Consider the following 72,089-nt stretch of genomic DNA (forward strand, 5'->3'; position numbering starts at 1 on the left):
GTAATTTTGTTGTCTATTGTAATTATTGTAATTTCTCGGCCTATATTCGTTTGTTGATCTGGGATGTCGGTTTCTCTGGTCATAATTTGATGAATACCTTCTTTCCGGTCCATTATATTGGTCATGTTGTCTTCTATTTCTCATTTCTTTTCTTTTCGCTTCTTTTAATTGAAGGAATTGGCACAAACTATCAATATCTTGATAGTTTCTCAAAATCACGTGATCTTACAACGTTTCCTCAAAATGTCTGCTGATCATTTCTACCAGCTGTTCGGTAGAATATTTGTATTCTAGATATTTTGAATTGTTATATATCTGCAAAGCATATCTTTCTTCAGATATTCCCATTTTTTCGTGATATTTTCCATTCTGTAGCTCTTGGTTGATTTCTCTCTGTTTATTTTTCCCCCAGGAATAGTTGAGAAATTTATTTTCAAAATCTGTCCAATTTTCAAACTCATCTTCCTTGCTTTCATACCATAACGCTGCTCCTTCTTTCAAATGGTTTCTAATCGTTTCTTTGCAATCGTCAAAATATCTAATATGTTGTAATTTGGTTTTCAAATTTTTAACAAACGGTACTGGGTGTGTTTTCCGAATATCCCCGCCAAATTGTATTTTCGCCTCGCTTGTTCCATGGATGATAACTTCTTTTCTCTCTACCCCTCTTAGTTCAATTTCTGCCATTTGTTTTTCATTTTGCTTTAATCTTCTTTCTACTTCCTTCCTGTCTTCTTGTAGCGCCATTTCAAATTTTTCTTCTAACTGTTCTAATTCCTTTTTCTGGACCGTCTTACTATCTTTCATTACATTTTCAAGTTTGCTTTCTAATTCCTCCAAATTATCTTTAATTCTCATTTCTTGTTCTTTCATATCATTTTTAATTTCATTAATCTCTTCTATTTGTTGTATCAGTTCTTTCTTTATCCCCTCAACACATCCTCTAATTTCCTGTTCATAGTTTTCCAGACGCTGCTCTATATTGCTCATTGTTTGTTTTGTTTTCCGTTGGTTTTCTTCCATTTTTAGTGATGGTTCTTGTTGATTTCTATCCATTTTTAGTGATGTTTCTTGTTGGTTTCTCTCTATTGTTTGTGTCTGTATTTGCATCATTGCTAATAATTTTTCCAGCATCCCTGTTTCTTTTCTTTCCTCCATTATTGTGGCATTTCCTTCATTATCCGATCCTTCATCAATAATTGTTTCCTCTTCTATCTTATCCTCTTTCCTTTCTTGCGTTTTACTTTGACTCCTTGTGGTCGACATGTTGTTTCTTTTCGTTACTGTTTTTGTCCCCGCCAAATGTGAAATTTTACAACACTTTATATGTTTCAGAACACGACAATATTTCTCCCCAAATGTATTAAATTTTTACGACAAATATCAAATATGCAATCAGTAAAATTCAAATAATTCAAAATAAATATCAAATGTACGATTGGTAAAGAAAATAAAATCAAATAATTCAATAGCAGTAAATATCCACTAACTACGATCAAACAATAAATCAAATTTATATTCCCTGGAAAAATTGTCAAAATACTTTCAAATTCAAATTCCCTCAATGTTATATGTTTTTATCTCTGGATCACCTGTACTTATTCCAGATCTCTTTCCCTTCTTTCAAATGTAAAGCTGCGATATTTTCAAGCCCCACGTTTTGGAAGCCAGTTATTGTGATACTTAAAGTCTTGGTGCGCCAAGCAATAATTAGCTAATTACTTTTTTTTGATTAATTAAAATTATTTAAATGATATGATTATGACTCTATCACAATTTTTAATTCTTTTATCTCAGGGTTAAATTCGTGCTTCAATATCTATGCTATTACATGTGAAAGGTAAGGTCCAGAGAATACCGGAATAATAAAAAACACATATGATCTAACACTATATATTGAAATAAAAATAATGAAATAATTCACACTCAAAAGTTTTCAATAAACAAATCTCATATAAGGATTCTCAAAATTTTGTTCTCCGTAAGTGAACAATCAAAATTAATGGTACAAACAATATTCATTGAAAACTCAAAATCCCAAACTATTCTAACTCTCCTAATCAAAATATTTATATCCTTTCTAAATTACGTGTAAAAATTGTGTTATCAATAAAAGAAAAAAACTGCAGAAAACAAAAATATCTCTCTCTGATGATGAGTGGTCCAAATCCTTGTTCCTTGTAGACTGTATTATCTCCTCTCAACCGCTCCCTATGTAATCAGCAATCTTACAACAGATTGTTGCAAGTATATCGTCCTTAATGATCTCATTCAAAAGCAACAATCATTCAAATTATGATAGCCTTTCTCCTCTCGATAAACTGAATCTCTCGTTGGCCCGAGTGAAAAATTGACTCTTGGAATATCTTCTCTTTACGATAAACTGAATCTCTCGTTGGCCTGAACAGTGACTCTTGGAATATAAGACGGAAAATATGACTTACAATATTTGCTGCTTCAGCTTCTGTCAGATACACTAACTCCACGAAAACTCACTAACATTCAACACTACTGCTTGCTACTTCTTGGGAACCACCAGAGAACAATCCCTGTTCGTCTTACAGACTTGGAAAATCAACTGATTCTGCTTTCTCTCTCCTCAATCTCCCTAAACTTTTTCCTACATACTTATCCCACCTTTTTCAATCTCCGCCAATCAAAACTCGTCACAATTCCCCCATTTTTTCATTTCGATAACAAACAAATTTTTACCTATAATTATAAAATTTCCTAAAACTTATTTACAAATAATATTTTCTATAATTCTTAAAAGCTAACAAAAACCTCTTTCTAAAATCTCTTCTATTTGTCTCTAATCACTGCATTAATGTATTTTGGAAAACCCGTTTCAATTGTTTTTGGATTTCACTTAAAATTATGCGGGTCACTCAAGTATAAACAAAGAAATAATTTATGTATAGCTTACATTTTGTTTAGTACAGGTAATCCAAGAATTTAATAACTTTCCTTTTTGGAAATGTTTGTTGGATATTATCCTACTTATCTGAATTATTTTAATGTTTTTGAACTTTGAAATATTTTTAAACAAACCAATATTTTTCTCGATTTTACATATCATAACAATATATATATATATATATATATATATATTTATATATAAATATATATATATATATATATATATATATATATATATATATACATATACCTGTATCTGCTTCATTAATGATAATTATTTTCTTAGAGTCTCCTCCTTATTTCTTAATAATTCGTTCCACATTGATTAGAATATCCAGTAACACCGCCTTCCAATTATATCAACACAATTGGTAAAATCTTTCAAACAACACAAACAGTCTTTCACTTACAAAATTCCACGGGGGTTCTCTTTTGCATATCAAACTCACTAACACCTGGACTACATGCTCCAGCAACTAACAAGGTGGCTGGCACGTCCTTTCTCGTCTTGGAAACGTGCATTGTTTTCCTAATAAAAGCCGACAAAAGTAGAGACAAATTTTCCTCAAACCGTATTACCAGCAGCTTGTTAGCACGAAGAATGTCATGACAGCACGTTGTAGTTTTTTTAACTATCGGTTTCGAGGAATCGATATATAACGAACAAAGACAAAAGAAATGTGTTTAAAACACTATCTTTACAGTGACATTCAAAAAAGACATTATTCTATTTGAGGAATAAATTAAAATAAGAAAAATAGTTTTTACAATATTACACCTACTTCGCATAAATTAAACATATGCAGGCCTAAAATTAGGCAATCGCTTTATGAAAGTTTAAATATATATATATATATATATATATATATATATATATATATATATATATATATATATATATATATATATTGTTTCCTATTTGAAATCAAAAATAAAATAAAAATGGCATCTTCATAGGCCATCTTCATGTGGGAAAAGGATAAAATGTAGGAAATGTGGGAAAAAAAGAACATGAGAAACGGAGAAGTGACGATTCGGATAAAGAATAAACAGTGGAAATGAATTTGGCAACGAAGCAAGGACAAAAAAGAAAAATGAGAAAACGTCAGAAAAAGGTAAAAGGAGTTAAAACCTGGGATTTCTCAAAAGAAGGGATGAGCCTAGAAGAAGAAGAAGAAATAAAGTTAACAAATGAAAACGAGGATAAAGTTAAAACAGTGGTATTTGAAGAAGAAGTTTATAAAAACAAATATGCAGAATGCACAATAAACATGTGTAAAGAATTTAAAGAGAAAGACAGAAAATTGAGATGTGATTAAGGAAAAGAAATATACAGGGAAACTGATTTGCATCGAGAAAATTCATCTGCATATAAATTTTATCGAATGCAAAGGCGGGGATTTTGCTATATTCCTATTTGAAATCAAAAATAAAATAAAAATTGCATCTTTATAGACCACGATCATGTAAATTTCCAATGCCCTGTATACGACAACATTTGTAAAAATAATTTTAGCTAGTTTTAAGAAAGTGTTTTCGCCAAATATGAATGTTTGGTCAGACGTTACAACAATAAGAGATTAATCGGATAGCCATTTATAGGATGAAAAACTCAGTAACCCGTATACAGTGTGTAAAAGCCAAATGGAATAAATTCATTATTTAGGTTATTGTACATATTTATAAAAAATTCTGAAACACGTCAAATTTAAATTAGAACTTGACATTCTTTAACGTGAAAATGCAACCCCTACCTTCAACCCCCTTACAATGACAGGTAAAACCCCCAATTTTTAAAATAGGAAGTATAGGCTTGTGATATATCGTTTGAAAGGTCTTTTCATTCTCCATTCAAAAATGTCGCTTTACAGTTTATTAAGAATAATTAAGATAAAATAAATTAAAATCATGTGGTTACCGAAATTCGCTACAATACAATCAAAAACTAAAATGTAATGCAAAACGTAATAAAATGTAGAACACTAAAAAGAACTATGAATGTTAATGAAGTAGATGTTCAAAATGTTCACCGCGAACGTCTTGGCAACATCCTAATCTCAAATAAAACTGTCTTCTAACATTATTTAACATAACAGGCGTGATCGACCTAATCGCAAGCGTTATTCGTTCTTTTAAGTCATTTAAATCAGAAGGTTTAGTTTTGTACACATGGCTCTTCACATATCCCCATAAAAAGAAATCTAATATTGTAAGATCAGGTGATCCCGCTGGCCATTCAATCGATCCTCGCCTCCCTATCCACCGATTGGGAAATATTGTATCGAGGTACTGCCGGACATTAAGTTGGTAATGTGGTGGTGCTCCATCCTGCTGAAACCATATCGTATTCGCTGGAACTTGAGGGTTTCCTGGATCAGGATATAAATTTGCCAACGTTGGAATGATATCATTTTGAAGTAGTGCCAAATAATTGTTGCCATTCAAGTGGCCCTCAATCAAAAAGGGACCAATGATATTGTTTCCTACAATTCCTGCCCAAACATTAACCTTTTGAGGGTACTGAGTGTGTTCTTCTCTCATCCAATGATGATTTTCCGTGGCCCAGTAGCGGCAATTTTGCCGATTAGCATGACCGTTAAGTACACTCATCAGAAAACATAACGTCTTCTAATTGGATAATGTTGTTATCCAACATGTCCATCATTTGCTCACAAAAAAAGTTCTCCTATCAAAATCGTCTTCCATGAGCTCCTGAATAGGTATCATCTTATAGAGATGCAATTTATTTTCTTTTAATATGTTTACTATCGATGTATGACTAGCATTGACTGTAGTGGATGCCTGTCTACTCGATGTATGTGGATTTTCCTGAAACTCAAGCAACACATCTAATTTGAGTTCATCACTCAGTGCATTGGCAGCTGCTTTTTTTATCTGCCTTACATGACCAAACTCGCGAAACTGCTTCTCTATTTTACTTATTGTTCCTTGGGATATAGGCGGTAAATTAGGAAATTTCTTATGCAATAGGCGAGTTACTTCCTGTTGTGTTCGGGTGTTATCTCCGTAACCAATCATTTGTAAAACTGTTATTTTATGCATTTTCGTTAATCTAACCATTTTTCAGAATTGAATTGAACGAACTTTTTACTTAAATTAAAATACTGACAACTTAAATAAAACAATTTACTAATGCGTGTTAAAATAACGTTGCCACGGAAATTCTTTAAAGTTTTTTAATGCTTACCATCTAAAAACCACATTGCTATGGTTGTTGTTTACTTTCTCATTATCAAGACCTAAACGGGAAATAAGTTTTGAGTATATTTTAGCGAATTTCGGTAACCACATGATTTTAATTTATTTTATCTTAATTAATCTTAATAAACTTGAAAGCGACAACATTTTTGAATGGAGAATGAAAAGACCTTTCAAACGATATATCACAAGCCTATACTTCCTATTTTAAAAATTGGGGGTTGTACCTGTCATTCTAAGGGGGTTAAAGGTAGGGGTTGCAATTTCACGTTAAAGAATGTCAAGTTATAATTTAAATTTGACGTGTTTCGGGATTTTTTATAAATATGTACAGTAACCGAAATAATGAATTTATTTCATTTGGCTTTTATACACTGAGTAAGAGCGATTATTGTATAAAGTAGACAGCTTTTAAAATACTCTTTTGTATTAGTTTCTTAAAAATAGGTAACATAATTTTTGGTAAGTGTAGAATTAAGTTGTGGTTATAAAGGTATAAAGAATTTTATTTATTTTTAAAACTCCAGAAAGAAGAAACAAATATGAAACTTTAAGAATTTCTTTAGAATTACAAGAGAGGTTGAATCTGGTAAATTATATGGTATGGAAATTTTTTTGATTGGATAAAAAATAATGATGGAAGGGGAGAACGAGCAGATGTCTGGAATGAATGAGTAGATTTTGGCGAGTTGTGTTGAAAAAGTGTTATTAGCAGAATAGTGGAATGGGTGATAGACCAAGTAGAGAGGTTCTTTTGAAAACTCCTTGGAGTCTGATGTGTCCAGTTGTGTAAATAACGAGGAAAAGTTTGTTTGAATTTGTGGCACCGAGTCGATGAAAGAGATCCTTGGGTCATAAAAAGTAGAAGTGATTCAAAAAAAGGTGAAAAATTGCATCAGGAGAAGATAGGACCGAGCACTATGGGAAGCAGTAAACAAGAAGGAGAGCAGAATTTGAAAAGTAGCAGAAACACATTGTTGGGGAACTTGGACGAGTTCTGTTGGTTACAACGCAATACAGGAACGAAAAATTTTACATGCAGACATTTTCGATTTATCAGCAAAGGTCAGTCGTTTTCTTTTGTGACATGAATGTATGGGATTTTCGTATTAAATACCATATTGCATATTAAATTTCATTTCAATTTTTCATTTCATTTTAACATTTCATTATTATAAAATTATGCAAATTCAATCAGATTTGTTTGTTATAAATTGTTAAAGTTGGTTTTAGTTACAAAGAAGACTATAAGAAATTAGATTCTCTATTCGTGTTATTATACTAGGATTAAGAAAATTGTAATATTTATAGTATTGAAAATTTCTATTGAATTTATGTGTATTTTTATTTTCCCGTATCTACACCGATAAAGAAACAACTAAGAAATACTAGAAGACAAGAATGAAGGTGATTTATATAAAACTTGAGCCCTGAGATTTGTTTTTTGTTTATGTTTGGATTCGGTTAATTAATTAAATTTCTTTGATTAATTAATTAAAGTAGTTGAGTCCCACCAACAGGTTAAAAGCAAATCAAAACATTTTGATTAACAAACAAGTTGATTACAACTCGCTGTTTCCAATTTGTAGAGCCAAGTCCATCATTTTTTGCCTCGAAACATCTGGAAAGAAAAAAGATAAGCGACAAAATTGGACCCAAATTTTAAATAATTTTACTGGTAGCAAAAATGATTTAACTAAAATGCAAATATATTCTTTATAGAATATTAGCAAACATCTAGGAGCTTGTTCTTATTTTTTTCGAATTTGTTAATTTTTTAATTGTGTTAAACAACCAAAAATATTGCTTGTATTCACTATAGCAAAATGGAGCCTACGCTAATCAAATAAAAATATCTATAAAGGCGTAAGCGACAATCATAATTTAAATACGATTTTACAAGTTTTACTTATTTTAATATAAATAGACTTACTTAATTAACCTTATCAACACAAAACAATACATTTACAATTTAGTTAAGTACCTTTTAATCTAAAAACTAAAATTTTTAACACCAGAGCGTAACGTAAACCTACCAGTATGGAATTCTGGCGGTTACTGATTCTAGTCTAGTCTATAGAAAATGTCACACTGAGAGTGCAGTACGGGTAAGATACGGCAATGCTTTTCTTATGGAGAATAAACGCGCAGGGTTGTCGGTTTTCTCCAGCTGTTGATTGCTCATTGTCTCACAAGACCGGCTTGGATAAAATGCATCTGACGGCAGTACGAGTAAAATATTTTATATCATGTATACGTATACAGTAGAATAAAAAGGCACGGATGAGTTATTGACAACGAAAACTATGAATTTTGCATATAAAACGTCAACATGAGATATACAATTGAATCATATTCTTTAGAGCATAACATTTGACCACCTCTTTACAAGAACAACATACAATAACTATTGTTTTAATGTTTTACATAAAATAGAAAAAACCTACATAATTTCTAGGAAAGAATTTGGAAACTTGGAAATGATATTATTTATAGATAATATATATAATATTCAAATTTCCAATTCTTTCATAGAAATTAGATTTTTTCTATTGTATGTAAAATATTAAAAATACAGTTATGTTGTTTCTATAAATAGGTCTTCATTTCTTTTGTAAAACTTCTGCTACAAATTACCATCATTAACATAATCACCTAAATATGGCAATAAACTTGTTTGTCATAATTAGTATTTGATAAACTCCAAGCTTTCCCTATTTCACCCCCTACCCATCCTAAGGATGGGTAAGGAGTGAAAGTGCTTTTGGAAAACGAAACTTCACTTCAAAATTTAGTCCGAGTTTCAACAGAGAGCATGGAGTCCCATAAGTTTAAATCCGGTGAATTATTTAACGGTTGCGCTAAACTCGTAGTGTTAAATGTGTTATGTTTTTTATAAAATACGGAACAACTTAATGTAAGTGCTGCTGTAAAACGTAATTCGTTAATGACTGGTGTTAGCGAAAGAAGCATTTACAATTTCAAAAAAGAAAAAGAACAGAGTGGAACGTTGAAATAGCCAAAAAAAAAAACGTAAAAAACGAGTGTGTCAATCAAATTCTAGAATATTCACATATGACGAGGGTGTAAGAAGTATTCTACGGAGAATTGTTCATTGTGAATTTTTCATGAAAAATTTGCCGCCATTCTTAAAGCATATACATAACTTTATACAAGGTAATGAAAATATACAGCCGTTGTCTCTTTCTACTTTATACAGACTTCTGAAAGATATTGGATTTGTTTATAAGAAACGTGGCCGAAGAAGCATCATGGTGGAGCGAGAGGATATTATTCATTGGCGCCATAATTATTTGAGAACTATACGACGTTTGCGAAAAGACCATTGCAATATCATATATTTGGACGAATCGTGGGTTAATGTTGGCCAATCTATAAATTACGAATGGTGCGATACTACGATACAAAACAGTCGTGATGCTTTTCTCAAAGGTTTAAGTACTGGCTTAAAAGCACCTACTAAACGAGGTCCACGATATGTTTTATTACATGCAGGTTTTTCAGGAGGTTTCCTTCCTCCACACAGCGTGTTTTTCTGACAAAGAAAAATGATGGCGACTATCACGATGAAATGGATGCCGCATATTTTGAGTCGTGGTTTAAGGAGACATTAATATCAAATTTACCAAATAATGGTCGCAGGAATGTCATTGTAATGGACAATGCATCGTACCACTCCCGTAAAGAGAGATTCCCTAACAATTCCTGGAATAAAGCTGCAATTAAGGAATGGCTAGTGGAAAAAGACATTTTTTTCGAGGAGTGTTATTTGAAATCCGAGCTATTATAAGCAGCGCGTGGTTTTAAAGATCAATACGATAAGTATCATCTTGATGAGTATGCTTCACAACATAATGTTTATATTTTAAGGCTTCCTCCATATCACTGAGAATTGAATCCTATAGAAATGGTGTGGAACCAAGTTAAGCGATATGTAGGTACCCATAATACCACTTTTAAAAACGACGAGGTACGCCAGTTGATCGACGACGGTTTCGCACGAGTCACAGAGCAAATTTGGCGCAATTATGTCACTCATGTTGTTGAGAAAACGGAAACTGAGATGTGGACTGCGGACAACCTGCAAGATGATGTAGACCAATTGATAATACACGTGAACACAGGGGAGAGTACCGAAAGCGAATGCGACATCTCGGATGTAGAGGACGACTTTAGTATAAGTAATTGAATATCTGTGAGTACCTTTGATTATTTTACACTGTATAACCAATAAAATGCATTTACCAGTCCAATCAGAGTATGGGCTTTTCGGATATTGGGCTGGGTGCACGGAAATCGAGTTACCGGAGGTTCTGTTGCGTAACAACAATACTTAATATTTTTAGTCTATTTTTGTATCATATTATTTAGTTTATTTTTGTATCATACTGTATATTAGTTTAGATATATAAAATTTCTTTGTACTAACTAATAATCTGTAAAGCGCCGTTATCTTGCATTTAAATAACTTTCTACATAAGTTTCTAAAACCTTCACAGAATCGTAACAAAGAAAGGATTAGTATTTTCCAAATTACCCTCTGACGCATTCCAAAATTCCGCAAGTTGAGACAAATACGATTTAGTGTTTTAAACCAGTCGGTATATTAATAAGTTCGTGTCAATATTGTATCACCGACAAGTGTGTATCATATGCAAGTTATCGGCGTTTAAAATACATTGTATTTGTTTAAATATATTTGTTCAAACGTTCTTTTCGAATCTTCATTTTTCCCAGTTTTCTGGGTGGTCCTTCAAAGAAATATATATATAAAGTGAACCTATTTCGCTAAGGAAAAACCTTGTTCCCCAAGGGAAAAAACCAGCGACCTATTACTGGTGCGTGAAACAAAGCCATCAGGACAAAGGTGTAAGGACAAACGCCTACATCTTCGCTCATGTTCCTTCGAACCGGACTTCTTCACATTTCAACTTCGAATCAGAGATCTTCGCATGTCTCATCTTCAAGTTAGACATCAACGCAGCATCTGCAGCATCTTCCAGTAGGACGCCTCCAGACTCCTTCATCCTGGTAGCTGATTTAACGCCTAGCATCACACTCAACAAACTGTAAGTTTTTTAATTTTAGTATCATTTGTGAATTGCATACTATAAACTCTTTTTGAACATTTATTGAACATTTTCGTTATTTCGATATTATTTTTATAATTATTATATCCTTTTACTTATATTTTCGATTTTTAGTGTAAATTCTCATATTTTCGCTATATCTCTGTGTTTATTACTATTCTTCTGTTTTTTCAATTTAAAGATCAAATTCTTTCACATATTTCTCGCTTACTAAATCTTAATCTAATTCAATCAGCTAATCATGGATAAAACGGTTGATGATATTGTTAAAGTAAAAGATGATCTTGTTAAGGCAAGAGGTCGAAGTAAAGCTTCGATAACTAGATTGGAGAATTGGTTTAAAGAAAACGAAAAAAGTAATATTTCAAAAAATGAATTAATTTTTAGAAAGGATTATCTATCAAAAGTTTTTGACAAATATCTCGAGGTTCAAAATGAATTAGAGACAATAGATGATGAATTTTCTGTTGACATGGCAGACGTAGAAGACAGATTTTTAACGTTAGGATCAGCTCTAAAGAATAAAATTGATACAATTTCAGTAAATTCTGTTGTGTGCACCTCAGCTCAACAAAATCATTCAAATAACCATCATATCCGCCTACCGGAAATAAAAATTCCACATTTCGATGGAAATATAGCAAATTGGCCTAGTTTTATCGAGATGTTTACCAAACTTATCGTAGATGATTTAAATCTTTCAGATATTGAAAAACTAATTTATTTAAAATCAATTCTCAAGAACGAGCCTCTACAACTAATTGAAAATTTGGAAGTTGTAGGCTCAAAATTTTTCGTTGCGCTCGATACGCTTAAGAATAGATTTGAAAACAAATGTTTAATAATTAACACTTATTTAAAACAACTTTTGAACGTTTCTTCATTAACAAAAAATACTGCTCAAAACTTGCGAGAATTCTTAACTCACATAAAAAAGAATTTAAGTGCGCTAAATAATTTAAATATCTCCGACAATCTTGCAGATTTAATTTTAATTCATATATTCACACAAAAATTAGATTTTAATATGAAACGATCCTTTGAATCCGAAAGAGATTTCAACGAACTTCCTACAATATATGAGTTTTTGAATTTTATTGAAAAGGAATGTAAGATATTGGAAAATTTTTGATCTTTGAAGAGAAAACAGTTTATAAATCAAAACCGTCTCTTCATATTTCTATAAATAATAGAGATACATCTTTTAAATGTTTCGTATGCAATTCTAACTCACATAAAGTATACTCTTGCCAACAATTTTTAAATTTGTCCACTCAAGAGCGCATGCAAAAAGTAAAAAACAAAGGTTTTTGTCTCAATTGCCTTGCTAGTGGTCATATGTCTAATTCTTGTTCCTCATCTTCGAATTGCAAAACCTGCAATAAAAGACATCACTCTTTGCTTCACATTTCGCACCCGTCGGAAAATATTTCACGGCAAAGTTCGTATAGATCGAATTCTGAAAGTCAACCCGCCCAAAATCAATTTGTTCGGAATTCACGTCATCAACGTCCAAATCAGCATTCGTCTCAATTCACTTCGGAGAATATTCATGCAAATTCGCAGAACAACTCTGTTCCAAATGCAATTCCGCAAGGTTTACCAGATACGCAAAATCTTCCAGGGCCGAGCAATATTTCGTCCCACTCTGTATATTCGAACAATCTGCAAATTTTACTCGCAACTGCTTTGGTAACTGTTTACGATGTTGAAAACAATCCCATCTCTGTTCGTTGTTTAACAGACTCCGGTAGCCAAGTTTCCTTCATAACAGACAGGTTAGCCAAAAGAATTTGTTATTCCCCCTATACCAGAAATCTTCAAATATCAGGTATAGCTCAAACTTCTTCTGTTTCAAACAAGATGGTAGACCTTAAAATCTATTCAAACACATATCCTGGTAAAAATTTTAATCTGTCCTGTGCTGTCCTCGAAAGCATTACGTGCCAGCATCCACAAGTCGCGCTGGATTTAAATTTATTAAAAATACCAAAAAATATAAAACTTGCAGACCCACATTTCTGTACCCCGTCGGACGTAGACATGCTTTTAGGAGCTGATATTTATTTTGACCTAGTTACTTACGGCTTAATAAAATTAGGCCCCAACCTTCCTATTCTTCAAAACACTCATTTGGGTTATATTGTAGGTGGAAATATCCCATACTCTCGTTATACAATGTTAGGATCAAATGCGACTCGTTCAAAAAACAATGCTCACTCACATTATTCAAATATTTCGTTACACGTACAAACTGCTGATCTTGATTCTCTTTTAAAGAATTTTTGGGAAATAGAAGAGACTAAACCACTCACTTCTATTCATGCAAAAACAATAACTCCCTCAGAACAGCGAGCTGAGGACATATTCAAATCTTCACTAACAATTCTTCCTAGAGGCAGATTTCAAGTAGACCTACCTCTGAAGACTCCTAATGAATATCAAAAATTAGGTGAATCATTTCATTTGGCAAAAAGACGTTTTTTCAATCTTGAAAAAAGGCTTAACAAATCAGACGAGTTACGGCATCTGCACACAGAATTCATATCAGAATATGTTTCTTTAGGGCATTGTAAATACGTTCCCCTTTCTAAGTTTAATGAATTGTCCGAACATAAGTTTTTTCTCCCACATCATTGTGTTTTCAAGCATGATAGCTTAACTACTCGACTCAGGGTTGTATTTGATGGATCAATGAAATCAACCTCAAATGTGTCTCTCAACGATATTATGCTCAAAGGTTATACTGTACAACCTGATTTGTTTGAAATTCTAATTCGCTTTAGACTTTACAAATATACTCTTATCGCCGACATCGAAAAGATGTTTAGGCAAATAAAAATTAACCCAAAACAGACATTTCTACTAAACATTCTGTGGCGCAATTCCCCGCAAGAAGAATTAAAATGTCTAGAACTTCAGACCGCGACCTACGGCACAAACTCAGCTAGTTTTTTAAGTACTAGGTGTCTTAAAGAGTTGGCAGTTCGAAATAAAGAAAAATACCCATTAGCTGCTGATACTCTAGAAAATTCTTGTTATGTAGATGATATTTTACATGGTGCAAATGATATCGAGACTTTGTACAAGACTTATAAGCAACTTTCTACGAGTCTAAATTCCGCTGGGATACCACTCCATAAATGGAGTTCTAATTCTTCCGAGTTTCTTGACTCTATTTCCTCTGAATCTCAAAAATCTAATTATGTAATAAAACCCGACAATTGGTCAAATAAAGCTCTTGGAATATGTTGGAATTCCCAGTCTGACATGTTCTTTATCTCTCTTCCTGACATTTCTAGTGAACCAAAATACACAAAAAGAGAAGTTCTATCAATTATCTCTTCTATTTTTGATCCTCTTGGTCTAATAAATCCGATTACTGTATCTGCCAAGTTGTTAATGCAAAAAATTTGGATATGTAACTTAAATTGGGATGACAAACTCACAGGAGAAATTTCATCAGAATGGTTGAATTTTCTAGCTCACATTCCTGATCTTGCAAAACTCACAATCTCTAGACCTCTGCTCAATCCGCTCAATATTTCTCGAATTGAAATCCATGGTTTCTGCGATGCAAGTATGAAGGCATATGGCGCTTGTATTTATTTACGGGTTTTACATGAAAATGGAATCGTTTCATGCAACTTAATTACTTCAAAGAGTCGTGTAGCTCCGCTAAAAACCATTTTCCTACCCAGACTTGAATTATTAGGTGCTGTTTTGCTTTCTACCCTGATTTCAAATATCTTTCTTATTATTTCACCAAAGGTTTCTTCCACAGCTTCGGTTAGGCTCTGGACAGACTCCCAAATTGTACTTGCATGGATAAATTCTCACCCTTCTCGTTGGTCAATCTTCGTAGCAAACCGTATAACTCAAATACAGGAGTTAACGTGAACTTATTTATGGAATCACGTAAGTTCTAAAGATAACCCAGCAGATATTCTGTCTCGCGGTACCACACCGGCCCTGCTGGTAGACAATACATTATGGTGGCATGGGCCCCATTTTCTAATGAATGCAACCACTAAATTTAATGAATTTGTTCCAAATATTGATATAACAGATATCCCTGAAATAAAAGCCACTTTACACGCTGTAAATAATTCGAAACCTACTCTATATACAACTTTTTGTAAATTCTCATCTTTCACTCGGTTACAAAGAGTAATTGCATATTGCAATAGGTATATTTACAATCTTAAAAATAAAGAAAATAAACGAAATGGTGTACTTTCGGCTTCCGAATTAATAGAAGCCGAGCAGAGAATAGTTAAAATCATTCAACTAACATTCTTTCAATCAGAATTTAAAGACTTAAAGCATCAAAAAATAATAAAAAATAAGGCTATCTTAAAATTGAATCCATTTATAGACGCATCTGATTTAATAAGACTTGGTGGACGACTTCGCAATGCAAATGTTTCGTATAATCAAAAATTTCCACTTCTTCTTCCTACAAAATGCCAGGTAGCTAGATCGTTACTTGAAAGAGAACACATTCGCCTATTGCACACAGGCCCTCAAAATACATTGTCAAATATTAGACTCACTTATTGGCCTCTTGATGGACTAAGAGAAATCAAGAGGATCATCTACAAATGTAAGAACTGTTACAGATTTAACGCAAGACCAGCTCATCAAATAATGGCCGATCTACCCAAAGAACGGTTTCAGGTCTCTCGACCATTCACAAATGTCGGCATCGACTACGGGGGCCCATTTCAAATAAAATCTTCAAAACTGCGACGTGCTCCCATTTGTAAGGCTTATATAGCAGTATTTGTATGCCTCGTCACTAAGGCAGTCCATATAGAGCTAGTGTCCAGTCTTAGCACCGAAGCATTCCTACTAACGGTAAAAAGATTCATTTCACGCAGAGGTATTCCTAAAACCATTTATTCGGACAATGCGTCCAACTTTCTTGGAGCTCGTAATCAGTTAAAAGAGCTTTATGACTTTTTTATGGGAACGGATGTTCTACCTACCATAAAAGAATTGGCAGCCTCAACATTAATTGAGTGGAAGTTCATTGCACCTCGATCTCCACATCATGGTGGAATTTGGGAAGCAGCTATAAAGAGCTGCAAGTATCATTTAGTAAGGATGATGGGCAATAATATTTTTACATTTGAGGAATTAACCACTATTTTGGCTCAAATAGAAGCTGTTTTAAATTCACGACCCCTCTGTCCATTGTCAGACAGTCAAACTGATTTTTCTTTTCTAACCCCCGCTCATTTTCTCATTGGAAGCAGCATGACTTCCTATTCAGAAAAAGATATCTCGACAAAATCCGAAAATAGTTTATCACTGTGGCAGAAATGCAGCAAAATTCAGCAGCATTTCTGGAAATGTTGGTCTAGGGATTATTTAAATCGCCTCCAAAATAAGCCCAAATGGTTTCTGCCCCAAGAAAACATTAAAGTCGATGATCTTGTACTCCTAATCGATGATAACGCTCCTCCTCTAAAATGGCCACTGGCAAGAGTAATCGAAACACTGCCAGGTAAAGACGGCAGGGTTAGAACTGTAAAACTAAGAACTAAAGACGGAACATTTATAAGATCTGTTGTTAAAGTATGTCCTTTACCCCATACTCATTTAGATGTAGGTCACATCAACGGGGGGACTATGTTGCGTAACAACAATACTTAATATTTTTAGTCTATTTTTGTATTATATTATTTAGTTTATTTTTGTATCATACTGTATATTAGTTTAGATATATAAAATTTCTTTGTACTAACTAATAATCTGTAAAGCGCCGTTATCTTGCATTTAAATAACTTTCTACACAAGTTTCTAAAACCTTCATAGAATCGTAACAATGAAAGGATTAGTATTTTCCAAATTACCCTCTGACGCATTCCAAAATTCCGCAAGTTGAGACAAATACCCTTATCAGGTACTTTTTATCAATGATTTGAAAGTTAAAGGTATTTCAAAAATAAACATATCTTTTAATACGTCGAGGGGTCAGGGGGGAGATTTCGGAATGTTTGTGATTGAGGGGAGAGAGTGGACATCAGTATCAGTTCAAATTCCAGCACTGAAGGAGCGTCAGGCTCTACTCGCCCCAGCGGCATATTAGTGTTTTAAACCAGTCGGTATATTAATAAGTTTGTGTCAATGTTGTATCACCGACAAGTGTGTATCATATGCAAGTTATCGGCGTTTAAAATACATTGTATTTGTTTAAATATATTTGTTCAAAGGTTCTTTTCGAATCTTCATTTTTCCCAGTTTTCTGGGTGGTCCTTCAAAGAAATATATATAAAGTGAACCTATTTCCCTAAGAAAAAACCTTGTTCCCCAAGGGAAAAAACCAGCGACCTATTACTGGTGCGTGAAACAAAGCCATCAGGACAAAGGTGTAAGGACAAACACCTACATCTTCGCTCAGGTTCCACCCGGTATATTTATAGCTATCAAGAAATGTAATTTAAAATACATTTGTTAGTTTAATAAAGTATACAATTTTATAATAAAATTCTTGCTAAAAACTTAAGGTCTTTTTATTCAAATTCATGCCTCTTATTTGGCTACTTGAAGGCAATTATTTTATCAATATATTATTTTATAATAAATAACAGAGCCCGGCGTAGAGATCTGGATATGGTTCTGTGACTACCACTTGGACCTGTTTGTATCGCCAAGCACAAGGCGTGAAATCCGGCGATTGTGCATTCCTATATTAGCCGTACTGCACTCTCGGTGTGACATTTTCTATAGTCTTGCAGCGACGAGTATTGGCAGTTAGAAAAAGGTGAGATCAAATTTACTCTTCAGCACTTTTTTGTCGATTAAATCCTTTTGTTTTGTCATAGCTCTTTGTAAATACTAATTTTAGGCGCAAGAATCTCATTATCGTAATTTTATGTCGTGACGCCGTCGATGTGATTGATAATGAGTCAAATGACCCTTATAAAATCTCCCACGGGCTTGTAGTCTATAAATTATATAGATTATTCTACAACGTGTATTTCCATCAGAAATATTTTTGAATCTTCTAGACGAAAATGTATAATTTCATATCAAATCAATATCAAGTATTGGAAAAATATATATTTTTTCTTAAAATAAATAAGCAAGTGACATGAAAAATCTTAAATGCTATATAAGGGCACTGTATAATTGTATATTGGTCTTAATATTACTAAAGCAATGCTTTAGAATTTAGTTCAATTAGTAAAACAGTGCATCTACGGATATATTCTGTTTTAACTGAATTTTAAACCATTATTTTAAATTATTTGCTATCTCCTTAAAATGAATTAGTTCACTGACCATTCTTCTGTTCATTTAAGAGACTTTTAGAACGTTATTCGACCGCTAACCGAGACTCAACCCAGCAGTGCATTTTCATTACTCGAGGGCTTTTCTGCACTTTAATGAATTCACACTTAACATCGTCATTCTGAATACTCAATTTAACTTGGGCAAATATATTACCATAAATCGCTCGTTTTTGGTTAAGTGCCCTTTACACTTTTACGAAATTAGATACAATGTTAACCACGTTGCATATAAACTCTTGGACAAAATTAACTCATTCATGATAAATCAAAAATATGTACTTTCGCAAATTTCTCCGGTTTTAAAGAAACTTATAGTAAGTAATCTTACAAAAAATTTAGCCTTAGGGGCTTAATGTTACAAAAACCGATGTTTTTTATAGAATTTGTCATATAAGAATCAATGCACGCCATTTACATTTAACGGCGTCAGAACCTCATAGACATCAGAATAGTTGAGGAAAAAAGTAAAGAATTTTCAAAATGTCAACTATTAGATTTTTAAATTAAAGATAATTATCACATTTTGAAATTTTTCTTGTGAATGTGGAAAACGAGATACGCTTAATATAATAAAAGATTACATAAAAATGTGTAATTTTAAATGTATTTTAAAACTCAACTACTAAGGAACTAAACAAATCATTAACTTTTATTATGTAATATTGCATCTCAATATTAGCACTTAAGTGCTGACGCGTAGACTACCAGATTACGGCTGTTTTTAGAACTGAAATATCTACCGTAATTATTAAAATAATTAGTTTTCCGTTAGTATTCGCTTCGTGCGTGGCCATGGTAGGGGTACCTTGAAACGACGCCAGCGTGCGTAGCCGCGAAATATGACAAAATTGGACCTTTGCGATCTCTTTACGCATAAATTTTATCAAAATTGGGTGCAAATACATGTTGCGTATTTATTTGTGCTAATAATAGCAAAAATAATGAGTGTAGCTTTTATAGGTTTCCAAAGATTACATATAAATTAAGGAAAAGAAAAATATGGATTCGTGCTATTACTTAATATGAAAAAGTAAATATCACATAATTTCATTTTTATGCAATTGAAATAGGAAAAATTTAAATAATTTACCTTAAATGATATTTCATAAGGCTTCATGCTAACTGCAGCCTGCCAGATGACTTTAGCTTTTATATCATAATTTTTACTATTATTGTTTTTAATTACATGCTCTTTCACATGCAAAAACTTGGTTTGCTAGTACTAGATTTTTCCCTTTCTTTTCCGTTTGGGGTTGAAAAGATAAAGTTGATGAACTTTTAGAAACTCTTTAATCAAATATAAACAAATATGTGGGAATTTCTCTTCTATTTACTTTTATTGTTCTCAAGAGAAGAAAATTATTTTTCTTCGAGCTTATATCAAGATCATCGCTAATGTACCAATAATATTGTCGGTGGTAGTGCAAATATTTTTATACCGTATCTATTGGGTTTGCTTGGTATATACTAGAGGAACGAGTATCGTCCTCTAAAAGCCTCTAACTTTTTATCAACGGTTACTTATTGCGAATGAGAGAAAACTTTTTTAATTTTCGTTCTTATTGGCGCTAATTTTTCCAAACTTACTGTATCATGCCTTGTATTGATATCATCAGTTTGAATATACCTTAGTACATTTCTGAATCACGTGACGTTTATTGTCGTCAGGCGGGATACCTCTATACTAGTGCTGTCCGTTTTCCACAAGTCCTCTATACTATTTTTGTATTCGTGTCATCAACAACTATTTGCAACATATTAGTATCAAATAGACTGTTCCAGCTATCTAAAATATCGATTTTCTATCTGACACGTTGTTTTAAACCCAAAAGCTGCAGAACAATATTTTCACTTCCAGTTCTGACATTCTTAGGGCTAATATGCTTAGCCTATTTTGTTTTATTATCTTTGTCCAAAAAATATGGACCAATGGCAAAAGCTGACTCATCATCTAATTCCTCCTTTTTCTGTTATGTATCGCTTTCCTTAAAGTTTTCTTCTACATGATCGTCTTCTCCCGATTCCTCTTCATTATCATACTAATCATCCATCGAAAGTTCGTCCCAAAATTTCTAACAATCTTTTTTTCTATTTTTCTTTCTATGTTTTATTATAAAACAATTACTTACAAGTCACAAAATTATATTACTTTTCCAGACGCACACTGTCCACTGCACCGGTTTTACAAATTACAAACTTACAGTTCGAGCATCCACAATGCAATGATACACAGTAGATAAATGTACCTAACCTATCAAAAGAAGGTACAGAGCCGGATACATTCGAAAGCTTCCGATTGGCTTTAGAATTGATTGTCATTGACTCCCACTGGTCTCCTAGACAAGCTGCGTCTACTAAAAGGTTAAAGATAAATTTTTCAATATTTTTTTTATTTAATACCTTTATAAAAACTGACTTTATTCTCGGCAAAATACACCACTGCATACGAAAGCTGCACTCTTTGCCTTTAAAACGCATCTTGATTTCTGTCCATAGGACATTTGGATCAAAAGATATCTAATTTTTACCGTCGAGCTGATACAAATTTTATTGAACTTTGATTTCGCGCGCGTAACTGACATGCAAAATGGACGGTAGCTTCAAGCGTTGTTTTTAAGAAAACGGTTCACTGTACACAAAAACACTTACAACGTTTTTTTTTTTTAAATTATCTCACCTACATTTTTTATTTGAAACATTTTTTCTACTGTGTACAGATTCTTTGTAAATCGATTTTTTGCGTTTTTACCCCCTTGCGAGGGGAATTTTAGAAGGAAACCGGAAGGTAAAAGTGGTAAACTTTTTTGCATCTCTTTTGGAGACCCAAATTTAATATTCTCGGCAAAATTCAGCTTGTTCGTATGAGTTTTAGGGGTCAACTCTTTGACGACTGGACTATAAGCCCTACTTTTATTGTCAGATAATTTCGGTTCAGTTCGAGATCTATTTTTAATATTTGGTAAATACGTTTTTTTTTATTGCTATTTGAGAGTATTCGTTCCGTGCATGACTGATGCGACATCTACCGCCTTTATCTGACAGTTTTGGACCTCCCAATTTGAGGTTAAATATATGTTAAATAGATACAAAATTGACAATTATTTAACAAATAGTTTTTTAATTATAGAAATTGACAAATAGTTTTTTAATTATATTTTTTCAGTTTACATATATAAATCCAATTTGCAATGACTGTAATATTATTCCGGCTAAAATTTATTATGTTCTTTGACATCTCTTATATTTTTTTATTATTAGTCTTAGTAAACTAATGTTTTATTTTTGTTAAAGATAGTTCTTGAAGATTGATTTGTTATGTTCAAATTTTAAAATAATTGCAATTTGTTTAGTAAAAAAGATAATAAATCAAACTCTTACAAACATTGTGGACTATTTTTTGTGCTACGTCAATAAACAAAATATGTCAATAATAATAAATAATGTCGCACTCTCCACTCGAAATCACTTAGATCAAATGCTAAAAACTGTAGAAACGTTTTCAAATGATATCAGTATGCACTTTGGGTTAGACAAATGTCGTGTACTAAATATAGTCAAGGGAAAGGTTCAGCCCGGAGGATTCGATATGCAAAATGGCCAAAACATCGAGGCTATGGGCGAAAATGACATGTATAAATATCTAGGAGTAAAGCAAGCGCGGAAAATTGACCATAAACAAATGAAAATCAAATTAACATCACAGTTCATACGAAGAGTAAAACAGCTACTCCGCTCACATCGTAATAATAAAAATTTGTTTAAGGTATTAAACACCTACGCATTTTCCGCGCTTAGCTACTCATTTGGGATTATTAAGTGGACTAAACGAAAATAGAAACCCTTCAGAGAAAAGTACGAACTCACCTCACAAAGGCACAAAAACACCATCCTCGAAGTGCAGTAGAAAGAACGACATTACCGCGGTATTTAGGAGAACGAGGACTTATTGATATAAGCGAGCAATTAGAAAAACAGATTACTAATTTACGAACTTATTTTCAGGTTCAGGCGGAGACATCTACTCTTCATCGCGCGATTTGTGCAGTAGATGACACAACACCAATCAAACTGAGGGAACAAGAAATGCGCATAAACCATCTTACTAAAAACGAAAAAATGCGCATCTGGATGGGTAAACCTCTGCACGGGCGACATCCGAATGAAGTCAGTCAAGACTATGTCGACAATATAGCGTCGAACTATTGGCTGACATCAGGAAAGATGTTCCCTGAAACAGAAGGTTCATTACTCGCCATTCAGGGTGAGATTATACCAATCAAAAATTACCTAAAAATATATCGTCAAAGACCCTCAGGTCCCAAACGACAAATGCCGATATTGATATCAAGCCCAAGAAACTATCCAACATCTTACCGGGGGCTGCCAGGCATTTGCTGCAACTGAATATAAGGAACGGCATGACTCAGTAGGGAAGATCCTCCATCAAGAGATAGCTTTTAAACTGGGACTTCTACAAACAAACCATCTCCCATATTATCAATACGTTCCTGAGAGTATGCTTGAAAATGACAACTACAAGCTATACTGGGATCGCACTGTGCTCACAGACCAAACTGTAGCACATAATAGACCAGATCTCGTGCTAGTTGATAAACTAACAAGACAAACAACACTAATCGATGTGGCGATACCTAACAACAATAATCTGCGTGTTAAGTATAACGAAAAGATCGCCAAATACAGAGATCTGCAAATACAAATAAGGAGACAATGGAGAATGGAAAGTACCCAGACGATACCTATTATTCTTTCTTCCACTGGAGTCATCCCGAAAAACCTCCTAGAAAACATAAAAAAGCTGGATCTAAACTAACATCTATATAAGATCATGCAGAAAGCTGTGCAACTTTCGACGTCCAGATGCGTGCGAAAATTTTTGGGAGATACACCGACGTACCAAGTGACGTAGGACTCGATAACATGGAAAGAGTCCCACCAGAGCTCAATCCTTTTGATACCGTAGGTATCTGGGATGACCGAATGTTCCCCTTACAGGGAGTGTGAGCCGTATGGCTAAATCTGGATAAATAATGTTAAAAAAACTACAAACAGTAGATTATTTTATTGACATTACACAAAATGCATCCAGAAGACTATTTTTATGATCTATGTAGTAGACCGTGTGCGTCTGCTGATACACAAAATTAAACTGCGTCTACTGATGAAAGGTTAATAGACTAGGCCAAATACTTTTTACAAACAATACAGAAAAATAATTATATTTTATAAGAATTAAACATCATAATATTTTGGAGATACAAAATGAATCTAACTATTGTACTCCACCCCACTGTATTTTATGTTTAATTATTTTGTTCTGCTGCGCCAGTCAAGTAATTGATAGTATGGTTGAACAGCGAAAACTTTCTCAACTTCTAAAGGACAAAATATAATTTATGGCATTTTACAAAAGTCACGGGGGAGTAGCGATGAGCTACAGGTTACAACTTTCCCTCTAGAGTTGTTAACCACAGTCACGATTCAATAAAATTTCAGACTGCGCTATATTTCTCTCTTATTTTAAATAAAACAGTATAACTCCGAAGTTTTTATTTGCATTCGGATAAAACTTTATGGTTTTACTCGGTGGAATAAAGGTTTTAAAAAATAAGAGAAAAAAATATAATTATTAAAATATAATAGAAGATCGGCAATATGGATAAGAAAGTGTAACTAACAAAAAAGATCAAATTTACGGTAGTCGTGAGAAAACAAATGTTACAATTGTTATTATCCCAGAAACGAGCAAACTTTTACAGTGAAAGTACAGTTTTAAAGTGAAATATAAAAATTTCTCATTCCATTTATTAAATTATCTATTAAGCAATACAAAATGTTTTTTTAAATAAGAGTGGATCAGAGGCAAAGGTGACAAAGTCACAAAGTGGAGTTTTTGTGATAAATCATGTCAAAGTAAAAATACAATTTTTATCAAAAAAACAATTCGCTGCCTGAGTATTACAAGGGTGTATGTAACAAAATTAAAAAATCAGCAATTTTAAGATAACAAGGTTCTATGTATCATAAGGCACCCACAGAACTTTGTAAATCTAAAATATATGCATGCAATCCTCTAAAATTAATCGGAAATCATTGGATTTTTTTTTTGGTTTTATTAGAAAAAGATGTCGCCTCCACCAAAAGGTTATTAGCGACGGAACAAAATATAAATAACAAAGTTAAGCACCTACAGATTGTACAAAATGTTTATGGATCTGATATAATTCACTATATTGTCACAGGAACAGTTTTGACCTAGAGTCTGTGGTAGAGCGTTTGGGATCTTGTAGCGCTGTCTTTCTTGGTCGTATTTACTACAAATTGTTAAAGTGTTCGAATGTTAATCGGACGTTATACTGATCACATATAGGTGGATTTTTTTTTGTGAAAAGGTAGGAGTGCGTTAATCTGGTATGTCCTAGACGTAAACACACAACCGGAATTTCTTCTCGTCTATTGCGCGACGATGGAAATCACTGAGACACATTATTTTTGATTTTATTTAGATTGGAATTAGTTTGATACGACTTATTTCGCGACAAACACAACACTTTATTTTTAAAATAACCTTTTAAGTCACTGGAAACACACTTGTCTATTGGCTCCGACAAATCACTTAAAATTGCCTCTCGTGCAGTCCTGTCAGCTTCTTCATTTCCTGTTATTCCGACGTGTGAGGGAACCCATAAAAATTTGACGCTTCTTCCATGTTAATGAGCTTGGGAAAGCTGGTATTTCAGCAACTTTTCAAAAGTATGTTTCGGAAAAATGTGTTTTAACGAGTTAAGAGAGCTAAGGGAATCTCTTATGATCAAGGCTTTTGTGAGTTTAAGCTCGTTAAGAAGTTTCACAGCACGGTATATGGCGTAGAGTTCAGCTGAACATGTGCTACATGCTGGAGGTAAACGGAAAAGAAGATTGTTTTCCGAAGAAACGATTGATGCACCCACTCCGTCTTTGGATTTAAATTCTACAACTGATTGGTCTTTAAGTTTGTCTCCTGTAGACAAATAATATCTGGAGAATATTCAGATAAAAGAAGCTGTAGCATAGGGAGACGATGAAAGAATCCATCAATGTTCCATTGAAGTATCGAGTTAAATGTTAACAGATTCGGAGTTAGATGATACTAAACAATTGTCTATACAAGAGTCACTATCTAAGTCAGAAATTTCTTTCTCTAAATGGTTGTGTAGTTTCTTTTGAAGTTTTGTAAGCTTGCTTTTTGTAGATCTATCATTTTCATATTGATAGCTTCTTTGTTAAAGGTGGAGTAAACCAGCCATATCAGTTGTAAATTCTTTAACGACGCTAATAGTGTCGGGGGAGCTTTGGACGTTATCAATCAGTAAGGACAATTGATGGTAATTTAAAACGAATGGTGGGGTATGATTATCAATGAAATTTTCAAGAGTTTCCCGTGTAGATGGGACTTTAGATGAGCGCGGTTTTTTTGGTTTAGAGGGTTTGGGTTTTGCAAACAGATTATCTGATGAAATTACTGAGTCTGAAGGAGGCGTGTCGATCTCACCAATATTGCGCTTTATGGAAGAACTTGCGTTTTCGCTATTGCTATTAGAGTTGTCACTTAGATGCTGTGGCTTTATTACATTTGGAAGTACTGGAGCAAACTCATTGGTAGTGATAGAAGTCGAGCTTGAAGTTTTATATGTAAGATTGGTTGAAATGGTTGTTTTAAAATATTGTGGTGATGTATCAGTTTTATTAGAATTTTCTGAGTTGTATCTAATGGAAAAGGAGCTGATAGATTGGAGTATATTGCTTTTGAAGTTTGTGAAAACGATATTGCCGCTGAATTAGGTTGTTTAAAAGTGTTGCGGAGGGCCTGCGTAGCGGAAGCGGTAGGATGCTTGACTCGCAAGCCGGTGGTCCGAATTCGAATCCCACCGCCGGCAAGAACATCTAGACATTTTAAAAATGTCTATAGGCACCAGGTCGACTCAGCCTGAATAAAAATGAGTACCTTGGGTAAAACCAGGGGTAATAATAGACGGTTGAAGCGTAGCACTGGCCATGTTACCTTCCTTGTATACCGTAGGCCCTAGATATAGCAGACTACCCTGCTATACTCCCAAAGCCGCGACAGCGATATAAAACGGAAGACTATTATTATATTATTAAAAGTGTTGCTATGAGTAGGAGTATAAGTAATTTCTTTGTCATGGAGATTTGTAGGTGTAGGAGATATGCTCGGATTTGATAATGGATAACTTGATGACTGCTGGATGTTTGGTACTTGGTGTAGTATACTTGTTAAAGCTCTTTGATTTGGTACTTCATTGTTTGACTGAATATCACTTGATTCCGTTACTGAACTGTTATTGCATTGGGATGATATGTGTCCTGTATTTTTACAAATAAAACAGGTGAGTGTAGAGAGTGTATTAGAATAGAATCAGGGAATTGGTGATGTTGTAGGGCTTATATAAACTTGCCACCGAAAGCTCAATGTGTGACTATATTCGAGAAGAGTCGAGCTAATTTTCAGAAATGTTATTGGGGAAATAAGCTTTAAACCGATATTCTGTAATTCTTCAACTAATACTTGATGAGGAATTGACGGGCAGACTCCAGACAAGACTAGTCTTTTTGCTGGAGAGACAAGTCTTCGTGCTATTACAACTTCGCCGAGTACTTCTACAGAGCCATGTTGTGTCATGAAGTTGGTACTATGGTTGTGTTTGCCAAATACATGCAGATTTTATTATGAGATAATCTAGATGAAAAAATAATATTTTTTGGGTTGATGATTGTGCCCAAAGGAATGAGATAATCCTGCAGTGTAGCATTATCGATACAACTAAATACAATTGCTGGGGTCTTACTCGGAAAAGAATGTGAAGCGGCTGATGCATAACTGTTTGTGATATTGTGATACATTGTGTCAAGTCATTTTAAGCTGCGGCTGCGAAGGCCTTACTCCGACTCTGGTAAGTGATAATCTAACCGCTAGCTACTATAAGCCACTATAAGCTACTTATAGTAGCTAACCTCACAAAATGCTTGTAAGGTAGTGTATATTTATTATTTAACGTTTTCTTTTCACAATAATAAAATAATAATTATTACGTATACATGACGTACGTAGTAGTATCTAGTAGATAAACACTTTAATTTTAAAAAACTATTTAATAAAACCACTTGTTTTTATTAAAAACTAGGAGTACAATATCAGTACAACTTAACCATACCTTGCCAGGGCCGGTAGGAAATCATTGGTGTATGTTATGAAAATATGAAAGGAGCGCAACATAGTCCTATGTTAACCATACGACTTTGTTTTTCGCAAAATTTTAGTGAACTTTCCAAACTCAGAATAACATGGTCCTATGTAGTATATAGAAACTGTCATCAATTTTATTACTCGATTTATATCTGCACAAAACAAAAAATTCTAGTAAAAGACGACTTTTCCAAGGAAAATAAAGAAATATACACACAGCAATATGAAGAAAATTCCGAAAATCAACAGCAGAAACATAATAACAGTTTACAAAAGAAAAAACGTACTAAAAAGAGATTTAGATATCCCGAGCGTTGGGCCTGCAATATTAGAAAACAAAATTTTAACAGAGGGCTAGAATACATTTCTTCACGAAAATAGTTAAGACCAGCAAGAGAGATAAAAACACAAAAAAGCTGCTTCGAGAAATGCATTTATGAATGTGCCAAAAATATAAGCGAAAAAGAGAAAAAAAATTTATTTTCTGATTATTACAAGATTAGCAGCAGTAAAAAAGGATGTTTATTTTAAATGCAAGTGAAATGAGTATTCGACATCGAAGGAGAAAAGGAAAAAATGCCGAAAACTCAAAAAAAAAATTAAAACCTTTAAATGCTTCTTTATTTTAAGTAATAACGAAATATAGGTTCGCAAACAGTTTTACTGCAAAACACTAGGTATAAGTCAAAATCCTATATACACCGTTTAGAAAAATTCTACAGAAACGTACACAATTCGTCAAAGTGTACAGGGAAAGCATAGAAAAAAAGTTACATCAGATGCAACTTCCAATCTTGTCAGAGAGCATATTAATATGTTCCCTTTAATAGAAAGCCATTATTGTAGGGCTGATACTAAAATAAAATATGTAGAGGGTGACCTATCACTGCAAAAATGTACAATATGCACGAGGATTTCATAAAGGAGAAAGACTTGACTCCAGTAAAACTTAATTTAATGTTTATCGCAAAATATTCTATTCATTAATTATTATTCATTTAACAAACCCTCAAAAGATCTATGTGACCTCTATGCTGAAATAGACTGCCAGAAAAAAGAAAACACCCTTAACGAAGAAAAGAAAAAGCAATATGAAAAACATTTGCAAAAAAATTACTGAGAGAAGAGAAAAAGCCGGATATTGAAAATAGTAACGCAGTACTGTGTTTTGACTTACAAAATGTATTGACATGTCCAAAAGGAGACGTCAAAAATGTCTTTTATAAAAGTAAGCTAAATGTGTATAACATGACAGCGCACCTTTCCATAAACCGGACTGTTTATTGCGCGATTTGGTTAGGGGCAATGCATGGTCGGGCTGGGGATGATATTGCCAGTGCTGTATACAGAATCCTGAAAAGGGTTGTAGAAGACTATCCGTTATTGGAGGATTTGACTTTGTGATTTGATTTTGATTTGATTTATGAGTTTTTCTATTGCACATATTTTTTAAAAACTAATACGAACTTAAAGTAAATTCAAATGAAGCTTTCAGTACCTTGACATTCCGGCATACAAGAGGTTGATTCAGCTAACAGTGCAATTGAACGCAGTTTCAGAAAATCTGAATATTTTTCTGCACTTTTGTTATTAAGAGTCCTTGTGAAAGTAAACTCAAAAAAGCCTTACACCGTACTTCAAATGAAAGGGCAAGATTTTCTGGATTTTTCAACGTATTCATCAAAACTGAATTATACTTCAGATACATTTTCAACGTAAATACAAAATCATCAGTTTAAGACAACGGAATGCAAGGAGACATACTGCTGAAAATGACGAAATACCCATATCAATAAAAAAAATGATATTAAAGTCACCTTGGCACAAAACACGGTGGAAATGAAATCTATGTACAAGTGGATGCCAGATATAGACAGAAACTTTTATGTTCACATGTTTTCCAACATGTCTCAACATTAACAGTAAAACTGAGATTGCTGATCAGAAGATAATGTTAGAAAGACTTATGTTTCATGTTTTTGCACTTTGTGTTTTTTATTAGAGTCACGAAGTTCTATGTTATTTTATTTTTTCAATAAAAATATGGAAAAAATTAAATATTTTCTAATCCTTTTTTTAGTGTACTTTTGTAGTAGACTTTCATCTATTATGTTTAAAACAAAAACAAATATACTTTCTTGTATACCAAATCTAATGGTCAAAATATTCAAAGTCATTTTTTTCAGTTTCTACATTTTGTATCATACAACCTTGTAATTTTTAGTCAGCGAATTGTAACATTTTTTTTAATAAAAAGGTATTGTTGTATAAAAAAAACAACATTTGAGAAAAAAATCTCACCTAAGAGTATTATAGATAAGTAAAACCTGTACGGAAAAGTCACTGTCGACCGGACAAACCTTATTAAACGTAGCCTGATCGAGGAATTGGACAGAACAATCTTGTCCACCTCCAGCAGCCAGGTAAAAGCTCCCACGTTCAAATTTTTTAAATGCACCCCTAAAAGCACCTAAACGACACCCAAGCCATGGGCACGGGCGTCGGAAAAAATAAGGTTACTATTATTTAATGCAATTTCTCCACCATTTCTCCACCCAAAAAGGTGGCAATGGCGACACTATGCCGCCACCTGGATGTAATGGAGGATGCAATAGCACTAATCCAAGAACCTTGGTTAATTAAGACCAAAATAACTGGTTTTAGCAGTCTAAACGGTTAAATTTTCAGCTTACCAAGCAATCAACAACCGAAAACAGCAATATAAATGTTCGCAGGAAAATTAAAGTCTTTCCTATGGCGCAGTTTTGCACTTCAGACGTAACTGCGGATAAAGTGAAATCCCGATGGGAAAAGGGCAAAAATAAAGAGTTGATACTAGCGTCGGTCTACCTACCCTCAGATGCCGTCACCCTACTACCAACAAAGGAGATGAAAGATCTGGTAAACCATTGTCTCAGGTAGAAGGTAGAACTCATTATCGGCTGCGATTCGAACTCACACCAACTAGGCTGGGGCAGCAGAGATAACAACGCTCGTGGTAAGTCTCTTTATGACTCTATTATTAGAAATGATTTGCATATCTTAAATAGAGGCACCGAACCTACCTTTATTAATATTTGTAGCCAAACAGTCATAGATATCATGCTAGCAACAGCTAAAATATCGAATAAAAGTCAGAACTGGCAGGTATCGGAGGACATCTCTATGTCTGACCACCGCACCTATAATATTAGTGTGGAAAAAAGCCTTACTAAATCTCGCGACTTTAGGAGGACAGATGTAGAACTGAACAAGCGACTATTAAAAGATGCTCTGCATAATGAAAAGACTTTAACTCAAGAAACTACTACAGAATTGGTAAGGTATATGGTATCTATCCAAAACAAAATAAGCTATGCTTATAAAAAATCATGTCCAATTAAGAAGGTCCAAAAAAGTCACAAAACCAACTCTTAGTGTTGCACTGAACTGGAATAATTTAAGAAGACAGCAAGAGCAGGCTTTAATAGAGCAAAACTCACTAAACTCAAAGAGGGTTGGAATTCTTATCAATCAAATCTTAGAGAGTTTAAAAGAAAGTCTACAGACAACGACAAAGAGTTACTTGAAGAACCTTCTGTGATAAAAGAAAAGATTTATCGCAGGCTTCTAGGCTACAAAAATCGTTTTCAAGGAACCCACATCATCGGCATATCGACATATTAACGAAGGAAGATGAAAGCAAACCTTCCAACCTTTGCGAAAGTGCTGAGATCCTGATGAAAATACACTTCCCCTGTTCTAGCACCTCAACAGCACCAAACTGGATGGAAGAAGTAATCATACCCTCACTGATCGACTGGCATCTCGCCAGAATAACGAATAATGAGAAAAAGTTAAGATGGGCCATATTGTGCTTCATCCCTTTTAAGTCACCAGGTCATGACGGCATATATCCAGCCCTATTACGGTGGGGATTGGGTATACTTCTGTCGCACCTTGTGGGAATATTTAGAGCCTCTTTGGCTCTGAGATATATTCGTAGGAAGTTGAGAGAGGTATGTGTGGTCTTCATACTAAAACCAGGTAGGATGGACTATACCCTACCAAAGGCTTTCCCACCAATTAGCCTAGCATCGTTTCTATTGAAAACAATGGAGAGGCTATGCGAGAGGTACATAAGGGATGAAGTTCTGGTCCATAACCCACTTCACCTAAATCAGTATGCATATACTTCGGGAAGATCTACCGATTCTGCACTGTATCAAGTAGTGGAAAAAATTGAAAGATAGCTGATAATAATGAATTCATGCTAGGTATATTCATAGATATTGAGGGAGCGTTTGATAAAACCATACTCAGAACTATCACCCAGCAGCTCAATGTCTGGAATGTTCCCCTGGTCTTAAGCGAATGGATATTAAGAATGCTCTATAATAGAGCAATAAGCATAAATGTAGAAGACGCTTCTGTAAGAGGCATGGTTACGACTGAGTGTCGACAGGGAGGGGTGCTATCACCACTCCTCTGGAACATAGTTCTAGACACCCTAGTTGACCAACTCAGCAGCAACATGTTCTACACAATAGCCTATGTAGATGATATTGCTGTCCTGCAAAGCGGTAAGTTTGAGAACACACTATGTGAGGGATTACAAGTTGCTCTTCGACTAATAGAAACATTGTGCAAGGAACACTTAGTGTCTATAAATCCTAAGAAGACAGAGATGGTCCTCTTCACCAGAAAAAGAAAAAGAAAAAGAAGAATCAGGGGCTTAATACCCCCAAGGATTCTAAACTTTAATCTAAACTTTTGTGATGAGGTAAAGTACCTTGGTATTACCCTTGACAGGAACTAAACATGGAACTCACACTTGGATGGTAGGTCGAAAAGAGCATATATTGTCTATAAGCAATGTCGACGAACGGTAGGACGCACCTGACACCTTTTGCTCAGGGTGATGGCCTGGGTCTACACTGCTGTCATTAGGCCAATGCTAACTTACGGAACTATTGCTTGGGTACCAAAAGTGCTACGTTTTGTACTTTGGTACAAAACTTTGATGTAGAAATGGGACAATTAAGAACTCCTTTCTGGCGGGAAGAACTAAATGTGCTACCCCTCCTACAGGCATGCTGCAAGTTACTTGAACCAAAGTTTGTCTTTGACAAACCCTACAAAATCAAAACAAGAGAGTATAGGGAGACAAACGTTGCAAATGCCTATTGCATATACACCAGTGGCTCCAGAATGGAAGAAGGCTCAGGATGCGAGATATACTCCAGATCACTAAACCTAAGAATAAAATGAGGTATGGGCAAAAATGCCAGCGTAGTTCAGACAGAACTGGCTGGTATCTCCATATCTGCAAAAGAGATAACCCAAAAGGGTAATAATTTGCACAGATAGCAGACAAGCGCTACTAACCTTGAATAGTCTACGTGTTACATCGGGGTTAGTAATGGAGTGTCACGAGTCACTAACTTAAGCTTTGGATGTTAATACCATCATTCTAAGGTAAGTTAAAGGACACAGTAAGAATAAAGGCATCCGTATTGCTGACCGATTGGCTAAGAAGGCGCTAGGCCTAAAACTCTTAGGACCTAGGGAACTTTTTGGTTGGTCCGCTACAACAATCGCGGAAATTGTTAAATGTCACTCTCACATGCAAACCATGAAAATATGGGAAGAATGTAGACTTGCCAAGGTAACACTAACTAACTTTGAAAAGTTATCATAAAAAAAGTACTCGGGAATAACCAGGAGAAACCTACGCTTGACACTTGGTTTTTTAACTAATCATTATTAAGTAAGTCTTCACAGACTGGGGCTAGTAGATACACCTTTATGCACGAAGTGTGAACGGGAAGACGAAACTGTAGAGCATGTCATATGTGAATGCCCGAAGTTATCCTTAATACGAGAGTACGCGTTCGGCGAGTCCTGGCCCACATCTTCCTTATAAGGGAGTTGTCCCCTGGTGACTCGTCCATCTTCCTAGAAATGCAAAAATGGACAATGAGCTAGGGACGACAGCTCCCTGGGAGGATGCTCAATGGGTCAATTGTGGCCTAAGTGCTGTGGAACTTAACTCGTACTCCCTACTCTACAGATACAGATACAGACAATCTCACCTAAGTGTTATTATATAGACATATTTGCCGTTACACGCAAATATATTTCTAGATTAACTTGTGTGGTAAGATATGTCTAGGCACATTTACCATAAAGAAAATTAAAACAAATAAATTGCCGAAAATAAAAATTAAGAAAAACAAAAAACAAATCTTTTATTAGCCAAAAACATATTTTAGCGCGTATTATTATTTTCATGTATGATTGCTTCTTCTAAGCCCTCATCTAATGCTTTGGAATTATCGTTCAATTTAGAATAAAAGCTGTCGGACTTTGGATACAGAACATCAAGGTTGTGAATTATAGTAGATAATAATGGGCGGCCTTTGTTTTTCTTTCTTAAATCAACCTTATGAAACAAATCCATATCCTGTGCTATATATTTTACATAATTTTTTTGTGGTTCATTTTTAAAATACTTTATATATGTTAACTTTTAAGCTATTCAACTTTTTTGCCAGTTATAGTTATTTTTCTATTTGTTATTTTATTTTCAAGGGACTTGCTACTAAACAATTAAGTTAGTTCATTGTTTTGACCTGGAATTTTGTATTTATTTTTTTTTGCCGATTGAATTATAGAATCCCAATCGTCAGGATCAAAAATTAGATTATAATGTTTTCTCTCCTTTTCACTCAACCCAACATCTTGATCGCATGTGTTAAAACTATGTAAAGATACTAAAAATCTTTATTCCATAACTTTGATTGACGATTTACACTTAACTATGGTACAAGGTAAACAAGGTAACAAGGTAATTACTTAACATTAATGTCATCTTACATACATGTGTCCAATACAATGCCCAAATTATACGTCCACAGTTGACTTTTATACTAAACTGCACCTGTACTTAACTCAGGAGTAGAAAGCGTGTTCTGAAGATCAAAAACTAAAACTGATATTTTTTGCTGTAATTCTTTTGCTTTAATTATGTTTTCCTTTTTGTTTTTTTTTTGACGTGACAACGTCTTAAATTAGGTTGTGGCTCGGAGTCACTCATGAAAAAGTGTAACGCCCGCTCACGTCTGTTACGATGAGTCACTGAACGAGAGAGAGGCCCGCCGGACCGGCGAATGCCTTGCGTCTCTCTCCCACTCAAACATGATCGGTCCGCTGCGCGCGCAGCACTAGAGAATTAGGCGCGTTGAATCGGTGCGTGCTTGTGTCTCTGTCTTTCTCGAGCGTTCTTGGCGTTGGAAAACCGAGAAACCGTCATAATACAAGTTCACACGTGTGGTTAAAGTATCGTCAGCTGTGTCTGTAGTGGAAAACAAATGTTGATAGTGTTAAGTAAATTATTAGTTTAAATCACTCTGCAATCAATCGTAATTCACTCGATTCACTATCCTCAACAAAATCACTCAAATAGAAATTAGTTAAGTTTAAGTTTACATGTACAATGTTTTAGTAAACAAAATATATTTCTATAGTTAAAATTTGTGCAATTCTTATTTTCATTCAATTCCTTGTTCCTATTGTGCAATTTAATAATATTCATATCAATAAATATTCTACCGAGAAAAAGACGTTGTCACGTAAAATCTTCGCCCGTAAAACCGACTTTACAGGCAACCGATTTTTTTTGGCGTAATTTCAATTCAACTTTGGTACCCTGTTTATGCTTTTCTGAAGTATTAGATGATTTTATTTCAGTACTAAGGCTGTCACACTATTGACAAGTATCTTTACGTGGTGCATAAAAATGCAATTTAAACTTGGTGTTAAAAATTTTGCGATACATAAACAGCGATAGGGGTTTACTTAAGTCTTCTGTGCATTTTTTTTTCATACTCTCGATACATGATCGATATGTTCAAAGTTGGTGAAATATATATTGCTTTTATGTTATCTCGTGGGAGTATTGAGATTAGTATGCTGGGAAGAGTTTAATGAAGCCACATAAATACTGCTCGTCTTCAATATTGTCTTCATGCTAAAGCTAATAAACTTTTTCCATCTGTAATGAAAACTGTGTCTTTAACAAAATTCTTATATACCACTTGATCAGAACCATTTTTATCTGGTAAAGTATATACATGAGTTTTAGACCTACGTGAATTTTAATTTTTGGTATAGTTGTAGCATGCTAAATTTTCCTATTACTGGCCTGTATTTTCAGCATTATGTCCAGACAGATTTTTCTTCTTCTTTTTCAGCCTTTATTCGTCCACTGCTGGACATAGGCCTCTTCCATTTGCTTCCATTAAGTTTACGGCAAAACAGCCTAAGCAACATTTGTTTATAAATGGGTATATTAAGCAATATTATGCTTGTTTTATGTTTAAATATTAATACTATTGTAAATAGCTTACCTGACGACTCGACATTTGAAGAATCTGGATTAGAATCGCTATCGCTTAGAGTGAACTTCTACTGTTAAGTGAACAAAACAGCTCTTTTACCCTTCGTATAAACTCCGTAGTTATCTCAGTTTTCATTTGCTTATGGTTAACGTTCCGCACTTGCTTTACTCCAAGATATTTATAATTATCAGTTTCACCCTTGGCCTGGATATTTTGGCCGTTTTGTATATCGAATCCTCTCGGTTGAAACTTTTCTCTCAGTATATTTAGAACACGGAACTTGTCTAGACCAAGATGCATACTAATATCATTCGAGAAGGATTCTACTGTTTTAAGCAACTAATCTAGGTAGCTTCGAGTGGAAGCTATTAATTTTAAATCATCAATATACAACACATTATTATTATTGTTAATTAAAATAATTTTCATCAAAGACAACATATAGGATGTTTTGTATTTCAATTAAATTCAAATCCTCTAAATTAATTATTATAGCCTACTTATAGGTTTAAGATAGTTATTGTTATTACATCTACATTATATTGTAAATTGTATATTTATCATCAGTGACAAACATAAAGGATAATTTGAATTGCTAAAATTTAAATCCTTAAAATCAATTATATTGCCTAAAAATTGTCAAATCAATGTCAAAATCAAAATACATATAGTTAGAACTCTCCCAAAAAATATTTAATTTTAATTAATATTAAAGTATCTTCAACAGTTTTATTAAGTAAAACTGAGTAAAAACTAAGTAGTCTTCGAACTTCAACAGTGAAAAGTTTTCAACAGAAGAAAGCAATGGGCCACCAATAGTGTGGTGTTATTGTAAATAAAAATTAGTGAACTTTTTGGAAAAAAATCTGTAAGTTATTTTAATCTTATAAGATCTACTTACGTCGAAACCAGTTCGTATGGTCTATATTACTTGATATTGTTGTTAATTTATTAAAAGGTTCAATATTTATAACACTTACGGATTTAATTTATTTCTTTATTTATATTAACTTATCTGACAATAATTTATTATATCCGTACGTAACAAATTCGCGAGCGCGGGTCTTGAGAATTAACTGGCCCTCCATGTAAAAATGTTGTATTTATATACGAAATCCTGATATACTAGAACAGCATCGAAAGATCGCATTGTCTTGCATCGAAAAATCGAGAAGCATCTAGTTGGATGATTCACCATAATTTGAATCGAGATCCTTTGCCAAAATTTCTACAATAAAACAGAATTATTAGTGAATAAAAACATGTTTTAAAGGTTAAAACTATGACTCATATTTTTACGTAACATTGCCCCCCTCTCAAGAGATGGTTCCTCCTGGAACCTTGTTGGGACTAGAACTAGAACGGTATGCTGGTATCGGCAACTGGACCCTCTTTTACAACTTCCAGTTGTATAAAAATGACAAGGGACGGTTTTCTCTCCGCACCAGTAACTATGCGGATTGCAACAGACTAACACCTGGACTTCGGTGTCTTTAAAGATCTCCTCCACCATATTTCGGATAACCCTCCAATCTAATTGGCGGCACTCCAACTTTGGCATGGCTAACTTTTGCACGTCGGACTCTAGTACGTGCCCTCTCAATTGAAGTAAGGCTTCCCATACATCTCGGTAGGTAGGTTGGTCACGGGCAGTGTCTTTTGTTACCAGGTAGAAAAGGTAACGTGATACATCTTGGAGTTTCAAGGTTTTACCGGGAGCTGGCACCTGGTATTGAAGTTCTGCAACTCGACCAAACTTCCTTCGAAAGACGGATGCCAACCCTGGTGCGTCTTTAATACTGGCCGGGATGGTAAGGGCCAGCGAGTAGTCATCGGGGAGCGCGAGTAGATCTTGCTTTTCTTCAGTGGTAACACCATGTCTCGCTTTACCGGTACCTTTATAGGCACCCATGAATTCCTCAAACGTGAGGTCAGACACATCGTGGACTTGGTTTACTTCCACTTCTTCATCTACGTCGTGGTCACCTTCGAAAGACGCCAACCGGTTATGGTGTACTATCATCGGCTTTCCCCTCGGAATCTTGCTTATTCGGTAGATGACATCGTTGATCTTCTCCATAATTAGGTATGGGCCTTCCCAAAACTGCTGCAATTTGGGAGCACAACCTTTTCGCTTCTTGGGATTATAGAGCCATACTTTGTCGTTCTTCTTAAAGCAACCCTTTTCGGCTTGTGTATCGTACCGTTTCTTCATTCGGTCGCTAGCGATCTGAAGGTGGGAACGGACCAACTCATGTACATCGTCCATTCTTCTTCGTAATTCGATCACATAATCTTCACCTGCTACATCTTCTCCAGGTCGACATCCAAACTCGAGATCACAAGGTAGTCGCATTTCGCGTCCGAATAGGACTTTGGCTGGTGTCTGGCCTGTTGATTCGTTCACAGCAGATCTGTAGGCCATTGTGAAGAACGGAAGATATTGGTCCCAGTCTCGCTGATGATCGGACACCATCTTTGTCAAATACTTGCCGACTGTCCTATTCATCCGCTCTACCATACCATCAGATTGCGGATGATATGCTGTAGTTCTTGTTTTCTTCATGCCTAGTCTATCACATATTCCTTGGAATAGATCGCTTTCGAAGTTCCTGCCTTGGTCACTATGTATCTCCAAAGGCACTCCAAATCGGCTGATATATTCTTGGATCAACTTATCTGCAACGGTGGCGGCCTTCTGGTCGGGAAGTGCGTAAATCTCGACCCACTTAGTAAAGTAATCCATTACTACCAACATGTACTTGCCTCCATTTTCACTTTCTGGAAATGGCCCAGCGATGTCCAAAGCTATTCTTTCAAACGGGCTTCCAACATTATATTGTCTCATAGGAGCTCTCCTTTTTCGGTGAGGCCCGTTACTCGTAGCACAAATAGTACATTTCTTACACCAGTCTTTTACGTCGTCGGAACTGTTCATCCAATAAAACCGTTCCCGAATTCGCTGAAGGGTTTTCCTTACACCAAAAATGCCCTCCCGATGGACTGTCGTGTAACTGACGAAGTACTTCGGCTATTCTGCTCTTTGGGATCACCAACTGTCTTCTCTTCTCTGAACCGTCATCATTTTCCAGGACTCGTTTAAGCAAGCCATCTTCGATGATAAATGAGTCCCACTGGGCCCAATACGTCTTAACTACTGAGCATAGGTTTGATATTTCCTGCCAAGGTGGTCGACGGCTTTCCTCTTTCTATTTTCGGATTTTCTGTATAACTGGATCTCTCTCCTGTTCTTCCCTTATCTTAGTAGGCGTCCAGTCGTCGTTGACAATCGTCGTTCTTAGCACTGCTGCTTCCTTGGATTCCGTTTTGTTGCAGTGGGAACACTCTGCTGGGCATGGCCTTCTGGAAAGAGAATCAGCGTTTCTGTGGCTAACTCCGGCCCGGTGCTCAATCTTAAAATCGTATTCTTGGAGTCGTTCGATCCACCTGGCTATCTGACCCTCTGGATTCTTAAACTGCATCAACCACTTAAGGGCGGCATGGTCGGTTCGGATTAGAAACTTTCTGCCATAGAGATATTGATAGAAGTGCTCTACTGATTTCACTACTGCCAGAAGTTCTCTTCTCGTGACGCAATAATTCCGTTCTGGTTTTGAAAGAACTTTACTAAAATATCCGAGGACTCGTTCCTGTCCTCCTTGAATCTGAGACAGCACTCCTCCAATTCCCACATTACTTGCATCCGTATCTAAGATGAACTCTCCTTCTGGCAGTGGATACCCCAAAATTGGTGCTGTTATTAAATGCTTTTTCAACGTTTCAAAGGCATTTTGGCAGTCTATATCCCAGCGGTATTCTCTTGATTCCTCTGTAAGTCGCGTTAATGGCTTAGCGATATCTGCAAACTTCTTAATAAACCTCCGGTAGTAAGTACATAGTCCAAGAAAACTTCTCACTTGATGTTTGTCAGTTGGTTTTGGCCATTCCTTAATGGAATCGATTTTTCCCTTATCCACGGCCACTCCTTCTTTACTGACTATATGACCCAGATAATTGACTTTACCTTGAAATAGCTGGCACTTCTTGGGGTTTAGCATCAATTGGGCAGCTTTAAGTCGATTAAAAACGTTTTCTAAATTCCTCAAATGATCTTCGAATGTCTCCCCCAAGACGATTATGTCATCTAAATAAACCAGGCATGTTTTCCAAGATAACCCTCTCAACACATTTTCCATAAGCCTCTCAAATGTCGCAGGAGCATTACAGAGTCCAAATGGCATAACGTTGAATTGCCACAATCCAGATCCTGTGGTGAAGGCTGTCTTTTCTTTATCTACTGGGTCCATTTCTACCTGCCAGTATCCAGACTTCAAATCCAAAGTAGAAAACAATTTACTTCCAGCCAATGTGTCCAATGTGTCATCGATCCGAGGCAGAGGATAACTATCTTTCTTGGTAACGTTGTTCAGCAAACGGTAATCCACACAGAACCTCGTCGTTCCGTCTTTCTTCTTAACCAGGACCACCGGCGAGACCCATGGGCTCGTAGAAGGTTCTATCACCCCGTCTTTCTTTATTTCCTGAACAATCGTTTCAGCTTCCTCTCTTTTCGCCTGTGGTAATCGTCGAGCTGTTTGACGAATTGGCTTAGCATTACCAGTATCAATTTTATGCTTAACAACCGTAGTTCTTCCAGTCTTTCCTCCTTTCGGTACGAAAATATCACGATACTGCCGAAGAAATTCGCTTTATTTCCTTTTCTCCATCTGATTTAGAGACTGTCCTGCAACTGCAACCATTTGGTCGAATTTATCGTTGGAATTATCAGATGTTGTCGCCTGACGGATTATGGATGTCACAGGTACACAAGTTCCTACTTTTGTCTCTTTCTTTATGGTCACTGGGTAGTCGTTGACATTGATAAGTCTCACAGGAATTTCCTTTGCCGAAGTCACCAATTCCTTTCCAATTATGATTCCACGGCCAACCTCATCGTCGTGGTTCCAAGGCTCCATCATAACAGGTCTCCCTTCGTCCACAAATCCCTGTAGCCGCGCTACTATGATCGTTTCGCTTCTCGCAGGCACGACTGTATCTTCTGTAATGGCTGCTTGCACAGTGTTGTCATTATGTGGATGGAGAAATACCTCCTCGTTGCCAACTTTGATTACCTTATTCTTAAAATCCAATTGGAATCCATGCATATTCATTACGTCCATTCCTAATATAACATCCTCTTCGATGTCAGCAACTATAACAGTATGGACGAACTTTTCTGCTCCAATTCCCAATTGTACCTGGATTTCTCCATGAATGTTGGCATTTTCACCTGTAGCGGTCCGAAGTCGCAACCTCGTTGGTAACAGTTTCTTTCGGCTGTTTATAACTGTCGGGCGTATAATGGTTCTGGTCGCTCCGGTATCCACCAACAACGTATGCTTTTTACCATTTATGTCTCCATCTACATATACACTATCTTCACGACATTTCAAAGAAGCTATTAGTATGAGAAGGTCTTTGGAAAAGTTCTGGGTCGAAGCTGCCCCCCTAAGGCTGACCCGTTCTAGTTTTCCTGATGGTGAGTTTCTTGATTTGCGTCGTACCTAGGGTGCTTACAGGAGCTTCGTACGTGTCCTATTTCGCCACAATTCCAGCATCTGATGGTCTTCGTTTTCTTGTATGTCATGCTTTTTATCATATTAACGAGCTGGTCAAGTTTATCTTCATCTCCTTCCTCTTTTACAGTCCTAACTTTACTGTAACCGCCAGAGGCCTGCGTAGCTGACTCATATTCGAGGGCGGCGGATAAGACATCAACCAGCGTCTTGTGACGAGCTAATCGTAGTGTTCTCTGCATTTCATGATCACGAAGACCATCAATAAATGTTTGAACGGCCAATTTTTCCATCATGTCTTCGGGAGCTGTTGGATAAGCATATCGTACTAATCTGGCAATATCTACCTCATATTCTTGAAGAGCCTCATCTTTCTTTTGTCTTCGATTTTTAAGCTGCGACTGATACATGCTCCAAATGTTCGTAGCCATATCGCATATTTAACCTCTTCTTCAGTTGTTCGAAATCATCGGTCTCCTCTACGGCTATGGTCTGAAGCACATCTAAGGCATCTCCTCGAAGAGCGATAGTCAGGTTTACCGCCTTTTCTTTTTCAGACCATCCATTTGCTCTTGCGGCTGATTCGAACTGTTTCATGTAGTTGTTCCATGACGATTTTCCATCGAAAGTTGGGACTTTAACATGAATAGAACCTCCACTTCCTTCAAATTTCGGCCGTGTCTCCAACTTACATTTCGTCTCGTCTTCTTTTATCTCCACTGTAATCGGATTGTTACCTCTCTCTGCTGTCCCTGTTTCCTCCATCTTCCTTTCCATCTCTTTCCATATCTTTTCTTCGAAGGCCAACATATCGGCAGCAACTTGGTTTTTTAACGAAGACACTCTATCGTCAAGAGCAGATATCTCTGAAGTGACTTTAGAGATGTTAGCAGAAACTTTGCTTTCCAGAGAAGAAATCTCGTTAGAAACTTTGCTTTCTAAAGAAGCGATGTCGCCGAATACTTTGTTCTCCAATGATGCGATGTCGCCGGAAACTTTGGCTACATCACCAGAAACTTTCGAAATCGACGAGAGGACAGCAACATGCTTGTCTTCAAATATATAAGTTTCTGGATCTAGTCCTTCTTCTAGCAAAGCGTTCTTTAGTCGTTGGACTAACTCAGCCTTTTTTCCGGTAGAAGCTAATTCTCTGTCCTCGAGATGTCTTCTTAAAATGGTCACTGTCAGCTCATAAATCGTAGCCATTTTCACAATTTATTTTATATTCACTTGTATTATTATTATAAGTCTAATTTATGTTCGATCCCACTTCTGACACTATTTGTTGTGAATTTATTAAAAGGTTCAATATTTATAACACTTACGGATTTAATTTATTTCTTTATTTATATTAACTTATCTGACAATAATTTATTATATCCGTACGTAACAAATTCGCGAGCGCGGGTCTTGAGAATTAACTGGCCCTCCATATAAAAATGTTGTATTTATATACGAAATCCTGATATACTAGAACAGCATCGAAAGATCGCATTGTCTTGCATCGAAAAATCGAGAAGCATCTAGTTGGATGATTCACCATAATTTGAATCGAGATCCTTCGCCAAAATTTCTACAATAAAACAGAATTATTAGTGAATAAAAACATGTTTTAAAGGTTAAAACTATGACTCATATTTTTACGTAACAATATCATTAAATAACGAAAATGGATGATGTTAATACTCCAGGGGCTTCCAGACTCAAAATGTTATTGACATATCAAACTCCTTCAAAGTAAGCAGCATTAACCAACTTAACTCCAAAATTCCCTTCCAATCAACATAATATTTTATATAATTACAATTTTTGTCCCATTAATGGCCAGTATCGAAAACAAAACATTTCTTTAATTATTTTTTTTCTACGATTTTCATATGATGAAGATTATAGTTTATGTATTGGTCTTTTATATAAATAGTGTACTGACGTGTTTGTTATCTTAATGATTCATATTATGTGTTGTATAATTTTTGAAATAATAATCAAAACACTCCAAATTTACTAGTATCTATCGGTGTCGTTTGAACTCGCATAATAAATCACAAGATATTTAAAATTAGACCAATCCAGAATTCCTTGTTCAATTAGAGCTTGTAGAATAATCCAGTATAGCTCAAACTAAACAGTACTCAAATTGTAATTATTTTACTGTTTTAAAAAATACATATTATTGACACTTTATAACGTGTTTTAAATAAGCTCCTCCTCTCTCAAGACAGACTTCATACCGATATTCCAGATTTCTCGTAATGTTATGAAATAAAGGTTGTCTCAAGTCCGCGAAGAAGGCTCTAACGGCATCCTTTAACTCATTTATAGTTTGTGGTGCCCGTTTAAAACGGCAGTTTTAGGCAAGCCCCAAATGTATGCGTCTGGAGATGTTAGGTCTGGAGAATGTGCAGGATAGGGGAAGTCAGTAAATCGTGAAATGAATTTGTTTGGAAAATTTCACTGAAGAAATTGACGAATTGCGACAGCAGTATGGCAGGATGCCCCATCCTGTTGGAAAAATTGGTCTCGGAATGCCAAATTACGTACACGATAAAATTGACGTACCAGGGATAAAGCGTGTTAAAATTTGTATGTACCTCTGTTGATTAAGTGTGACTTGCCTACCATTTTCTTCGATAAAGTATGGACCAATGATTCCGTGTCCCGAAACTGCACACCAGACACTCACTTTTGCGCTATGTAAAGGAACTTCTTGAACTTCATCTGGTCGGGCAAAGTCCAGAAATCGATTGGTGCAACGATTTACATGGCCTGACAAATGAAAATGTGCTTCGTCTGCAAACCATACATTTTTCAAAAATTCAGGATTTTCATACTGTAATGCAAGAATTCTGGAACAATAGTCCACTCTACTGTGATAATCCCTGGGATGTAATTGTTGATGTACCTGAATCAAATACGAAAATTCACCCAGCCCCTTCAGGATTCTTTGCAAGGAAGTTCGTTTTAAGCCAAGATGCAACTGTTCTGGTCTGGCTGGCTTTTGGATTTTCCAAGATTCGCTCAAAATCACGTTCATGGTTATCGTTGTTGTTAACTGTCCTGGGATGCCCTGAGTTTCCTTTTCGTTGGCACAATACATTACCCGTATTTCTAAATTTTTCAACAACCTTAAAAATTACAGCATTACTTAGAGAACGTTTATTAAACCGTTGTGTGAATTGATCACACGCGTATTGCGGACTTGCACTATTACGTCGGCCGATTCCGTACGAGCGAAAATAATGCTCCACAAGAAACACTTGCTCCTCTGAACTTTACAACATTTTTAACAATTAGGCCTTAATAATTAATTGTTTAAGGATTACTTGACAGGTCTATACTAGTTAATATTAATATGACAGCGCGCACAAAGAGACATCTATGTTTCAGTTTCAGTACTGTTTATTTTGGGCAATACTGTATTATCCAAACAGAATTTGAAATATGACTATTCACAAAATTTTACAACGCCTTAAAGATAATGTTTCGTTTTTGAAACTTTGGCGCGTGAATCCGTGAATTTATTATCCATATTGGATAGTCTACTAATAATACAACATATTTCAGTCTTAGCTATTATTTCCAACTGTGTAGTGGCTTCTTTGCTATAATAATTGTAAGTTAAAGTGGTATAATAATAGTGAGTCTACTCGTTAGTAGCTATTTTTTACAATTTTGTAGTATTTTTACCGTGAATCAAGATGTCCAGAGGGCATGTAAAATTTGTTATTAGTGTTTTGTAAATCCCATATACATATTTCATATATAAATTATTACCAGATAATATTCCATATACATAATCCCATACACATATTATTATCAGATATGTACGATAATACATTTACATATACGTATTCTGAAACGATCTTCTATTTTTAGACTGTCCGAATATGAAATGAAGAGACCTCTTTCAGTGAAAGAACTGCAAGCTATACTGGAGGATGATTCTGATTTAGACAAAGCGGATGAGATAGATGCAGTTTATATAGATGTGTCATAACAGATGAAGAGGATTTGGATGATAATCTTCTTATAGAGGAAAGAGCTTTGACTGATATCGCTGGAACATTCGAGATCCACACAAGGTCTCGAGATGAGGCTAAGACGCCCACAGAATTTATATTGGAACCATTTACAAGTTTTTTGGTAGTTTAATCCTCACCGCTTATCATACACTTCCGGGGTGTGGTATGTATTGGTCAAAAGACCCAGATTAAAGGCGTGGAGCTCGTGAGAAAGGGCATGAGTCGAAACACCTTCCAAAACATAAAAAGAAACAGTAGTAGTTTTGGATCTGCTACGTGTAATGCAAAACCCTCCAGAACATAAAGTTTTCTTCGACAACTTCTTTTCGAGTTATGCACTATTCCACATTCTAGGTGAAAGAGGAATTTTCTTTACTAGCACCATGAGAGAGAATATGTTACCAAGATGTCCTCCATAAAGTAGCAAAGTGCTTGAAAAGAAGAACAGAGGCGAGTTTGATCATGCTTTCGACAAAAATGCAGAAGTATCAGTTGCAAGGTGGAACGATAATTTCATTGTGACTGTAGCCAGCAACAATGGAACGGTTCATTAAATTATTACAGTTAAAAGATATTATCGGAAACTACGAAAGGAAGATTCAATACCTCAGCCCATTATGATTAATGATTTTAACCGACATATGGGAGGTGTTGATCTCCTAGATAATTCGGTATCAAATGACAGGATCCGAGTAAGAAGTAAAAAGTGGTGGTGGCCATTGTTTATGAACCTTGTGGATTGCACAGTTGTAAATTCATGGAGAATTTATAACATTGCGAATGACTCTCGAATCTCCAAATTGCAATTCCGTTCTTCGTTCGTTTTGTCACTGATACAGATCGAAAAAAGATTTACAGTAAAAACAGCTGCTGAAGAAGGTGACTGCGAATCAGACCGAGAGCCAACGCCATCCACATCTGCAAGGGGTCGTCCTTCTAAAGGAAATTTACCTTCTGATATTCAATATTGCCAGACTGGTCATAATATCGTTCGCAAAGAGGAGGAACGTGGACGGCGGTGCAGACTGTGCAAAACTAACTCTGTTTATATGTGCGGAAAATGCAAGGTTCACTTGCACGCTGACTGTTTTAGTGCTTTTCATAAAAAATGAGATGCCATACTGACGCTACCATACTGCCAATTAATCACTTTATCTTATATAATTAACTATTGTAGCAATATCTTCAGTTTTTAATTAATAAAATCAGGAATTTCATATACACACTATAAAACGTATAACTTTCAATTTACCACATATATTACGCCAAAGTTTCGATAACGAAACATTATTTTTTTGTATATTACAATTATTATTGTTTATAATTTTAAGTGAAATATTGTTATTATGTCTTTATTTATAAAGTATATAAACTTGAATTGCAAAAAATCTGATTATTTCAATGCTTGGCCATTAATGGGTTAAAAAGTAAAGTGTGTATAAATAGGCCACACAGTATCCAAGAACTAAACGAAAGGATTACAAAAGATATAGCACAAATTTCTCCTGAAACGATTAATAAAGTCTGAGATGAATTTTCATTTAGAATTGATTTCTGTTTGCAAAGACAAGTTCGTCATATTAAATTTGGGCATTTAATTTTTTCGTAGGGTGCCTTTGGTTTATACTGCAATATTAGTTAGGAAATAAAAATGTTTTTCCTAATTTCTGTATATAAATGTATATTGGCCATTAAAAGAATATATGTATCATCGGCAATAAAAAACTATAACAAATGATTTTAAAATATAGAGCTGTCCCATTTAAAAATACACATATCGCACCTTGAAAACCATATGGCAATATCTGCAATTTTTTCGTAAAATGACCTTTTAATGCAGTCTAATAGAAAAAAAAATCTATTTTTTAATTCTATTTAGCAGCATCTGCAACGAATTTTAAATTCGGCACCAGAAAGATACGTCTTTATGGCTTTTGTAAAAAATCCATTCATCTTTTTATGCCATCAGGCATTATCTGCAGTTGTTGCTCTTTGGTTCTAAAATAGGAACAAAAACTCAGATCTATCTGGCAATATCAGCAGTTAATGCCAAATGGTTTTTTAAGCCTGGCAAAAATGTAACATTGCCTGTAATTACTTTTATCTGTTGTGTTGTGAGTAAACAATCGTTTGTAATTTAGTTAAACGTAGTAAGAAGCAATACAAGAAATATGAACCATAGAAGATTGAATTTTCTACAATCTTTGCGAGATAACATACTACGCAAGATACGTACTTATATTTATATGTTTTATTTGAAGAAATGCATAGGTACTTTGTAGGTTATGTTTCGTGTATTAAATAATGTTGGATTAAACCTTTGTCGACCAACTGTACTTAAAAGTACCAGAATGTTGTCAGGGACAATTTATAAAAGTTTCTACATTTCACTTACAAAAATCACTAAAATTTCACTAGATTAAACAAAATAAATTTCTATGGACTAATATAATAAAAATTATATTTTCTCAATATTTTTAATTCGAAAGTTAAAGACCTTAACGTAAATACCAATATAATATATAACAATAACAATAATTATTATGTTGAAGGAGTTATTCCAAACAACCATAATACAAATTTTATTTAATAAAATAAAGAACGGGACCAAAGTGCTCACATCAACTATTTGAAACAATTAAGTTTTATTATATTTTGAGGAATAGCATTTAGGTCATAATATTTACATAAAAGTTTAAGAGTAAGTGAATGATTTATGATTACCGATACCGGAATGACGTTATAAATATGTTACGATTAGGTTTGAAATTTTTTATTACGAATTTCCGGGGATTTCTCTTTCTTTATAAGTAATTTTTAAACAATACAGGTAAGTATCAAATAAATACAAACGCAAAAAAAGGCTAACAAAAAAAAATGAAATATATTATGTTATAAGGATCCAAGTGATATTTAACCGTCATCAAAATCATGGACGACGATCGTACCTGGCACCCTCAAACCAAATCGAATTCACCTTCAGATGACAACACAGATGAGGAAATTTGTCCAAGACTGAATAGTGTTACTGATTCTAATACTCTTGAAAATAAAGGTGTTGTGCAGATAAGCTCTAAAAAAAAAGTAAAAAGAGGAAATGTCAACCGGAGGAATGGGCAAAAAATAAAAGAAAGAAATTACGCAATTATGTTAATGTAAAAAAAATGTGACCCTTGCTCGTAAAATTAAAGCAAGATGTACTGAGGTAAAATGCAAATCTGAAAGCAAAAATGTAACTGATGAACAATGAAAGCAATTATTTAAAAATTATTGGGCATTAGGAGACTTACATCTTCAGTGGAATTTTATAGGAAGATCAATGAAAAAAACTAATGTGAAATATAGAATAGTAAATCCAGACAGTAATCGTCGAACAAACTATGCCTATTTCTTTGAAGTGAACGGCAAGAAACATAGAGGGTATAAGCACAATTTTCGACGGAGTCGTGAAACAAAACATAATGAGTTACATCGAATCCATTCCTAGAGTGAAATTTCACTGCTTAAGAAAACAAACTACCAGAGAATTGGTCAGTGGTGACAAAACTCTGGCTGATATTCATCGCGATTATATAAAATTTTGAGAAGAAAAAGGTTCGGTGTTCAGAAATTACGCTACGTTTAGGACCATATTTAACACGGAATTTAATATAAGTTTCTTTAAGCCCAAAAAAGACCTCTGCTCGCTATGTGAAAGTTACAAAATTTCATTAGATAAATCTACATTAGAAGCAGCCTATAATACTCACCGTCAAGAAGTGGAACTTAGTAGAAAAGAAAAAAAAAATGATTCAAAATCTGCAAAATCCAATACTTGCATTACTGCTTGTTTTGACTTACAAGCCGTATTACCAACACCTTCAGGCGATGTCTCCTTATTTTATTACAAAAGGAAATTATCAACATTTAATTTCACAATTATTGACCCGACCACAAATGCAGGACACTGCTACCTTTGGTTCGAGGGAAATGCTAATCGTGGTCCAAACGAAATAGCCTCATGCCTGTTACAATTTTTTGAGGAACCATGCCAGAGGACAGGAAATAATATTATATTTATATAACTGCAGTGGGCAAAATAAGAATAAGTATATTGTCTGTCTTTATCTCTATGCAGTACAGAAATTGAACATACCTAAAATTACCCAAAAATTTTTGATAACAGGTCACTCCCAAAATGAGGGAGATAACATGCATTCTTTGATTGAGAAACAAAAAAAGGGCATTAAAAGGAGGACCAATTTATGTACCTGTGCAATGGGTCAAAGTAGTTCAAACAGCGAAAAAAACAGGTCACCCTTACAAAATTAATGAAATGTCTACAACGGATATATTGGACTTTAAAAAATTATGTAAGGAAATGGGGAAAAATTGTAACATTGGCGAAGAAGGAAATCAGGTCATCTGGAATGAGATTAAGATGATCAAGGTGGAGAAGATACTTAAAAATAAGTTTCAGGTTACGACAAGCTACAACGACACAGAGTTCAGAACCATTAATATAAGACGAAGACAACGAGGGTTAGTGGCAAATATGGAACTAAGTAAAGCATATGGAAGGAATATCCAATCTAAAAAAACAAGATCTGCTCTAACTATGTAAGGCTAATGTTATTCAAGAGCACTACCATAGGTTTTATAAAGATTTACATGTGAAGAATGGAACAGTAGAAACCGAACAAATAGAATACAATATGCATGATTTTGATTAAGTGTTAAAACCAAAAAATTGTAATAAATAAGTACAATCTTAAATAAAAAAATTTTTATTTGATATGAATTTTTACAGCATCATTTTCCAATATTGATATATAATTTAAAACCATATGGCCGTATGTGCTAAAATACCTATTTCCTGAAATAAATTTCACATACTCCTTACTGCATATAAATATATGCAAAATAAAGACAATTATGCTAAATACCAGGTTTGTAACTTAATTTTTGGAACAACAGTAAATAATATTAACTTTAAAAAAAAAATTGAAACGCTCATAACTCAACATTATGATTTTTGCAGTTACTGCCCTATGGTTTTCAAGGTGCGATATTATCTGTATATCTTAGAAACTGCTGTGTACCCAGATAGATGGGTAATTTTACGCACCAACCGAAAAAAGTGAATACTTTCAACTATTTATGTCTTCACTAAAACCAACAATTTTCGGAACTCGTTTTTAAAGACTAACAACAAAATTTATCCGATTTAACGATTGTTTATTATTCACTAAAATTGCATTAACTTGAAATACAATGCAAAACACATAATGTTTAACCAATAATTGGATTATTTTGTGAGAACATTCAACAGCATTCAAAAGTAATGAAAATCTAATCAATCTAACATAATTCCAAGAAATTTACGAGTTTCTGTAACAGTTAGACATTTGGCTTAATTATTAACCAACATTACGCTCTTAATCATCTCCAAACGAGATCTGCTATACCGTATTTAGTTGTCAAGTCATATCTTGTGGATCTGCTCCTTCATGAGTGTAATATGGTATATTCAACACACTTTAGAGATAAGCCGAGAGATCGGGACATGTGGAACGATATAATTTTGTATCATAGACAAATAAATGCTTAATGAGAATGCAGTTATCGTCAGTTAATTATACTTTTCTATTTATTGCTGCAAAATTTAATAATTTAATTTATTTTTGAGCTTCAAAGATAATTTTGTATGTGTGTGTATGTGTGTGTTTGCCTTCGAACGAGGTTCATTAAGGCCGTTCCACGCGATTCTGGGCATAGCTAAATTCCAATGTAAAAGTTTATATCAAATAACGAAAAAACTATGGCAGATATTGAGATGATTCTTTTTTTATATGAAAGGTCTTAAAAAGTTTTAGTGCACTATTTGGTTGTAAATTAATAAATTGTTTAAATAATATTTTTTTTTAAATAGGGCACTACAGAATTTGACCCACTTTCCAATCATAAAGTGTAACACCAAGCAGCTATTTGGTATAAACTTTTTAAAAAATCTCAAAGTTCTGCTAAATGTTACTCTCTCTCTCTCGGTCAGTACAGGCTGTCCTTGTCGATAGTTTCTGGATTCTCGCCGACGGGTAAGTAAGAATGAGGGAGGGTCATAAATAATGTTGAATAACATTATTAGGGCTTATTCCGACTTTTGACAAACCAGTGTGTTAATTGTTTTTAATATGGGTAGTTCACGAAGACGTTTGTGTTCCGGACTAAAAAGTCGACGACGATTGAGGAAATTTTATATAAATAAGCAGTAAGTACCTATAATTTGATTAAATTTTTATATGAATAGAAATATGATCTTTTGATTTGTGACATTTTCCTTCTAAATGTTTATACTGTTTTTATAATAATACTATTGTTTCAGTATTTGCTTATATAATAATAATTTATAATGTAGAAATTTTGGTCAATCAGTCAGTACATTTTTTTTGTATTTCAATCAGAATTATTATTTTCTTTTCTTCTGTACATGAGCTCAGAGTAATACCCAAATATTTTGCAGTATTTGAATATGGAGTTTGATAATTTATATTTATTGGACAATACCTAAATATTTTGCCGTATTTGAATATGGAATTTGATTATTTATATTTATTGGAATATTTATTTTGAACGTTTTTGTTAGTAAAGTTTACATAATATATGAAGTTTGTTGCGTCTCTTGCTTGTCCAGTCATATTAGTCCAGGGTAATAAGAATTTTCTCGTGAAAATCAGTAATCCAGGTAGCTGACAACTTTTTTAGTTATTGTAGACATATAAGAACAAAACCTACCTGTTTCCTGCCTAAAGTTCGGAGCCGTTTTTTAATGATTAACAATTTAATGCAAAAAAACGCGATTTTTTGCACTCTAAATGCAAAGCTCTCTACACATTAGAAAGCTAAATACTTGAAATAAAATTACAAAATTTTATTTTTTAGAATATTGACAAAGCTTCAAAATGCCGATTTTTGTAAGTTGAAAAGTCAATTTGTTGCTTTGCAAACTGCAAAATAAGTGACAATTGATATTTGTTAAAAACTTTTAGTAAACTTAAACTTTAAACTTTAGAGTTCCAGCCAAGGTTGGATATTGGAGTACTTAACAAACCCTCAAAATTTGGAACCGATGTATTAATTAGTTTAAAAGTTATTGTATTTGTTTATCCCAGAGACCCTTCTTTTACAATAACATAGGACAGAAAATAATAAAGATAGGGTAATGCTGTGGGTGACAAATGAAAGTAAAAGACTTATACCATCAATAAGTATTAAAAAAAGATAAAAAAAATGATTTGTCATAATAAAAAATCCTGATGCCAAATTTTTGAAATTATGTAGTTTATATACATTTAGAATAACTTTAAAAACGTTGTCCTTAGAAAAAAATCTTTTTTACATTCCAAAAACTAGTATTTTCACCTGAATTTTAAAATAAACAAATTTGGGATAGGTTAATTTGGGCCAAAGTTAGCCATGTTTTTTGTTAATTCACAGCTAATTTGATTATAATAATTAAGGAACCTCTTTGACGCCATGTTAAAGAATGGGATTTGTATTTTTTGTTAAAAAATTTGCACAAATATTGTACCTTTACAGGACCTTCTACGAATTTTCAAAAATGTAGTTCAAATGGTGACTAGGAAGAACCTACAAATCCATGGAGTTTAAATACCGAACAAACAATTTCAAAATAATAAAATTTTCTATATCTCCAGATCTACTCAATGGATTTTGATCATTATTTTTTAAGTTCTATGTAATTTCTACGTAAATTACAAATATGTAATTTGTTTATATATTAATTAATTAATAAATAGTTTAGTTTGTTTAAACAATTCGTGAAAAAATAATTTTCTTCCAAAAATCTATTTTTTTAACACTAGTATCATTAATAATCATAGAAAAAATTGCGTTTTTTGCATTAAATTGTTAATAATTGAAAAACGGCTCCAAATTCAATGCAGGAAATAAAAAGGTTTTCTTACTATAGGTCTACAATATCTAAAAAGTTGTCAGTTACCAGGATTATTGAGTGTCACGAACATAGTCTATTTTTTGCTTATTTCCCTGAAGTATATATTTGATAAACATCTGTGTAATTTCTCTGTCGCTTCCTCGCTGGTTTTGCATATTGCTATGATAGCAGTATCATCGGTAAATGTTGCAATTGTATTATTTTCTAGGACAATAATATAATACATATACAAAAGGTAAAGACACTTCTTTGTGGCAGCCCTGCTGTAATTTCTTTCAGTTCCGTGTATGTATATTCATGTTTAATTCTGAAATATCTTTCCAAGATGCAGGATTCAATTATTTGAGAGTATCGTTTTGGTAAATATAGTCTTAATTTATAGTTATGGTGTCTTTGTCATACTTTATCATATACCTGAGTCACATCCTAAATTGTCCATCATATTATTCTTCATGATCCATGTTTCACATCCATTTAGTAATACAGTATATTTAGATATAACAAATTAAATCCTTAGTTGTAAATGTTTGAAATAATTACTCAGTATACATCTAAGTTTCATAAATGCTCCTCATAAATCTCATAAATCTAAACTTTTGTAATCCGTTGTTTGTTGACAATTAGTTGCATAGGGCCGACGTCTTGTTTACTAACCACGAGTAAATTATCTTATTCCTTCTTTGACAATAATAATTGTCTGTTAGATTAGTATTATAAGTAAATTAGTCTCTTATTGAATGATAATAAACAACACACCAAACTTATTCTGAAACTATTTCTTGTGTCATGTTATATTTTATTAGATTTTGGTGTAATATATTATTATTTTTATCTATATATCTATGTATCTATATATTATTTTTAATTGTAATGGTAATTTACATATGGAAATACCAAGCTGGAATTTGATGTGTAGTTGACTTTCCAGCAGTAAATCCTCATTGATATTGACCAACAATATCCTTTGTAAAATGTTTAAGCCGAAGATTTTATACGCAGATGCTAACAGAGTAATGCCTCTATAGTTCTTACAATTCAGTTGATCGCCATTTTTATGCAACGCATATTATTTCATTTAGCCACTTTTCTAGTACCATTCCATTCTGCCATATAAGTACTATTAGTTTATGGATTACTGCAAAAAGTTGATTACCACCTTTTCATACATTTCCCAACAGATTTAATCGATTCCTGTGGCTTTATTATCTTTGAGTTTTAGGACGGCATTTGACACTTGTATTATTGTTGGGTCTTCACTGTGTAGTTGACAATGTAGATTTTGTTGATTGTCTATGTTGTAACCTCCTTCAATATCGTGTATATAATATATTATATTACTATATATATAATATGATATAATAATAATGTACCTATAATATGATATAATCCGTATAAAACGTCTTCCGACGTCCATTTTTCATTCAATTCGGTTGTTCCATTCTTCTTTAAGTTCTTTCGAGCTCATTGATTTTTTTATTTCTTCCATCCGTGTTTTCTACGGTAGTCCTCTCTTCTCGATTCCTGTAGTTGTTCATACAGGTACTTGTTTCGGGAGTCTACTGTCTTTCATTCATTGGGCATGCCCGTACCATTTGAGCTGGTTTCGTTGTATGCCATCCATGACTGTATCTTCTATTCTCATACTTTATTGCATCCATTTCGGCGACATATCTTTCTTCGATGTCTCTGTTAATCGTCTCGTTTCACAACCGTGTAAATAAAAGCATGCTTTTTACCACAGTTTCTTGGGTTGTAGTGCTAGAGAGAGCATGTCAGCTGAGGCAAAACAAATGATAATCCTCCTTATTGCTTCCACTAGAATAAGATTGACCGTTTAACTGGGCCCGAACTACCTCCTTCTAATTTTTTAAACTCCTGTTTTAAAATTAATAATACTCATTATTTTGTCTAATTACCTATTTAGTTGTCAAGACAGATACATTGTTACCTAAAGAAGTGAAAGTGGTTCAATTTAGAAATTATATAGTAAATAATAAATATTTGAAAACTGATGCACATATTCCTCCCGCGATTTGGGCTTTAAGTACTAATTTTATAAATCGCCCCACTAATAGACGTAAATCCTTTCATTTTAATTTCATGGATGTTTTTATTCGCCACATCTCAACATTTTCCATTTCAGAATATTTATCATCAAACTGTAATCTACGTTAAAAGCCAATTTGTCAGTAAAAAAAAAGTAACAAAAATATAAACAAAAGAAAATATATGACAGAAAAAAAACCAATAGGTACTGTGACCTCAAAATATCTTGACTGTACTGACTTCAAATTAAATGTATTGTTAACTTTTAAATTTATATTACGTACTTTAGCAAAGTTATTTATGCCTCTTTCCATATCAGTTGGCCCAACGTTAGATTATTAAGAAAATTAAATTTTAGAGATTAATTTTTTTTCTGGAATGACGCAACTCCTGCTGTCTCCAACACACACTTTAAAGCTGGACTCATCTCTCCGTTGTATTAAATCCCATTTCAACTGAGTCAAATCTTTATGCTTTTTGGCTATCTTATTCTATTTTTTAGTTGTTGAAATGTTAAAAGTGGCTTTTCCTTAGCCTAAAATAAAATGAAATTTATTAAAAATACTTCGTTCTATCTTTTTCAACTATAAAACTTACTTTGTAAGTACCAAATCCTAATTTTTGGGCCTCTTGGTAAGATGTTGAGCTAGAAACGTGTCTTCCAATAACGTCAATCCATAAAACTTTTAACTCCATAAAATTTACTCGTCGATTTTTTACTATAATGCGTCTTAATGCCGTTCGATCTGCTTTGGTTATTTTACCTTTTCGTACATTTCTAGGTTTTGTGACGACCAAACCTGTAGTTTTGTATCTTCTGACTATAAGGTTTCCATAGCTTACTCTGGATTTAACGTAATTATGAAAAATTAACGTATTTTGACCGATTTATTTTAATTATTGATTTATTTATAAATAAACTCTGTAGTATTTATTTTTTAATTTTTTCAATTAATCTAAAGCTTAACTTTTTTATAGGCGAGGATTTACTTTACAAAAGGCCCTTGACATGGCATTTATTGATGACATAGGGGAAATTTTCATAGAACCTCTAGAGACAGCCGAACTGACGTGGATTCTGGGGATGAAGACGAAGATACTATCGATAACTTGACTTTGTTCAAACGTAGAGGTTAGGCTAGTAAATAGAGAATTACTAACATTAGATGTACACAAAGTGGACCAAGAAACATTTCAAATGCGATTGCCTCATAAAATTGGTTTGAGAGAAAACATTACTTGGTTAGATGGAGCCCTCTTTATTTCGGAGTAGTGAACATTTCCTAAATTTGGTTATGAACACTTAAAAAGAAAATTATTGTATCAACATGTTCAAAAAATTTATTGATTCAGAGATTGTTGAGATGTTGGCAAGGGCATTATCTTATATTTAATAAACAATGGTTTGCAAGATTCCAAATAGCTAACTTTTGCAATTATTCTTATTGCTTTTTTTTGCAATTTAAATATTGTTAGGGCATTGCAAGAGTTTCCCCACAGAATAACACCATAGCTTTAAAAGGAATGAAAAAGAGAAAAGTACGTTATTTTCAAGGTATCAACACTTGTAACAAGTTTTAATGGTCTGAGTAAAAATAAGGTACTGAAAAGTTTACCTTTGAGATGGTCAATATGGTTATACCAAGTCAATGTGTTGTCAACTGTTATGCCCAACAATTTGACATTATTTTTTCAACACTCACATCGAAGGTAGACGAAAAAATTAAATTTTGAGTTTTGTTATCATTTAGTTCAAGTTTATTTGCTAGGAACAATGATTGTGCGTTGGAATTTACATACTCAGACGTGGTTTCTATAACTGAACGATTTTAATCAGAAAAAACAAAAGTAATGTCATCTGCAAATAAAACTGTTTTAAATTGAGCCATGAAATTAGGCAAGTCATTAACATATATTATAAATAATAGAGGGCCCAGTACTGATCCTTGTGGAACTCCATGATTTATCTGCTTAAATTCAGAGAGACAATTTCCGTACTTGACTGCTTGGTATCTATCCTTTAGATACGATGAAATTAGTTCCAAAGGATTACCTCTTATACCGTAAAAATGCAGTTTTTTAGCAAAATATCATGAGAAACACAGTCGAAGGCCTTTGAAAGATCACACAGCGTTATGCAGAGTGATTATGCTTCTCAAGGCCATCAACTATGGCACTCATCACATCTAAAAGTGCATGTGTTGTAGAACGATTCTTTCTAAGTTGTTTATTGTGTCAACACAAAAAGCCAATACTTCTTCAGAAAATTTTTGGCAACGTTTTGCTCTGCATCTAGAAAGAAAAGATATTTTTAAGGAATGGTAAAATTTCTAGCACACTAGAATATAAAATAAGTTTGTAGCTAATAAATTCCTGTATAGTGATATTAAACCTCTTATTAATATTACAAAAAACGTCGATTTTAATCCTTGGAACAAGTTTTCATTAAACTGACACTAAGTTTACATTTTTAAAATCTGCAAAACAAGAACCTTAACTACAATATTGCATCACTGTTTTTTATTTATTACGGAAAAAAATATGGTTTTATTAATGAAATATTAAACTATGTTATAAAAACTATAAAAATTTGCCTATTGCTGATACAAACGGTAATAAACAAAACAAACCTCTGTAAACATACATAGCAGCATAAATTATTACCTTGAATAACCTTTAACTTTGGCATTACGTACAACATTCCTGTATTTATCTGGATTGGGTTTTCTCTTTTTTAAGGGTAAATGTTTATGTACATTATCGTCAGATAAAGTAGGCATATTATTTCTTTGTTTAAATAACAAAAAACCAATAAATTTTAATTAATCGTTGTCAAGCACTTAACCCTACAACACAACACATTAACGAAAACTGAAATAAAACCATGGTAACATAAACGACTTAACAATCATATGAATACCAACCAAATTCTTAGAAATTATGTTTACTAATTCACAGCAAAACTTGGACCTCTTGGACTGAAAAGTTCTTAAAAAAAAACTATTTTAATAAATCCTTACCGGAGGAGAGTACATGTGGAATGTATTTAAAAAATAAAGCGGGATTTAGAGGGCAATTTTTTGTGTATTATCGGGAATGAAACGTTAGATGCATGTGGCTAGTAAATAGCTAATTTGATGACTGGAATTTTGAAGAAAAACTTTGTGAGTAAACCTTGTAACCTCGAAAATCTTTTTTGGATGGTGCTAGAAAGGTCACCAATGGAGACACTGCGGACGGCAGTCAGATGGTTGGTAAAGAGCTAGTCGTGGGTTCGAAACTAGCTTTTGGAACCTGGAATGGGTCCAACGGACGAAATAAGTAAAGATAGGATAAGCAATATTAGAAAAGATACAGACCTGAACAAAAAGATAGATGGGTAAAATTACCAAAGATACGATAAGATAGAAAAAGGCGCCACTCAATTTTTTGGTGTTTAAGGAGAAAAATAAGAAACCTTAAAAAAGAAAAGAGATAAGGAAAGATATTTTGGTTCTGAGACCAAATCCAAGGAAACATACCAATAGTTAATTATTAAATAAATTTGGTCAACACACTATATAAACAAATAATTATATATTATATTAGGTGGACGAAGTCCTTACTTACTTACCTACAAAACTTAATCAGCCTGATTTTTTTCTGGTCGAAGGTATTATTATATAAGTAAGTAAGTAAGTAAGTAAGTAATATAAGTTAATATTATATCAGGAAACTTACATAATATACATAAATAAAACAAAAACCATATATTCAACCACACAATGATGTCGGTAGCTGAATGTACATACAAGTAATAAAAATACACCATCAATTCTGAAATGGTGGTGTACACATAAAAATAAGCAGTAATATGAATAATAAGTACCTTTACAAATAATGTAATAATGCACAGGTTCAATTATCAGCGAAGAGAGCCTGATAGTGAGTAAGAAAAAAATTCAACCAAAGTTGATTAAAGAAAGGTCTCTCTTTGCTGTTTAATGGGCATATCTCGAGACGATTGTATAACAATTATAGCAAATAACAAAAATTAATCAAATCTAAATTTACAAGAATACAAAAAGTTTACCGAAATAAAAATTTAACCAAACCGCACTTGGTTAAGTTGATTATCTATCTGGCACTGTTATTTAATGATTGAGAACATATTGAATACTAAAAAGGCACTATACACTATCTTTGATATTAATGAAAGTACAGTGACATACGTGACATCATATGATACTATGTACGATAATAGAAACACTATAATAACAATTTACATTTATTGACCTAAATAAGGCGTCTGACGCAGTAAAAAAACAAACAACCAGTCAAATCCTAACATGTGACACATCAAATGAAAGGGGAATATTTAAGGAATATACTAAGATAGAAAAACAAAACATATTGAATACTAAAAAGGCACTATACACTATCTTTGCTATTAATGAACTTATAGCGACATACGTCATACAATATGATTCTATGGACGATAATAGACACACTATAATAACAACTTACATTTATTGACCTAAAGAAGGCCTCTGACACACTGAAACAAACATCCAGTCGAAACCTAACATGTGACACATTAAATGAAAGGGGAGGAGCTAACAAATATATTGTGATAGAAAAACAAAACATGACCACTAATAAAAGGGCACGATACACAATTTTTAATAATAATAAAATTATAGTGAAATACGTTATATAATAGGGTTCTACTGATGATATCCTATAAGACAAATTTTAATTTATTGACTTGAAGAAGACCTATGACTGAGTATAAAATAAAGTGATAATTAAGCGTTGAAAAGTGATGAAAAGCGATCACTTTTCATCGTTTTACATCGCTTTTTTAACATTTTTAAAAATTTCTATTTATCAATAATTTTTACATGTCTTTATATGGGATCAACAATTGCGTAAAGCGATAAAAAGCGATGAAAAACGATCGCTTTTCTGACCCTGATGGCCGCCTTAAGGTTTGACGATGCCTTGGACCAAGAATTCTTTGACTTATTTGTAAGTAATTCAAAAGATGCATATACGGTTGGGAAGAATGTGTGTGTGGACGAAATGCTGGTAGGCTTCAGAGGCAGATGATGCTTTAAAATGTATATTCCCAGCAAACCCTGTAAATATGGAATAAAAATCTTATGTATGACTGATGCACAAACTGGGTATTTACATAATGCTTACATTTATGCTGGGAAAGGTTCAGATGAATTTAGCCTCACAAATGAAGAAAGAGGAATGAGCATACTTATTCAAGCAGTTGTAATATTAGTCAAACATATTTATAATAGTAATAGAAATGTAACTGGCGACAGCTGGTTTAGTTCAGTTGATTTAGTACATCATCTACAACAACATATGCTCACTTACGTTGGAACAATGAGAAGAAATAAAAAAGAAATTCCACAGTTCCTTCCGCGACCAAATCGTAATGAAAGCGACACTTTATATGTATTTAGCAAAGACCTAATACTTTTATCCCGTACAACGAAGAAAAATAAAGCTGTAATATTAATTTCTTCCGTGCATCATTCCATAGAAGTCGATGCAGATAATGGACTACCAGAAATAAATTCTTTTTACAACTTGACTAAAGGGGGTGTAGACGCCATGGATGAAAAGTGTGTAAAATATTCCTGTAGCCGCAGAACACGTAGATGGCCCATGGCTATTTTTTATAAAATAGTAGACGTATGTTGAGTAAATTCATACATTATATTTACTTAGATTCCCGAAAATAATTGGACTAGATTCAAATTTATAGAAACCCTGCCCGATGAACTCGTTTCTCCACATTTGCATAGAAGATATGAAATTACAAAGGCAGCTGAAAGAACTGATCGGAAGTATCCTTGATATTCCCGAAAATAGGCCTAACGAAGAAGAAAAGCTTGAAATAAGAAAATGTTGCTACATATTATGTCCATCCATATTAAAAAGAAAGACTGCATATTTATGCACAACGTGTCAAAAATCCATATGTTTGCAATGTTCTCGAAAAATTTGTATAAATTGTACTAGGGTAGAATAGATTTTTAACGTTTTTTGTGATTTGCAGGTTTTGTGCAGAATTGCAATTATGTTGTTTTTAACAATTTTTTATATAAAATGTACCTATAACATACGTATATTACACTTTGAGCCAAAATTAACCGACCACCTTAAAAATGGGTAATTTTTGATATGTTATATCTCCTAAACCTGTTGTCCGATTTAAGTGATTTTTTAAATATGTTATAGCCTTATTCCTTGACAATATCGTCATAATAATATGGTTGCTAATCAGGTAAATTTTCATTGTTTACCAGGTGTACGAATTAAACTGTGTTTTTTTCGTAAAGTTTGCATCACCCTGTGGAATATTCTATCATTTATAAAATATTGAAATTAAAACCTAACTATAGCTTATGTTTTTGTCGCTGGCCTGAACCCTCGGGAATGAGGAACATATAGGCCGTATATGCCCACAAAGCTAGAGGGAAATACCTTTATAAAGAAATGCAAATAAATGTTTACTAAAACAAAGAATCTGCAAATAAAATGTTAATTAGTCTTAAAACTAAGAATCTGCAAGAGAAAGTTATTAGTTATCACACCTTAGACTAATGCAAAAAATAAAAAATGAAAAACGGTGAAAATTTTTCGAAGTCCCAAAAATTTCGGAAAAAGGTGAAATTTCTACTAAGTCGATTTCGTCCAAAATGTGATAGAAGTGTTTATCGTGGTGACTTCGGGACGAATCAACAAACACAAATATCAACACAAAGCAAGTTATTGGACATTTTCGACTATAGAAAATTTCCTAAGTCGATGAGATCTAAAATGTAGAAACATATTCTACTAGTAACTTATTTGGTATAAAAATAAGCTATTTTTATACCAAAATATTTCAAAGTCTAAAAATAAAATAAAATGTTAGAAAAATATACTAAGTTATTTTCATATCAAAAATATTTCAAAGATAGAAAAATCCTAAAAGAAATAACCAAATAATACAAATTATCCTAAGTTATTAAATCAGAAATAAATATCTTACCAAAATTTCTTAGTCGAAAATACCCTGAAAATAGAAGAAAAATATAAAATCGTACTAAGTCGAAAAATACGATTTAATTCGAAATAAAATATTTCATGAGAAATATCCTAAGACGAAAAAGCTGAAATAAATACAGTTTAAATATAAATTAGACTACGTTTCGCTAGAGAATTTATAAAAATCCTAAAATAAAAGGCTAGCGGTTAGGTGCAATAAAAAGTAGAGTTTCTGGGAACTAAATCAACCAGAAGGTCACTAATGCCAAGAAGGCTGGTTCTGCGGAGCCCTGTCCAGACCAGAACGAATTTTTGGCCGTCGTGCACCTATACTTATATAAAGCTTGCACCACAGCCAATGCTCAGTTTCGGGCAATACCATTGGCTGCAATTATGGTTGCAATTTAACCAATCGTAAAGCCGAAATTGAGCTATTGCCGACATTTTCTCAACATTTTGTTTTTTGATTCATTCGCTTATGTTGGATAATACAAAAGTAAGGTAGTTTAACAACTAGCCATATTTTTCATCAATACAGACGGTTTAACTCGGCAGCAAAATTAACCCCACCACCTTTATTATTGTTTTGTTTACATTACCTGTGACAGTTTGTTTCCTAAATTGGTGTCATCGAAGGATTTTTGACATATAGTCGTTGAACGATATTGTTGCAAGTATGTTTCCGTGTTAATCACAATTCTTAAAACAATTTGTAATTAAAATTAAATTTGTTATTAAAATTAACAATTAAAACTAAAATTTTATATCATTGTGAGCGAATATTGTTTAAGTTGAAACTTTGATGCTTATTTATTGTTTGTGGTTTTAAAAATGCCACTCGTTCCAACTGATACTGCTAGGGCAGTGGCTTTAGTTGATGCTGGTTACAGTCAACGTCATGCCGCTGGTATACTCGATGTACCCAGAATTACGGTACAAAATGCCATCAGACGATTTCGGGAGACAGGATGGTACAACCGCAGGCCAGGTCAAGGCCGAAAACGATGCACTTCAGTTCGAGATGACCGCTTCATTGTCACTAATGTATTGAGAAATCGCTTTAGCACCGCTCCTGAAGCTCGTAGATCTCTTTTTGAGATGAGAAACGTTAGTGTGAGTAGACAAACGATTAGAAGAAGACTGTCAGAAATAAACTTAAGGGCTTTTAGTCCAGCTCGTGCACCGCAACTGCTCCCACAACACCGTAGAGCTAGACTTCATTTTGGGCGAGGATATGCTAGCTAGACTATGGCGGAATGGAAGAATATATTGTTCTCAGTGGCTTACCGAGAAGGGGCAATAATGATTTGAGGAGCTATTTCTTCCGAAGCGCGTACTGATCTTGTTGTGTTCGGTAGAGGCAGTATGAATTGCCCAAGTATAAGTGCAAGAAGTTCTCCAAGACCATGTCATGCCTTTTGCACCATTTATTGGTTATAGCTTCAGACTAATGCATGACAATGCACGTTGCCCTACAGCAAGATTCATCGGTGAGTACCTTAATGAAGTCGGAATTAAAGTTTCTATCAGCACACAGTCCCGATCTTAACCCAATTGAGCATATCTGGGAAAAACCTTAAAAGACAAGTAAGAGCAAGAGTACCAGCTCCTGCATCCTTTAAAAAGCTGAAGACAGCTGCGGTAGAGGAGTGTCACAATATTCCTCAATCTGATATCCAGGACATCATAAATGGATTGCCAAACCAGCTCTAAAACGTCTTAAGAACTAGAGGCGGACCATTATTGATACCCATTTTTTTTTTTCAGTTAGACTTTGATTTCCAAAATATTATTAATTTGAATTTTCTTCGAAGATTTTATTCATTGGATTTTTACTGTAACAAATGACTTTTTTCAAAAAGATTATTTTTTCTCTTCCGCTGAGATCAAAATTAATAAAAACACGTCTAGTTGTTAAAGCACCTAACTTTTGTATTATCCAACATAAGCGAATCAATCAAAAAACAAAATATTCAGAAAGCATAAAGCTATAGTTGCGATTTAATTTCAGTATTCTACAAATGCTAGAATATTCTACAGGGTGATGTAAACTTTAAAAAAAAAAACAGAGTTTGATTCGTACACCCGGTATACAATGAAAATTTACCTGTTTAGCAACAATATTATTATAATAATATTGCTAAGTAATAAGGCTATAACACATTAAAAAAATCACTTAAATCGGGCAACAGGTTTAGGAGATATAAGAAATCAAAAATTACCCATTTTTAATATGGCCGGTTAATTTTGGCCCAGAGTGTATATTTGTTTGTATAAAATGTTTAATTTTTTTTGGAATATGACTTAAAAAATTTTGTGTTATAAAACATTTTACCATTTTTTCTATTTTTGTTATAAGTCCTACAGTTTGATTTTTTTCTTTTTCACTAAATAAAAATGACATTAAAATATTGTTTTATTATTTAAAACTATTTTATTACATTTTTTAGGTGCCATCTTAACAAAAACAGCATTTTTTAGCCAGGAATCTATTAGACTCATGGTCACCATTTATGTAATTAAAAATAGGGTCACCAGTTAAGGGCTAACAATTACCAAAGTTACTTTTTGTGAGTATTATTTTCAGTGCACATTTTAACCGCCTGCGCCCTTTAAAACTACCTATAATATTGTAACAAAGAAATAAATCACAACTTGTTATTGTTTGAAATTTTCAAATATGTAAAGTGCCGTAAAATCCGCTATGCTACTACCATAAAAATAGCATGCTAATACAATAGAGGCAGCTTACGCACAATCATAATGCTCTGCTTCAGTGTCGACAGAGAATAAGCAGCAATAACACGGAACATAAATTTGTACCGTGTACTCGCGAGCTTACAAAGGGATATAATTTAGAAGCTCGATGCGTCTTAATATCAAAACAACTTGATTTACAAGCACAAAACGGTTTCCTCTTTCCAAGCGTTGCCTTATCGTTTAGCTCGAATAAAATTTCCAAAATATACAAAGTAAATATTAGCTACTCCCTTTTTGAAACATGTGATATTATTTAAGACACTTTTTAATTTTTTTTTTATTTTATAGACATAGTCTCATCAATGAGGTTCTAAGTGGCATAAATAAACATATAGATTAATTCTAGGAGAGATGGCGTACAAAATTTAAAACTTCGTTATAATCTTTAATTAAGAAGATACAAAAACGTGTAAACTATATAGTTATGGAGCATTCAGCTGATTACCTTTTAATAATAAATTGAAGATGTAATATTAACTGATAACTGATAATTAAGATACTATTTCTAAAAGAAAAATTAACAAAATGAGCAAAATGTATTTTAAGATAAAAGCCATCTCTCCTCCACGATATAGGAGAGATGACTCGCTGCCTAACGTGAGATGGCGTTGTCATATTTATTAACGAACAACAATTTATTTTTAGTTTTAGATATTTTTCTTTCACACACATCACAAATGTTTACGTATTTTGTACAATTATCATGCGGTTGCATGATACAATTGCGGTTGCAATTTGTACAATTGGCGCACTGAATCCAGTCTTCGCGCTTGGTGGTCTTTTCATAAACCATCGCAGCTAAAATATTGTTAAGAACATCCGTTCAAATCACCATGATGAAAAGTCTGTTTCCTTGACTGCTTCTTTACGAGGTGATGCTGCGGATATTCTAAGATCCATTATTAAGGGTTAAGAAAAATGTTACCAGACCTTGTTCACTCGACTAGACAAACGTTACGGAGATGCCCATCTACAACAAGTCTACAAAGCACAACTAAGAAGTAGAATTCAACGAGCAAGTGAAAAGTTTCAGGAGTTTAAAGCAGATATTGCTCGTATAGTGTGGTTAGCTTATCTAGAGACAATATCTGGTGCCTGACTGGATTGAAGGAAATTGCTGTAGATATCTTTATCAATAGGTTAAAAGACAATGAATTACAGAAAGCTTTACGATTAGAGCAAGACTGAAAGTTCTAGATGAAATGCTTGCTATTACCTTGGAACATGAAACCATTAAAGAAGGCGACGAACCAAACGATGAACGTCTGAAAGAAATGATACGGAAAGGAATTGTGGTAACGTAGGTCACATTCGACGTAATTAAAAGAAAATGATACAACAGTCGTAAAACTAGAACGGATCGACACCAAGGGGCAACTGCCGATCTCGAGAAACACAGCCCCATTTTATCACTGAGAAAATTGCATCCTCCGGTGGAATTCATAGCTTGTACATCGAAGGTCGTATTGATAATTGAACCATCAAACAGTACATGGACATCACCAGTAGTGCTAGTAAAGAAGAAAGATGGTTCAACGCGTTTTTTTATTGAGTACCTACAGCTCAATGTGGTAACTAAAAAATATAGTTATTCTTTGCCCAGAATAGACGATACTTTGGATATTCTTTGTGGTTCTCGTTGGTTCTTCACACTCGATCTGAAATGTGGATATTGGCAAGTAGACATGGAGCCGTCTGATCGGGAAAAAACCGCATTCTCGATAGGATCAGGGCTTTGAAAGTTCACAGTTATGCCCTTTCTTCTTCTAGTTTTATGACCGTTATCGATCGTTGGATATCATGTTGGCTACCATATTCGCTATCGTGACTTTATTGGCAGCAGCTCTAAATAACGATGTAGTTGATTTTCCATACCATTGCCCTAGATTTTTCAGGCATGATGTTCATCTTCTACCAGGACCACGATTACCTTGGTTATGCCCTTTGGTTTATGTAATGCCCCTGCCACATTTGAAAGATTATTGGAGGCGGTTTTAAGAGGTCTAACATGGAAAACATGCCTGGTGTATTTCAATGATATAATTATTGTGGTTGGAAGATCCTTCGATGAACGTGCCAATAATCTGACAGAAGTCTTTTAACTGTCACTTGTTTCGACGAGAAGTGATGTACTTGGTACATATTGTAGCAAGTAATGGTGTAACAGCTGATCCTAAAAAACTTCCGGGAAAAAGGATTAGCCAGTACCAAGAAATAAACACGAAATTAGAAGTTTTCTTGGCCTATGTACATATTACCGGCGTTTCGTCAAAGGATTTGCCAACATCTCCAAGCCATTAACAAAGTTGACAGAAGGAGGCAAAGAATATACATGGAGCGAAGAGTGTCAAAGAGCTTTCGAACACTTGCAAATGGCTCTGATCAGTGCACCGAGTTTAACCTACCCTAGGCAGACAGAAAACTTTTGTTGGACACCGATGCCAGCAACAGTGCAATAGGAGCTGTTCTCTCCTAAATCCAAGATGGGCCGAAGAAAGTCATTGCTTACTTTAGCAAAGTCTTGTCGAAACCAGAAAGAAACTTTTGCGTTACTAGGAGAGAATTGCTAGGCATAGTGAAGGCTGGCGAGCATTTCCATAAATACTTGTATGGTAGAAAGTTTCTTCTTCATACGGATCACGCCGCTCTTAAATGACTTCTATATTCTCGTAATCCAGAGGGCGAGATAGCAAGATGGTTAGAACGGTAACAAGAATATGATTACGAGATCGAACGCAGGGCTGGAAGAGTTCACTTAAATGCTGATGCTCTTTCAAAACGACCGTGCAGTGCAAATTGTAATCACTGTCTTAAATTAAAAGAACGGCTTTGCCCCATGAGACGAACCATCGTGATTAATGATCAATGGCAGCCTCAACAGCTACAAGACGCTCAAGCAGATGATCCATGTATAAAAAGTATATTGGATTGGATGCGTCGAAGTGAAAGACATTCTTGGTAAGACATTAGTGTATGTAGTCCAAAAGTCAAGTGTTACTTTAGCCAATAGCCTAGTGCTGAAATATGATCTTCTGTATAGAACCTTTGAGAACGATGATGGTACAGAATCTAAGCTTCAGTTGATTGTACCTAAAAGTATAGTGTCAGAAGTATTGCGTCAGTCGCATGACGGTGCATTAGGTGGACACTTTGGTATTACGAAGACTCTGCAAAAGGTTCGAGAACGGTTCTATTGGGTGAACTGTAAAGATGATGTAAGAAGATGGTGCCGGAAATGTGAACTTTGCGCAACCAGTAATGGTCCAGTTAGTAACAAGAGGGCACCCATGAAACAGTACAATGTTGGTAGTCCTACGAAAAGAGAAGTAATTGATATTGCAGGTCCACTTCTAGAGATGAATGATAGAAATAAATAAATCCTGGTAGCCAGGGATTATTTTACGAAATGGACCGAGGCCTATGCTATACCAAATCTAGAAGCTGCTACCGTTGCAGGAAACTTGTTAGAGGAGAATTCTTTAGCCGATTTGGTGTTCCCTTGGAGATCCACTCCGACCAAGGGCGAAACTTCTAGTCAACTCTTTTAAAAAAGGTTTGTAAATTGATTGGTGTCAATAAGACCAGAACGACACCCCTGCATCCTCAATCAGATGGAATGGTCGAGAGGATGAACCGAACGATGGGTAAACACCTGTCCAAAGTTGTATCAGAACATCAAAGAGATTGCGACCAGCACATTCACTTATTCTTAATGGCCTACCACTCGGCTAGTGAATGAAACTACAGGCCAGACTCCAACCTGCCTGATGTTTGGTCGTGAAGTTCGTTTGCCCTGCGACATAGAGTTTGGCTGCAGACCTTCCGAAGAACATATTGCAAGCGAAGATTATGTCGCCGCCTGTAGTTAAGAATGAACAATATTTATGATTTTGCCCGACAACACATCGAGATAGCCAGTGACAGAATGAAGGATCAATATTATTATCGATGCAAAAATCAAAGTTATAAAGTAGGTGATCTTGTTTGGCATTATAATCCACATCGTCGACGAGGCTTGTCTCCTAAACTGCAAAGACAATGAGAGGGTCCGTATGAAATTAAAAAGAAAATAAATGACGTAGTATACCGAATTAAGAAGTTGCCGAAAGGTAAACCAAAAGTAGTTTACATAAATCGTCTTGCACCATATGCTGCCTCAAATGGACCAGAAGAAGCACGAAGTCTTCAACATGAGATCAAATATGACCGGCAACCAAGCTTTACTGAATTTATGTCAAATTACGCAGAGAGAAAGAGTGCTAGATTCCACGTGTCTACGGAAGTTCAGCAGGATCTTGTTAGTGTTCCGCATAACATCTCTCTAGCCCACTGTGTTGCCCAAGATCTTGAGACGACTAAGGGAATCTCATCCGTATTTTTTAAGTTCGGTCGTTTGGACGAGTTAAAAAATCAGCAGCCTAAACTTGAAAATGTACTGAGGTTAGAAGATGATCCTCGATATTTGCTGTATATGGTGACCAAGAAGTCCTATACAGACCGGGCAAGTTACGAGGATATATATGGCGTGCTCTAACCAATTTGAAGAAAATCGTGTGCGATTATGACATAAAGAATTTGGCCTTACCCAAGATAGGCCATGCAACAGATAATCTGGGTTGAAAGATTGTCAGAAGCATTCTTGAACTGATCTTCCGAGAAACCGGGTACGAATTAATATGTGTTGCATTAACGCGAAGAGATTGTATCCTTTAGTCAGTAGACTGTTATTTCTTTCTAAGGGGTTCATACAGAGCTGGAGAGTCCTGTAGATTTCGCCATCATGGGCCTAAATATAGAGTTGCTGATTGGGCCGCTCAGATTTAAGAGGGACGTAATGTTACGAACATGCATTCGGCGTAGCTCATATAGAGGTTGCATTACGAGACGACGAGAAGCTTCCAGATGAATCGAGCGCGGGAGAGATCGATCCGTCAAACAAATGAATTAGAGGTGGACTACTATAGAATATTCCGGTACATAATAAATTTTATATATTAGCAGACCTTCTATAAGTTAAGTTAGTTGATAAGATATTTTCGTGCTGTAAACTTATAAATATATACTTATACTTAAACTTATAAGTGTATAAATAAATATATTCATATAAATTAAAAACCGCTCGTTTTATTTAAAAACGGTACAATATATTGCTTCTTCTTCATCGCCACTGGAAGAATCGTTGTAAATAATAAATTCATCCCCTTGGTCTTCGTCAGAAAAAGAACCTTTCTATTTCGTATTGTTTTTGCCACTTGGTTTATTAATTTTACGCTTCGACACTGTAGTAGCTTTCTTTATTTTACGATTAGTATCAAATATTTTTTTATCAATATTGGCGCTATAGGTTAATATAGTTGCAACTTTCTTACTTCTCTTTCTAACAGAAACAACACTAGTTACTGCAGGTGCAGGCAAAATGATATCTTGTAACTTTCTCTTCAGAAGAAGTCTCTTCCTCTAAATATTCCTTTTCTGTGATGACCGTTTTGTGGAGTAGTAAAATCTCTGGAACACTTTGGTTTGTTTATGTCAGCTGAAGGAATGGAAATGAACTCCAGAACTCTTTCGGAATTTATTGTGAATTAATATTAGTACACGACTGGTAATAGAAAGCTTTTAGCGATTTAAAAAAAGGCCTATCAAGAGGTTGTAAAATCTGAGTGGTGTGGCTTGAAAAACAAAACAGAATAACATCATTTTCGGAAGCGTATTCTAATGTTTTGACATTACTGCAATAGGAAGAGTAGCCATCCAAAACTAGTAACACGATTTCCATTGGTTTTCTTGGGATAAATTGTTCTTTAAACCATGGCCGAAAAAGTTCCTTGGTAACATACGCTGATTTTTCACCCATAAATATTGTTGTACCATGCGATTACTAAAATCTTTTGTCTTTTTTTCAGCCGATGTTACTAAAGCAACATTTTTTTAATCCTTTATTGCTATAACATGTTCCGGCATGGTATTACGCTGCAACCCTGTCTCGTCAATAGATATTTTCAAGTAGAGTGAAATAAGCAGAAACGTTAGTTTTGTTCATTCTCTCCTAGAACTACCCTATATCAGATAGTGTGCTTATAAATATTAAATTTTGTTTAGTATATATTAGTTTTGATTGGTCTTTAAGGAATTTTGAGGCTATTGAGGCTATGAGAGCAAAAATGATCTAACCAACATGCTGTTCATAATTAAGTTATAGAGCGCAATCAGTTCTAACGCCTTTAAGTTTTAAGGCAAAACCGGTCTATCCTACATTTCCGTATATTATAACATAATATATCGCTCTAGCAGGTTGATGGTGCATTATAGAAAATGACAAAAATTTGAAACCACGAATGGGTTAATTGTATTACAGACTTAATTACAGCATGTTTTGAATCCGTTTCTTAACTTTAATAAGTTTTTTGATTACTTAATTATTTTTTCATGAAATGTATTCTATACTCTTTAACATACCGCATCGTTTATCAATTTGAGCTTAAAATCTCTGAGGGTTT

The 72,089-nt window shown here is 34.2% G+C and overlaps 1 protein-coding gene across 1 annotated transcript; it reads left to right on the forward strand.

Moving 5' to 3' along the window:
• The first annotated feature begins 11,490 nt into the window (after positions 1-11,490).
• Positions 11,491-45,772, forward strand: LOC140450580 (uncharacterized). The gene is made up of 6 exons (XM_072544236.1): positions 11,491-12,027; positions 12,816-14,829; positions 15,628-16,862; positions 30,507-30,736; positions 30,902-31,141; positions 45,652-45,772. Exons 1-6 carry the CDS (start codon positions 11,491-11,493, stop codon positions 45,770-45,772), a joined length of 4,377 nt encoding a protein of 1,458 aa, XP_072400337.1.
• Positions 45,773-72,089: the final 26,317 nt, after the last annotated feature.

The sequence above is a fragment of the Diabrotica undecimpunctata genome, chromosome 9 (assembly GCF_040954645.1).
Source record: "Diabrotica undecimpunctata isolate CICGRU chromosome 9, icDiaUnde3, whole genome shotgun sequence".
NCBI classification, from domain to species: Eukaryota; Metazoa; Arthropoda; class Insecta; order Coleoptera; family Chrysomelidae; genus Diabrotica; species Diabrotica undecimpunctata.

Coding starts and splice junctions, on each gene's coding strand:
- LOC140450580 (XM_072544236.1), top strand. CDS start 11,491: ATGGATAAAACGGTTGATGATATTGTTAAAGTAAAAGATGATCTTGTT. Junction 12,028..12,815: donor TAATTGAAAATTTGGAAGTT/GTAGGCTCAAAA, acceptor GCAAATTCGCAG/AACAACTCTGTTCCAAATGC. Junction 16,863..30,506: donor TACCCCATACTCATTTAGAT/GTAGGTCACATC, acceptor TTAAATTTTCAG/CTTACCAAGCAATCAACAAC.